The 63,477-nt window shown below is 37.6% G+C and overlaps 1 long non-coding RNA gene and 1 pseudogene across 1 annotated transcript; both read right to left on the bottom strand.

The window, feature by feature from the left end:
* Positions 1 to 2,866: 2,866 nt before the first annotated feature.
* On the bottom strand, positions 2,867 to 44,061 carry LOC144291927 (uncharacterized). Its single transcript, XR_013359472.1, has 2 exons — positions 44,000 to 44,061; positions 2,867 to 3,934 (listed from the first exon to the last, which is right to left on the bottom strand). It is a non-coding gene; the product is annotated as an uncharacterized LOC144291927 (long non-coding RNA).
* Positions 14,890 to 24,354, bottom strand: LOC144291343 (vimentin pseudogene; annotated as a pseudogene).
* Positions 44,062 to 63,477: the final 19,416 nt, after the last annotated feature.

The raw sequence follows: 63,477 nt of genomic DNA, 5'->3' as shown, positions 1-63,477 counted from the left end.
AATCAGAGAAGTCAATCATAAGTGAGAGTATGGAGAAACTAGTAGAACTTCTAACAGAAGTGTAAGAACCAGATTGAGAGACTGAAATTCCTGGAAGTTCCAGATACAAAGGAGTCATGAACCGCCCCCCCCCCCAATGTTCTCTTAAGGTCAAACAAATAGAATTTGTTTTTCAATGATTGGAAATAGAGCAGGGAAATAAAACATTCCTCCACGAGGTGCACAAGATATTTCACAAGTGAAATATAGGAGTGTGCAGAAAGAAGAAGGAAAGGCAAGAAATCTGAAAAAAATCTTTCACGGGACACTAATTCTCACAGAATGCAAAGCAGCATTTCAAAAATGCCATTTGAAATCTGTGGTTGTGATGAAGGAACTGCATTTGTGAAAGATTTTGGGTACATAGAATTAAAATATAGGACAAGAAAAACAAAAAGTATAGGAAAGGAAATGTAATAAACAAAATTCTTAAAGTGGTTGTGAGATAATATAAAAGTAGTATATAATTTGAAGTATATAATACAGTATATAATATATGGCACATTATATGTGACTATATATAATACAGAATATATTATTTGAACTCTAAATAGTATATTATTTGAAGGTAATCTGTTATAAGTTAAAAATATATATTGTGTGCAGCCAGGTTGCTCAGTGGTTTCCTGCTGCCTTTGGCCCAGGCGTGATCCTAGAGACCCAGGATCGAATCCCACATCAGGTTCCCTGCATGGAGACTGCTTCTTCCTCTGCCTCTGTCTCTGCCTCTCTCTTTTTTCAGCTATGATTTGTTCAAATACATATTCTGGACCTCGGTCCCTTTTGGCGCCCTCGGGAACCCCAAACAAATGTATATTTTTCTTCCTTAGGCTGTCACTTATTTCCCTTAATCTATCCTCATGATAGATTTTTTTGTCTTTTGTTTTTGTTTGTCTCTTTTTTCCTCAGCTTCCCTCTTTGTCATCAACTTGTTTTCTATGTCAGTCACTCGTTCTTCCACCTTGTTAACCCTTGTCATTAGGACCTTAATTTGGATTGCATCTGATTTAATTTATTTTTAATTTCTGCCGGATTAGATCTAAATTCTGCAGTCATGAAGTCTCTTGAGTCCTTTATGCTTCTTCTAGAACCACCTGTAGCTTTATAATGGTGCTTCTGAATTGGCATTCTGACATTGAATTGTAATCCAAATTTTGTAACTCTGTGGGAGAGAGGACTGTTTCTGATTCTTTCTTTTGAGGTGAGGTTTTTCTTCTAGTCATTTTGCTCAGTGCAGAGTGGTCAAATACAAGTTGTATTGGGAAAAGGAGAAAAAGAGAGAAGATAAAGAAGAAAAGAAAAACAGAAAAAAGAGAAGAAAAGAAAAAAAAGGATAAAAAGGGGGCAGGAAGCAAACAGAAATCAAAAAACAAAAATCAAGGGGGAGTATCCTCTGATTCTGTATGCTGTAAATCCCTCAACTTCCCCTGGAACTTTCCAGTGCTGCTTGGTCAATAATCTGTTTTTCCCCTGTCTCTCTACCTGGTCTTCTGGGGGAGGGGCTTGCTGTGCTGATTTTCAGGTGTTAGCACTTGGGGGAGCTGCTCAGCCCCCTGCCTCGTACAAGGGCTCAGTGAAAGATGTTTAAGCTGTTTATCTGGTGAGGCCACTGTGAGGCTCAGTGGGGGTTGTTTACCCCATGAGGCCCCAGGAGGAACAGCAGCAGCGGCGGCAGCCAGCTCTGGAGCCCTGGAGTCAGCTCCAGCAGAAACTCCAGAGCTCTCAGTCTCCAGGGTCCTGGAGGCTCTCGGGGCGTGGATGCTGATCTGCCCAGCTTGGCACCACCCGGCGGCAGGAGCATCCTCGCTGTCCTAGGCCCTCCCAGCCTTTGCCTATTCCGAGGGGGGGGGGAGTGCCGGATCCTGCGCCATGTCCTCGGCACCATAGGCTCCCAGGCCTGTGCTGCGGGAATTGCGCTCCTGGCCCGCAGCCCCCTCCGCTGGCAGCCTCTGACCGAGCCCCTCTGAGCTGCTCCCGGGTCCAGCCAGGCACATGCTGCAGCCGTTTAGGGAGCTCAGCCAGGGGTGTGGGTGCTCTCCCGGGGGCTCAGGTGCTCTGTTAGTGTCCTTGAGAGCCTGAGGGTATCCCTGCCCCTCCTGGGATCCTTCTCCAACTCCCTGCGAGCTCCTTTCAGTCCAGGAAGATTGGTGAAGCTCCTGCTCCTCCAGGACGGGGCTTTCCTGGGGCCTTCCGGTCCTGGGGGCACCCATCCCAGCCTTAGTCGGGCTCCTCGTGGGGGCCCTACCCCTTGGACGCCTTTTGTTTCTTTATTTTTTTGTTCCCCCATCTTCCTACCTTTTTTTCAAATAGTAAATTTATTTTTTGTTGGTATTCAATTTGCCAACATACAGAATAACACCCAGTGCTCATCCCATCAAGTGCCCCTTCTTCCTACCTTGATAGAAGCGTGTACTCTTCTCACTGTAGCATTCCAGCTGTTCTCTTTTTAAATCTCAGGCTGAATTCATAGGTTTTCAGGATGATTTGAAGGTTATCTATGTAATTTGGTGGGAACAGGTGACTTGGGGACCCTACTCTTCCGCCATCTTGCCCCACCTAGGCTTCTCAAAATTTAATGTGAATAGGTGTGACCACAGAACTTTTTTTTATTCGTTTATTCATGAGAGACGCAGAGAGAGAGAGGCAGAGACAGAGGCAGAGGGTGAAGTAGGCTCCATGCAGGGAGCACGATGTGGGACTCCATCCCAGGACTGCAGGATCACACCTTGAGCCAAAGGCAGACCCTCACTCACTGAGCCACCCAGGCAACCATGACTGCAAATCTTGAAAATATGCAGATTTCAATCTAGTTAGTCAGAGGTCGGGCTGAAATTCTGCATTTTTAATGAATTCTTGGAGAGTGCTGACAATGTGGGTCTACAGACTATACTTTGAGTAGCAAGTTTATATACACCATTTTTAGTTCATGATGTTTTTAATTAAGTGACATTTACTAATGTTTGTAACAGATAGTAGCTAAGTTCAATCACACAAATAAAAAGCCTCTTTAAACATCTCCCATACCTTAATAACACCCACGTTATATATCTTACCATAAGAATGAGCAAAGAAAGGCAGTCGCGGTAGCCCAGAGGGTTAGACCCGTCTTCCGCCCAGGGTGTGATCCTGGAGATCCGGGATCAAGTCCCATGTCAGTCTCCCTGCATGGAGCCTGCTTTTCCCTCTGCCTGTGTCTCTGCCTCTCTCTCTCTATGTCTGTCATGAATAAATAAATAAAATATTACAAAAAAGAATGAGCAAAGAAATAAATCTGAGCAGTCCTGACCCTTGCTCCAAAAGTACAGAGCATGAATTCTCTTAGATAGGCTAAGGCCTATGTGTCCACATGTGTTAGGTGTCTTTGACCCAACAGCTGTCACTAACTACATCCAATGCTCAGGAAACAGTGGGGTAAATGATCGAATAGTCAACAAGGCTAAAAGTCAAGCGTAGATACAGAAATTGATGTAGAGTGATTTTTGCCACTGGAACTTAAACTGGCTGTGTATTCCTCTCCTCTAATCAGAAGCAGCTTCCCTTCCAGCTGTACCAGATCTTCCGTTTATTCACTTTGTACTTTAGTAGCAAGTGTCCTTAGTGAAAACTTCATTTCCCAGCATATCTTCAGGGATCTCCATTAGACTGTTAACAGATTATCACCATCTGTTGGTGATTATTTCACTATGTAACAGCCTGATCTAAGAGACGTGTCCTCTTTCACCAGCAGAGCGATACCTGGGGACAACTAGGTCAGGCTCAAGAGGAGATGCAAAAATTACAGCTGGGTGTAGATAATCAATATTAAAACAGCCGGCCGGTTTCTACTTCTATTCTACACAATTCTTTTGCAAAATGGAGACGATAGAGTCCTTTTCACATTTCTATTTTCTGGAATCTGAAACAGATTCAAGAACAAAAGAGAACCAATGTCATTATATGTATATGCCCATTTGGGGGCATGTACACTACTGATAACATTTGGAATATGATTGTACATTAAATAAGAAATAATTCGTATGACATCTAAATAACTGCCCAAGAACCATCTGTCTATATTCGCTCATTAAAACTAAGTATGTTGAATTTCCAGTGATAGGTTTGTTGTAGGTATGGAGGCTATTGTAGGCATAAAGAATAAGGTCAAACAAATAGAATTTGTTTTTCAATGATTGGAAATAGAGCAGGGAAATAAAACATTGCTCCATGAGGTACACAAGATATTTCACAAGAGAAATATAGCAGCCTGCAGAAAGAAGAGGGCTAGGCAAGAAATCTGAAAAAAAAATCTTTCAAGGTACACTAATTCTCACAGAATGCAAAGCAGCATTTCAAAAATGCCATTTGAAATCTGTGGTTGTGATGAAGGAACTGCATTTGTGAATGATTTTGGGTACATAGAATTAAAATATAGGACAAGAAAAAAGTATAGGAAAGCAAATGTAATAAACTTATAAAATTCTTACAATGGTTGTGTGATAATATAAAAGTAGTATATAATTTGAAGTATATAATACAGTATATAATATATGGTACATTATATATGACTATATATAATACAGAATATATTATTTGAACTCTAAATAGTATATTATTTGAAGGTAATCTGTTATAAGTTAAAAATATATATTGTGGGCAGCCAAGATGGCTCAGTGGTTTAGCACTGCCTTTGGCCCGGGGCGTGATCCTAGAGACCCAGGATCAAGTCCCACGTCAGGTTCCCTGCATGGAGCCTGCTTCTCCCTCTGCCTGTGTCTTTACCTGTCTCTGTGTATCTCATGAATAAATAAATAAAATTAAAAAAAAATAAAAGTCAACATGACACATAAAACTAAATACAAAAAAAAGTTCCTTGATTCACCTAAATGATTCTAGGAATGGAAGAAAAAGAAAGAAAGAAAGAAAGAAAGAAAGAAAGAAAGAAAGAAAGAAAGAAAGAAAGAAATCACATTAAATATAAATGGGCTAAAAGGTAGAGATTTCTAGGCTTAATAAAAACACAAAACCAAACATGTAATATTTACAAGAAAAATATTTAAATTTAGATTGTGGTAAACAGACTCCTAAAGTAGTCCTATGATTCTTGTCCCCTTGGTCTCACACCCTGTGTGAACTCTTTTCTTTGAATATGTGTGTGATTTGCTTCTAAACCATAGAATACAGCAAAGATAATGGCATAGAAATAGATTTGAAAATTGCTATCAATGAATTTTACCTAATTGATATTCATAGACTATAGATAGGTACTTATTGTAGCATTCCCAAATAAACAAGGAGCATTCACCAAGACAGACCATATTATAGCTTATAAACATGTCTCAGTACATTTCAAAGAATGGAAGAATATGACTTCCACCTACAATGTAATTAATTAGAAACTAAAAACAATAAATTATCTATAAAATCTCCAAATATGTTTAAACAACACATTTCCGAAGAACCCATGCAACAAAGAAATCTTACGAGTAATTAGAACATATTTTGAACTAATGATTGCTAAATGATAATGAAAGCATTTAACAAAATATATGAGATACAGCTAAAGCAATATTTTTTTTTAAATTTTATTTATTTATTTACGATAGTCACAGAGAGAGAGAGAGAGGCAGAGACACAGACAGAGAGAGAAGCAGGCTCCATGCACCGGGAGCCCGACGTGGGATTCGATCCCAGGTCTCCAGGATCACGCCCTGAGCCAAAGGCAGGTGCCAAACTGCTGCGCCACCCAGGGATCCCCTAAAGCAATATTTTTAAAAAGTTGTAATTTCAAATGGTTATGTTGAAAGAATGACAGTGTAAAATAATTGTATGTATTTCTATCTTAAGAAGTAAAAGACAAATAAAACTCTGGCAATTTAAACCCAAAAATAAGTGCAAAAAAGAAAATAACATTGAAGGCAGCTATCAATAAAACAAAAAAAATAGACAGAGAAAATCAATAAATCAAAGTTTGTTCTTTGAAAAATAATGTAACTGTTAAATTTCAAAATAAAAATATTACTAATATCCAGAATAAGTAAGGGATCTTATTAATCATTAAAAAAGGTAAGGGAATATTATGAACAACTTTAGAGTAATGAATTTTGCAACATACCCAAAATGGAAAAATCGTATGAAAGATGCAAATGAACAAAATCAATACGGAAGAAATAGAAAATAGGAAGAGTCTCATATATTGCAAAAAAATATTAAATTTGTTATTTAGGTTTTTCTCCCCCCAAAATTTCAAGTCTAAATGATTTCACTGGTGAATTCAATCAACTGTACGTGAAAGGAACCCTACCAATCTTGAATGTGCTCTTCAAGAAATAGAAGAGAGTATATTTTTCAACTGACTTATACTTAAACCTTAAGATGCCAAATCAGATAAGTATATTACAAATAATAGAAGTACAGGCCAAATCAGATAAATATATTCCAAATAATAGAATTACAGACCAATGTACTTCATGAATACAGATGCAAACATTCTTAGCAAAATATTAGTAAATCAAATTAGTAAATCAAAAATACAATATTTCCAAGTAGGGATTATCCTAGGAATTCAAGATTGGCTTTGAATTTAAATATTAATCATAAAAATAAATATTAATCATTGAATTTCACCACCTTAATAGGATAAAGAAGAACAACCATGTGATCACTTCAATAAGTGACCCTAGATAGGTTCTAGATGCAAAACATGTCCAGAAAAATAAAAGAATGGACAGCCTTTCACAACTTTTTGAGGGTCCCAGTGTGGATCAAAGCAGAAGAATGACTCTCAGTGCCTCAGAATAAAAGTGGCAGAGTAAATGATTCATTGGACCTGAAGAGGTCATGCAGAGAGGAATGAGGAATGATAGTGTAGCAGATCTCCACGGACAAAGACTAAAGATGAATGGATAACCCAAATACTAGAGGATACTGCCAGTACCTTGATGTACTACTGCGAGGCCCAGGAACTCAGCCACAGACCTCATAAAAGTTTTACTTGAACCTCAATTTTATCGAGATTAACATTCACTTCCCTCAGTAAAAAGAAGATTATAATTATAACATTTTTGGTGATAAATTAGTGATAAAAACATAGAAACTAAGTAAGTGAGAAAGGAAGTGATTATTATTACCCTTATCTACAATGGATATAACAACAAGAAATTGAACAAGATAGGAAATGTTAACATAATATTCTGCATTATACAATGGTGAAAATATGTTTTAAATATTTTATTTATTAATTCACAAGAAACACAGATAGAGGCAGAGACAGAGGCAGAGGGAGAAGCAGACTCTATGCAGGGAGCCTGATGTGAGACACGTTTCTGGCACCCTTGGAATCACTCTCTGAGACAAAGGCAGATGCTCAATCACAGATGCCAACCCTGTTTGGCATCCCAAACAGTGAAAATATTTACATAGTCTTAAGAGAGCCACCAAAAATTATAATGTAATTATATTTAAAGTTTGGATAGAGTAGATAGGGGTGTGTGTGTGTGTGTGTGTGTGTGTGTGTGTAGCTGATTGTATCTATCTTTCCACTGTAGGAAGTCAGTAAATGATATTTACTAGAAAATCAAGAATAGCATAAATTCATGTTTTTTTTTCTTTTTTGACAAGCATTGGAAATAGCTTTTTAAAACCATGTACATGTATAACTTTGATAAAATATTGCATTAATATATCAGTATAACATGATGAATTTACACATGAAATAATTTTGAAGGGCAGTATTAGTGACATATAAGAATATATAAATACATATACATACCTCCTTAAATAAAATATCTGAGTAATTTAAAATTTAGCATTAGTAATTAGTAATTAACATTAAAATTTAATTGCAGTAATTGAGGTTTTCTGTGTGCGTGTAAATGTCAGATTTTTAATAATGGACACAAATCACTTTCTTAAGTTAGAGGAAATGCCCAATAAGGTTATTTTTTAAAGAAGAAATAATCAGAATAGAAATGAAGATAAATGGTATTGACAGGATAGAAAACTTTTTCCAGAGTTTACACATTTCTAAATATCCCTTAAGCACACATATACAGGCACACACACATACACACATACACACCACTGTGGTTAAGAATCAATTTCTGTTTTTAGGGGGGAAAAGGTGACCAATGTAATCCTTAGCAGAACCACAGACATGTAGTTCAATGTTAAAAGGGCTGACAGTCTTCAGAGAGAAAGCACAGTGTCCATGTCACTATCAAACCACAAGACCACACAAGAAGACTCATGGAGATGTCCCTTCAGCCTAGTGAAAAAAAAAGTCTGAGAAAGGCAAGGGAACTTGGCATATATGGCACATAGCTTCTGGGAGTTCAGATGCAAGTATGCACAGTCCTACTCATGCCACACGGAGAGCTGTCAATAATCTTAATCAAATTCTCAGCTATCAGAGATTTTTTTGTTCATTCCTGATTTTCTTGAAAACCAAGAGCAAGTGACCCCACAAGCATCCAATAAGCAGGACTCTGATTTAATGTATGAAGGAGAAAAAATTAAAGAGATATTTTCAAGTTGCTAACACACAGTTACCGAGCTTCCTACAATGACAACAAATGTTCATTATTGTAGTTGTTTTTGGTACTATATTTTCTCCCTGCAGGGATTCAAGGTTATAAAACTAAGTATATCTAACAGTAGAAGTCTCTGAGAACGGAATTAAAGGTAGGTGCCATGAAATTTGAGAGGAGGGGGGACAGCAGTTACCCAAAATGGGATTAAAAAAGCCAGAAGACACTAACTGTTGCCAAGAATGGCCTGTGTTTGTGTCAAAAATAAATTGGTTCTTGGGCGTCTGCTTTAAAAATAACTAAGAAAAAAATAAAAAGTAAAAATAAATCTGTGATCAATACTCTTTCTGATACTCTTTTTATTGCTTTCAAATCAAAAAAGCATTGCTCTCTCTGTAACTAAAGTTAAATAAGTTTTTCAGCAGTGTATACTAGAAACAGCCTTTTTTCCCCCCAATTGTTCCCTGCAAGGATTCTGAAGGGAGAGCAAGAAATTGGTTTTTGTCTCATCTTCATGAAACATTTTTATTGAGTAAAATTAACTCAAAAAGATGTCAAGCAGTGACTCTGACTGCAACCCTGAGTTAAATGAACATGTTGTACGCTTGACATCTAACACCAAATTCCACTAGTCCTCACACCATTCTCCATTTAAAAAGACAACATCTGACGGTTTCTTGGAGTGATGGCAAATTCCACTTGGACCCCTGCATGCCCGATGTGCGTAGCTACACACGCTGCTATCCTGCCTGCAATATTTACCACCACAAACTGCTTTTCCCCTTTGGCTGAATTGAGAAGGAGAGCCATCAGAAACACTTTTTCTCATTACTCTTTTATCTGGTCATTCACATATTTTCAGTTTTCCTTCTAACTCTATTTTTACATAACCGCTCTTATTCCAAATCCACAAGTCATCTCTTTTTCCCCTGTTTAAAAAAATATTGAGACCTGGGGATTAATTGTGGCATTCTAAATTTATTTTTATTTTAAAAGCATAGGCAGTGACAAATGGAGGAGTATACTGCTTCATTTTTCTTGATGGGTCAAGCATCGGCAAGAGAACAAATAGATTTTTGAAGTTTTAGTGAATCTACTCCAGATCTATTGAAAGTATTAGACCATGTCTATTTTTAAACATTATTTAGTAGAAATAATCAGTTTTTCATGTTAAACAAGGAGTTGTTCTTTCTCATAGATCTGTGCTTCAGGCTGGAAGGGAAAGTCACGCAGCAGATGGACATTAAAAGTGGAAAGATCAAAGGGCGTCATCACTGGAACTCAAGCTCTAGGAGTGGAGGGCCAGGTGGACACCAGAAGGATAAAGTTAATATGATATTTTTCTGCTACCAGCAGGCAGGAAGACCAGAGAAAACACAGCTTCATGTGCAGAAATCATCTATCAGCTGCTGGTAACTTGCTTGGATTATCCCCAATGGCTTGCCTAAATCCATCTCATATAATATTACCATGCAAATCGATGATAGTCCTTGTAACAAATCGATGTGTTAAACTTGAAAATGAGCTATGAATCACATGTCAAAGGTATTTAGGTAGTACTGCTTAGATAAGTCCCTTACCGGTTGGGTTGCCAAGGACTAATTTTAGCACTATGTAATTGCATGAGTTTCATTTCCAAAATAAAATATTAAATTTGTTATTACTGCAATGATAATAAAAGCATTTAATGAACTCAGTGGTGGACACTTCACATGTATTATGTCACTTCATATTCACAAAAGTCTTACATGGTAGGTAGTGATGCTTTACCCATTTTGAAGATAAGAGAGGAAAAAGACTGAGACGTTAAGTAATTTCTTAAGGTGATATAAGTAGGAAACTGTGATATGGAAACCCAGGTCATGTGACTTGGAAATCCTGAAACCACACTGGAAGGATTTGGATTGGTACTGTCATTCAGTGAGATTTGCATGAGATTTGTCTGACTAATTGGTAGCAAGTCTTGCTTCTTAGTGATTAATAGATATAAATTTCATCAAAGTTAAAAAAAAATTTCATCAAAGTTATATTTTACCCAAGGAAGAGAGTAGATCAAGTCCCAGATTTCTGAATGAACCTTTCTATTTTTTTCTTCACTCTAATATCAATAATATCCTGTTGGATTTAAGTTCTGATCTCCTGCTATCCTGGTATAGAGCCACTAAACCATTTAGAAAAGGTCACCGAGTCTTCTTTGAAGTAGGAGATTTAGCTCCAGGAATCTGCACATGTGTGTTCATGATCCATTACTTATCAGAATGATATAGGCAGACAGACTTTGTGCAAGTAAATTCTGAAATATTAATAATAGGAGTACACTTTAGAATTTTCTAATAATTTCATTCAATTATTTAACCTTCCTCATAGTTATCTGATTGCCTTTTAAATTCAAGTAGAATCCTTTCTGTGCCAAATGGAATTACCAAACAAAAATATTTTCAGAGGAACAGTAATTCACCTATTACATATTATTATTTTGCCTCTCATGTGATGCTTATAAATCTAACATAAAATATGTGCTACATATGCCAAATAAGCAGATACATTTTGAAACTCAGAACTTGTCATGAAAAAGAGGCATGATGTATAAGTTAATGTTTTTCCTGACAACTGGTTAGCCAGGCAAATGGAATCCAGAAATAAATGACTTTTATTTTAGATTTGCATTATTATTCCACCCAACACAGAATCCACAGCAGATGGTAATGTGTTACAGTTTCAACCTATTATTGGTCTTCAAGGGTAGTAAGACTTTATATCTAGAACAGTGGTTCTCAAGCTATTGCATGCATCAGATTGCTGGGTACAACCCCCAGGGTTTCTGATTTAATAAGATTGGGATAGGGTCTGAGACTTCATGGAACTGACAAGTTCCCCAGGGATGCAGTTGCTGCTGGTTCAAGGACCACACCTTGAGAAGCAGTGGTTGTGATTCTTGGGAAAACCCTTTCTGTTATCTAAAGGGGAAATCCCCCGGCCTTGGGTCTTCTCTCTCCTCTGATGATTCCCATTGTGTTCATTTTTTATTTTTGTTTTGTTCCATATGGCACTTTTTTCCTCCTCAAATCTCACTGATGCATCTCTTTTTGTGTTTGGTTTAGGGTCTGGTTTGTCCTTCATTCAGTCCAGTCTCTTGCAACTGCTGATGGCATACCAGTTGGGGAAGGAGGGAAATGCTCACGGTACTCTAATCTCAGAGTAAAATAGCCATGCTCAGACCCTGCCAAATCCAGATTTATTTTATCATATTCACCCCAAAATATTGTGTTTGAAGAATCAAAGGCCTTATTTTATTATTCTAGTCTGTTTGTGCCAGAAGGTTCTCCCTGGAATAAAGTTAGAATGGATTTTCTGTATGGGCAGCTTGTGAGAACTACATATCTGCAGTGGCTCTCTGCTAAATGGGTATGTCCATAAGTTAGAAAAGAGGACAGCTTTTGTCTTCCTAGATCTACTCTTCTAGGACCCTCCAGGGAGAGCCTACTCATAGAGACCCTTTGGTCTTCCTTAGCTGGAGGCCCCTTGTGTTCAATCCCATCAGTTTTTACCAGTTACTGCTTCTTTGCTGACAAAAGGACACACGATCTTTCACCATGCTGCTCTTAATGCAAGCTCTCTGAATACAAGCATGCTGGTCTACTTTCACATTCTCAAAATATCTGCTTTATCAAAGGCCTTATTTTTTTATACTTCCTATTTTATACTTTATTTTTTATAATAAATTTATTTTTATTGGTGTTCAATTTACCAACATACAGAATAACACCCAGTGCTCATCCCGTCAAGTGCCCCCCTCAGTGCCCGTCACCCAGGGATTTTGAGCATGCTGATACCTCTGTCTTGGAACATTCTTGCAAACATTCACCTAGTTAAACTTATATTCTTCTTTTTTAAAAATTTTTTTTCAACTCATGCATTCTCAATGAGGTCCCAGACCTGAAACTTTGATCAGAACCCTTTCCTTTGTTCCTTGTACTCTTCCTTTATCACGCACACTATGATTTTAAATGATAGATTTCAGTGATAATTTTACTCTTGGCTCCTCCCATTCACTTGTGAAGTCTAGGAAGGCAAGACTCCTGTCTATTTTGGCTCATCACCAAACCCCTAGGGCCTAGTGAAATGCTTAGTAAATAATTAACACTCAACAGATACTAATTTGACTGAAGACATTGTTGACGTCATACCAAGATCTCTTAGGATGGGTAGCATGGAAATAGTGATGCATTTTCATATTGTATATTCTCATAAGTTTATGTAATCTCATAAACCATGCCAATACACATACTGGAGAGCGGGGCCAAGTCCACACATTTAGGAAGCTCTTCTCATTCACAAATATGGCAGTTGAGAATGCTCAGAAGAGAGTCTCATGAGGAGAATCAATTATGCTTTTATACCTACCTGCTCCACAGTGTCTCTCTGAGGCCTATATTATTCTCTTAAGATTTAGGTGAATTCCATTTATTCTAGTACTCCTTATTTCTCAATTGAGTTACTGGGTTTGAGCTGTGGATATAAATTTTATTTATATTCCCATTCTTTTCCTTTTTCATTTTATTTATTCCAGAAGGTGTATTTTTAAAATTTTATTTAAATTCAACTAATTAACATATAATGTATTATTGGTTTCAGATGTAGAGATCAGTGATTCATCAGTCTTATATAACACCCAGTTCTCATTACATCACATGCCCTACTTCATGTCCATCACCCAGTTACTGTCCCCCCCCTCCTCTAGGGACCCTCCATTTGTTTCCTATGATTAAGAGTCTTTTATGATTTGTCTCTCTCTCTCTGATTATGTCTTGTTTTATTTTTTCCCATTCTTATATTAGGGTGTTTATCACTAAGGCTTTCTACTTAATTTTTCCCAGTTTTAATGTTCTAAGTTCTACCTTGTTATTTATCTTTCAGCAGTACTTCTGTTGATCATTTACTCTTCTTTTTCTTTGTCTTCTACTTAGTAAGCATGCATCCTTCAACTATCAAGCCTTTCTCAAGAATCTTTTCTTTCCAGGAAGAACACAAAGCAATATTTAAATTCTAGGGACCTATGACAATGTTTCTAAAGTTGGTAAAAATCCAACAATATGCTTAGGTCACAATGCAGAACAAAACCTCTCAGATCAAACAAATATACCAGTGCTTCCAAGTTGCAAGGAGTTATTACTTGATCCTTATGAAAAACTCCCTTTGGGGGCATCTGGGTGGCTCACTCAGTTAAGCGTCTGTCTTCTGATTTCAGCTCAGGTCATAATTTCAGGGTGGTGAGATTGAGTCCCATATTGGGCTCTGCTCAGAGGGGAGTCCTCTTGGAATTCTCTCTTTCCCTCACCCTCTATTCCTCTCCCTGCTCTCTCCCTCTTTCTCTAAAAATAAATAAATAAATCTTTAAAAAATTAAAAAATAATTAAACTTAAAAAATAAACTCCCTCTGGTCTTTTGTAGTCTATCTTTATTAGTTTATATTGGTTAGGATTTGAGGTAAAGAACATTTTAAATGTGTTTTTATTCATCTTACGTAATGATTCTCATGGAAGGTCCCCAAGTAATGGCTTCCCTTTTTAAAATCACCAGAGAGAAAGTATTAAAGGATGGACTGTGCTGGAAAACTTCAGTCTTAGAAATGTCTTTAAAATCATGGAAAATATAGAATTTCTGGAACCCCATACTTAACAATAGTTTTATGCCATTAAGACACGTTTCAAAAAACTTTTTTATAAAATAAATAACCATTGCTGAAAAAAAAATCGTTTCCTTAGCCTTCCTGGGTTACTCAACTATACATAAAAGGCTGCTACTGATGAAATGTTCTACTTTAGTTGAATGCAAGAATGCCTGTGGTTTGATAGTGGCCATGCTTTTTAAAATAACATTCATGAAGACTTCACTAAATACAGTTCTTAACCTCTTCATCTGTATTTTGTCAACTTACAACGTAAAGAAACAAATAATGAAAAATTCTCATTATTAACATTTCATCTACTCTAAAATATATGAGTGTTTAAAAGCTCTGATAAGCATTTCTCAAAACATTCCCAAATTCACTGATCTAATTAGCAATGAAGCTAAACTTAATACTTATATGAACTTTGAGTGGGAATTCCTGATGGAGCATATTGATAACCATAGTATAAAGCTTTTTTTCTTTCCAAATTATATATGCTAAAGAAATTGATTTTTGAAAAAAGAATTTTCTCTTAGCTCCTTTGTGAGTTTGCATTACAATATTACCACTTTTGAAATTAAAAAACTTATACCACTCATTTCTTGAGCTTATTCTTTTTTTGTTTTATTTTGTTTTCCAAAGATTTATTGAAGCAGAAACAAGTGGGTCAGATACTTGTTGGAAAAAAGCAGTTTTAATGGTTTTCAAAAATACTTCTTAAAAAGTATTCTAGCACAAGTTTTCTTTGTAAACTAGATTATGTTGTAAACTTTCTCCTAAATCTTTTAAGAGTGTTGGTTCTTAAGAACTAGAAGTTACTCCTAATTCCAAATCTATCTCGCGCTCCTGAAAAACTGCAGAGAGGCACTTGAAAGCTGTTCCTTTAAGATATGGATTTTTTTTTTTGAAATTCTAGCGGGTAATAATTGCTGCACCGAATCTGTGCAAGCTTCACTCAAGGTCATCATGATGCTGACAAGTTTCGTTGATAACCTGTCCATCCCTAGTCTCAACCTCTTAATCAGAAGCGTTCTCTTTAAGTGAATGTCAACCAGAGGGAGTGAATCCAGGTTGGTTTCCCTCAGGTTCAGGGAAGAAAAGTTTGGAAGAGGCAGAGCAATCCTGCTCTCCTCGCCTTCCAGCAGCTTCCTGTACGTGGCAATCTCAATGTGGAGAGCATCTTAACATTCGGCAGGTCCTGGTACTCCCGAAGGTGAGGAGCCATTTCTTCCTTCATGTTCTGAATCTCATCCTGGAGGCGGCCAATAGTGTCTTGGTGGTTAGCAGCTTCGGCGGCCAAGTTCTCTTCCATTTCACGCATCTGGCGTTCCAGAGACTCATTAGTCCCTTTGAGTGCATCCACTTCGCAGGTGAGGGACTGCACCTGGCTCCGGTACTCAGTTGACTCCTGCTTCGCCTGGTGCAGGGCATCGTTGTTCCGGCTCGCAGGCTCAGAGAGGTCGGCAACCTCGGGCCTGTACCATTCCGCGCCCTCCTGAAGGTTCTTGGCAGCCACGCTGTCATATTGCTGGCGTACATCACGTAGGGCAGCCGTGAGGTCAGGCTTGGAAACATCCATATCGATTTGGACGTGCTGGTCCTGAATCTGGGCCTGCAGCTCCTGGATTTCCTCATCATGTAGTTTCTTCAAAAAGGCAATCTCTTCTTGCAAGGATTCCACTTTCCGCTCAAGGTCAAGACGCGCCAAAGAAGCGTTGGCACCAACCTGTCGGGAAGACTGCAGGGTGCTCTCGGCTTCCTCTCTCTGAAGCATCTCCTCTTGCAACTTCTCCCGGAGCCGCATGATGTCCTCGACCGGGTCGTGGCGCTCCACCTCGACGCAGGCCTTGTCGTTGGTGAGCTGGTCCACCCGCCGGCGCAGCTCCCGCAGCTCCTCCTCGTAGACGTCCCCCAGGCGCGACTTGCCCTGGCCCCGGAGCTGCTCGAGCTCGGCCAGCAGGATCCTGTTCTGCTGCTCCAGGAAGCGCACCTTGTCGATGCAGTTGGCGAAGCAGTCATTCAGCTCCTGCAGCTGCAGCTTCTCGTGGTGCGCGTGGGCTTGAACTCGGTGTTGATGGCGGCGGCCAGCGAGAAGCGCGCCGAGTCCTGCAGCAGACGCACGCCAGGCACACTGCTCCGCAGGCCAGCGCGGAGGAGCGCGTGGCGGACGCGCCGCGGGACGAGGCCTAGAGGCTGCGGCTGGTGCCGGGGCGCGGCGCGCCGCCCAGGCTGTAGGTGCGGGGGGACGCGGCCGCGTAGCTCCGCGCGGAGCTCGGCGGCTCCCGGGCCGGCCGCCGCACATCCTGCGGTAGGAGGACGAGGACACAGACCCGGTGGCCGTGGCTGCGGAGGGCGGCGGTGGGCTGCGTGGCTGCGGCGGCGCGGCCCGGCTCAGGGAGGCCCGGAGAGCGAGGGCGCGGGGGTGCGGGCAGAGCTCTTGAGCTTATTCTTGATGAGCTGGTGTTGGAAGATCATTTGTGGGTCATGGAAATTTGTACCTATAGTTCAGTGCAAGAATTCTCACCTTGATGTGATAGTTCTAATTTCAGAAATATAACTATGGTAAGTTTTAGAAAAAAGTGATACATTTGGACATCAGCAAATATTTGTACAAGTGGCATAGATGTTTCAAAATAGATAAATACATTTCATCGCTCTTTTACTAGACTGAGAGAGATAAACCATCATTCCTTATGATAATCCTGAACAGTTACATGTACAGTGCTTACATGAGATGACTCCAAAAGCAAAATAAATTTCTAAAGTAAGCAGTGTTCTCAGTACTTAAAAACTGGGGAAGGTAGTTAATCATTATATTATAATATTATTTCCCCTTACTAGAGTGGTCAGAAGTCTCGCCTATTCCTTTATCCATACCTTCTAATCTAATTCTATCAACCAGATTCCATAAAGCCTACATAAGCCTGTTTGGAGAAAGAAGCTCCATTTACACTCACACTGAACAATTGGACAAGTATAACATCCCCAAGTGCAATAGCTAGATTTCTTTTTTGAGTAAGAGTGTTTGTACTCGGGTGCCTGAGTGGCTCAGTCACTTAAGCCTCTGTCTTTGGCTCAGATGATCATCCCAGGGTCCTGGGATCAAGTTCTTCATTGGGCTCCCTGCTCCATGGGGAGCCTGCTGTTCTCTCTCCCTCTGCCTGGCATTCCTCCTGCTTGTGTCTCTGTCTCTCTCTTTGTCTCTCAAATAAATAAATAAATAAATAAATAACTTTTAAAAAGAGACAGAGAGTGGTTTGTATTGGGGGTGCCTCGGAGGCTCAGTCAGCTGAGCATCCAACTCTTTTTTTTTTTTTTTTTTTTTTACTGGAGTGCAATTTGCCAACATATAGCATAACACCCAGTGAGCATCTAAGTCTTAATTTCAGCTCAGGTCACGATCTTGGGGTCCTGATATCGAGCCCCAAGTCAAGCTAAGCACTCAATGCCAAACCTGCTTGTCCTTCCTCTCTTCTCCCAAACCCAATCTCGCTCTCATGTGCTCTCTCTAAAACATAAATAAATAAATAAATAAATAAATAAATAAATAAATAAATAAAATCTTTAAAATAGTGGTTTGTATTGTTATTGATGGCCTTCAGTTTGGAAGCACATTTGATTCTGGGACAATCTAAAGATGAGGCAGAAAGAAAGAAGATACTCAATGCTTGATCTATATTAATAATGTGCTCCCATGGGCTTTTGTCTTGGGTGCTATTGGCAAGAAGGCTTTTCCAGAATTCCCCCCCACCCAATCTGAAGTTCCTGTTCTCTATACACTTAGTACTTACAAATGTTCAGTGTATCCCTCTAGGACAGATTGTTCATAAGATGGACTAATCATTTGTGTCTACAGTAGAGTGAGTCCTTCATAATAGAGGTGGCATCTTTTTCAGTTTTATCTCCATCATCTTATTTAGTTCAGAGCTTGCTATTGAATGTGTATCCAGTAAATAATTCTATGAATGAATTAATTACATTATCTAAGCTTGAGGAACTGGAGTGAAGTAGGAAATGATCTATGAAGAGCAATAAAGCGGACCTTTATGTTTTAGTCTAGGAGGCCAAAACTAGGTAGGAAAAGCAGCATGAATTCTGGGACAGAATAAAAAATGTACCTGTAACTAGAGAACTTCTTATGCTATAACTCTCAGGAGCCCCAGAGTAGCAGGTGATGAATGTTTCAGTGGAATGTTTCAGTTAGAATGTTTCCAGTTGCAATGATATTAACCACGTTAACTCTGAAGGTTGACATTAATAATGCAAATTTATCTCACATATCAAGGAGTGAGGAGATAGGGCTATTTTAGTGTATTAAACTTAGCACAGAAATAGTTCACCAAGGGTCATATTTAAGCTCTGACACCTCAGTGTCTTGGTTTTTTACAAGTTTGTTACTTCATGGTGACAAGATGGCTATACCAATGTCAAGCACCTCATCTTCATAGAATAGCTTCCATGGTCAGGAAGAAGTAGTTATCTTCAATATAATATATACTACTTATTTTCCTTTCCCAAAAGATATTTAACAGAATCCCCTTCACAGCTCATTGGCTAGAACAGAGTCACATGAGAATAATGAGGATAATCAAACCAGCCAAGGGCAAAGGGATCTCCAGCCTGGAACTTTGGAGGTGTCCAGTTCCTCTGAAATACTTGACCCCCCCCCCAAATTCATGACCAAAATCTAGGTTCCATAAGGAAGAAAATTGTTTGGAACTTCTGTATATAAGCAACCAACAGTAAATGAGAAATCTCAACATTAAGCTTTTGTCTCACTGAGCCTGATGAAGCATTACATTAATGCTAAACTTCAAAGGTCTCGTAAATTTGTTAAAGTGAGTAGAAAAGTTAATCAGCCATTCATTTGGACTGGATCTCTCTATCAGTTATATTTGGGCCATCACAAAAATGTCCAAAATATTCTTTCTTCTAAGCACACTGTGTTTTATGATCTGGCACCTGACCTATCAGCTAGTGTTCTAATTTCTAAATCCTGAACATGATTACATTTTTGGCTATGATCCACAGAATGTATTTTAAAATCTTGGCACTGGCACTAGCCTCACTTGAGCCAAAATTTCTTTCATGATTCATATTGATGAATCCCAATATAGGAAGTTTAGAGGAATTAAAAATATGTTCTTCCCAAGTAGAGGACAGGCATCATTCCTCCTCTAATCCAGCCTCCCAAGAGAAATAGCAAACTGGTCTTAATATAAAAAGTACATTGTTCATCATCAACATGTCTCCAACTCAAAAAGTGTTTACTGTGAGTGACTCAAGTGGAGTTGACCGTGAGTACCTTCAAAAGATGTTACATAAATTATGTGTAGTTTGGGAATGGAGATGTTACTTGGTAAATTATTTTAATAAACAGCTCATTTAAAGATAATATTTATCTATCATAATCCAGAAAATTCCATTTAATACAAAAAAATATAAGTAAATTAAACACAATTTTAACTGTTTTTTTGTCTGATGTAATAGGTCTTAAGAATTTCAAGTATGTAACTTCCTATAAGAAACTTACTAAAGTTCTCCTAGTTCAGCATCTTATGAAATAGAAATCCTCTAAATAAAATATAGCCTTACATTATCTGTCACATAATACGGGAAAAGGAACCCATATATGAAATGAAAACAATAAATGTAAGACTTACCTATGAATCACTAGAAAAAAATTGGTAAGATCCTCCTTCCCTCTCATTTCCCCTGAGGCACTTGTCCCCCTACCCCCACTGCAGACATATTAGTCAAATATGTACGTGCTTATATTATATCTCTTTTGTGTAGAATATAGGAATCCAGTGTAACTTGCTAGAGCTGCCTCATGATCGGTATGTGCCCTTATTCATATTCATTCCTTCATCTACCAGCCTTGATTTTTCCCCTCCTCTTTCTCCCCCTTTTAACATAATGGTCTTTCAAAGTGGATATTGTTAGCTTGAATCCTGGACCTGCCAATTGCTACCTTTTTGACCTTGGGTTATTTGATTAGCCTTTTCTTGTATTAGTTTCCTTGTCTGAGAATGACAGTAATACTATCTAATTTAGAGTTGTTTTGAAACTTAATATATGGATAGTGGATAACACCAAAAAATGTAGCTTAAAATAGCATCCCTAAAATTCATCAGATGCTTTTTATAGTAAATGGTGAGAAATCTTCTTTGTTGGCCTAATAATTCAATCTTAATACCTATTTAAATAATCTTCTGAGCAAAGGGCACTTCAAACACTAAATTACAGATGCTTTTTCACCCAGTATAAAGGAGCTTGGATTACATGATTCCTGAGGTCTCTTTCAGCTCAGCATTCCAAGGTTTTCCATTACACTAAGCATTTGCTGCATGCTGCAAATAGAACTCCTCTTGGCCAGGTATGATGGAGAATATTAAATATATGGAAGCTACATGGTCCCTGTCTCTATAGAAGTACATATTTGGGCAAACTAATCAAAAGTATAACAGGTCTATTTACTTTCAACTTTTATTTGTGCTGCTTTCTGAAAATCCAATACAATCTTTTTTGACAGATCATGTCACTGCAACATCTGTTAGTTCTGCTAGTTCTCTCTCAGCACTCCTTAACTTTAAAAATTGTCCTCTCATTTTTTTTTCAAATTTTGAAGACTTGTTACTTTTAGCAATTGCTGTAAATTGCAAATATAACCCAGAAAATGTTAAAAGATGATGTCTATTTTTTCCCCTGCTAATCAACCTGCATAGTAAATGCATTGACAAACATGCCATCTGATAAATTCACATCTACTCTCTGGAGTTCAATCTTAGTGTCTGTGGCTTCTGCAAAGAGAAGGAATGTATATTCATCAGTTTATGGTTGAAAATCTCAAAAAAAAAAAAAAAAAAAAAAAAAAGAAAATCTCAGCAAAAGTATATGACTAATGGTTCTTGATGGCAACCATCTCCTGGAATAAGATGATGGATGTGTTAGCCATTTTATAACCCTGACCACCCCAAAAATGAAAACAGTGACCTATGCAGAGAGAATCCCCAGCCATGAGAAACAGAAACAAGAATAGTCAGTGCTACAAAAGGGCTTGTGTTACTCATCTTCACTGTGAACCTACGCAGCTACTCAGATTTCCCATCATGAGTGCTGAGGAACAAAGTAAAGTGATTGTACTAAACTTTCTTTCTCCAAAGTCTCCTACAACCATCTGTAAAATGGTTGTCTTTTACAAATTAGTACTTTGAAAATATCTAGTTTAAAATAGAATGAAATAAAACTCTGTAACACTTCATGCTGAGGTAGATGTGATGCTCTGAGAGTGTGGGGAAAACCATCTGGAGAATCAGGGTCTAGCTCTTCACTCACCACCTGCCTGTACAAATTGTCACAAATGTCTTAAAGACGTGTTTCCTCATCAGGACAATGGATAATTATACAGACCAACAATTCATCTGAGGTCCAAGGACCACTGCCCCCCACCCCCCCACCCCCACCCCCGGGCATCTGAATAGATTTGACAGAGTCTGTGAACTTGGGCAGAAAAATAGTACATTTTTTATTCTCACTCATACCTCACTAAAATTTAACATTTCCTTCAATTATGGTTGTAAGCAACAAATGTATATTAGTAGTAATACTACGTCTCACTTTGTTACCTATAGAAGTTAAGGTTATTTTTACATCATAATATAATGGTTGTAGGAGTTGAGCCATGGGCTTCTTCAGACTGCCAAAGCATTTGGGCATACAAGAAGTAAAGAGTCCCCGCACTAACAAAATTCTAAAAGTCTTTTAATTTCAAAAAGTCAATGACTGTAGTTATAAAAGATTTACTCTAAATTCACTAAGTAGAAATTATATTTGACTAAAAAAGAACTGTACAACCAATAAAACCTATTTCTTAATCTGACCATATAAAATAAAAAGGCAATTGTCTTTCATGACTGAATGACACATCCCTTAAAAACTTTGTCAGTTAGACCGTGCCATATGAATTTTTGAAGGTTTTGTTGAATGTGATTAGGATGATATAATTAAGTTCCTATCTCTTCACTATAATTAGTTTCAAACATTAGCTAATGAATAAATTCAGCCTTTGTCCAGATTTTGTCTTCATTTGAATTTCTTGTTCTAGGCACATAGGGAACAATCCAGAACTTTAGAATGTGATTTAATGGATAAATTACTACAGAATGAATTACCTCATCCTTTTCAAATGATGAAATAGGTAACAGAAAGAATTACCGTCAAAACTAATAGAATATAAAAATCCTGACTTTGGTCCATTTCTATCATCATCACAGCAACTATTAGGTCTGTACTCTTTATATCTCTCTGAAAAACAATAATCTATCTTCACAGCTTCAGGGAATGGAAGAGCACATTCAACAGGTTTTGATGTAAAGGAAAGGGCATGTTTTCTAAGAATGTTTTATTACGATCATGGTTGTCACTGTACATGTGATTAATTGGCTTTTTGTCACCAACAAGCCTTTTAACTCTGAGACAGTGACAAAGATGAATAATGAAAAGACTTCATCGTTCTGTGAAGCTACAACTTCAAAGAATGCAAATCTTATGATGAAAGAAGGAAGTTGGCTGAATTATGGGCAAACTGCAATTTGACCATATTGTTTTTCATAATAACTACTCTTAATGTGTCAGCCATATTTCTTTCCTTGCACCAAAATCATATTTCTTTGAAGTGACAGTAAATTATTTTTTCCTGTCTTTATTCACTTCAGTCAGGTGGTGCTGAATGATTAAAATGAAAACCTACAAGTTTCAACATATACATTTTCTTTTTTTTTAGTACCTTCAGTTATCATTGACATCAATTCATTTTGGTCACAAACATCTTGCTCTTGTCTATTCATTTCTAGCACATTTGGTGTAGTTTATTTTCAGTAAACTGATGTAGCAAACTACTTTCAGATTCAAGTATCTCTTAAAAAGACCAACAGATGCTTTAAAAAAATCACTACACTTGTGAAGATGCATTTGATTAACAGTAAAAGATTCTCGCTATTTAATAAAATATCCCAGGTCATACTCTGTAGGTTTGAAAGAGAGGATTTTACTACGTGATTTCCCCCATGTTAAGAATCCTTTAATATATCTTCAACATTTTTAGTATATATTTTGGATTTGAAGTTTAAGTCTAATTGTATAAAGTTTTTATGTATTTAATATCTTAATATTTGTGTGATTTTTTAATCTCAAAAGCCTAACGTCAAAGAAATAACCAATCAACTCCTAGAGTTAAATAAATGAAAAATAGTTATTTTTTTCTTTTAACTCATTAAACTATCTACAGTAGCTTTCAATGAAAAAAAAAATATCCTAAGAGACTGAGATGTCATTATCCTTGAAATCCAGAAATCCATTAACTCAAGGCTTTTAAAATATTTTCCTATCTCCCCTTTGCAAAGTTTCTCATTTGTTTAATATGGGTAAAAGAGTATCATAAGAGGATGAGTCAGAAGAAGTGCATAGTTTGGAGTGATTAACTCCAACCATTATTTTATTTTTTAAAGAAAGTGGGCATGGGCTATTTTAGTTTATAGGCTGTTGGTCTCCTAAGTTAAAAAAAATAGGTAAAATTATTTTTAAAAATTGGCACAGGGAGCCCGGCAAGATGGCGGAAGAGTAGGGTCCCCAAGTCACCTGTCCCCACCATATTGCCTAAATAACCCTCAAATCATTATGAAAACCTATGAATTCAGCCTGAGATTTAAAGAAAGAACGGCTGGAATGCTACAGTCAGAAGAGTTCACACTTGTATCAAGGTAGGAGGACGGGGAAAAAGAAATAAAGAAACAAAAAGCATCCAAGGGGAAGGGGCCCCGTGAGGAGCCGGGCTAAGGCCAGGGCGAGTGCCCCCAGGACAAGAAAGCCCCAGGAAAGCCCCGCCTGGAGAAGCAGGGGCTTCACCAATCTTCCGGACAGAAAGGCACTCTCAGGGAGTTGGAGCAGGACCCCAGGAGGGGCGGGGATGCCATCAGGCTCCCAGGGGCACTAACAGACACCTGCCCCCCGGTGAGAGCACCCACACCCCGTGGCCGAGCTCCCTAAAGGGCTGCAGCGCCCGACCGCTAGACCCGGGAGCAGCTCCAGCGCCTCCTGCGGCGGCTCTGAGCGGAGGGCGCTGCGCAGCCAGGGGCGCATTTCCAACAGCACAGGCCCCGGGAGCCCAGGGCGCCGGGGACACAGCCCAATATCCGGCTTCCCCCCCGGGACAGGCAGAGGCCAGGAGGACCCAGGACAGCAAGGACACTCCTGCCACCAGGTGGCCCCGAGCTGAGCAGATCAGTGTCCCCGCCCCTGGAGCCTCCAGGCCCCTGTAGACAGAGAGCTCCGGAGTTGCTGCGGGAGCTGACTCCAAGGCTCCAGAGCTGGCCGCCGCCACTGTGGTTGTTACTCCAGGGGCCTCTCCGGGTAAACAACCCCCACTGAGCCTCACAGTGGCCTCACCACATAAAAAGGTTAAACAAATGTCACTGAGCCCTGCACCAGGCCGGGGGCTGAGCAGCTCCCCCAAGCGCTGACACCTGAGAATCAGCACAGCAGGCCCTTCCCCCAGAAGAACAGCTAGACCGAGAGGGGAAAAACAAATTATTGACCAAGCAGCACTGGAAGGTTTCAGGGGAAATCGAGGAATCTACAGTATACAGAATCAGATGATACTCCCCCTTGTTTTTTGTCTTTCGATTTCTGTTTGCTCCCCCCCTTTTTTCTTTTTTTCTCTTCTCTGCTTTATTTTGCTTTTTTTCTCCTTTTTTTCTTTTTCTTTTCTTGTTTCTCTTCTCTATTTTTCTCCTTTTCTCAATTCAACTTGTTTTTGGCCACTCTGCACTGAGAAAAATGATAAGAAGGAAAACCTCACCTCAAAAGAAAGAATCAGAAACAGCCCTCTCTCCCACAGAATTACAAAATTTGGATTACAATTCAATGTCAGAAATCCAATTCAGAAGCACTATTATAAAGTTACTGGTGGCTCTAGAAAAAAGCATAAAAGACTCAAGAGACTTCATGACTGCAGAATTTAGATCTAATCAGGCATAAATTAAAAATCAATTAAATGAGATGCAATCCAAACTAGAGTTCCTAATGACGAGGGTGAACGAGGTAGAAGAAGGAGTGAGTGACAAAGAAGAAAAGGTGATGTCAAAGAGGGAAACTGAGGAAAAAAGAGACAAACAAAAGATCATGAGGATAGATTAAGGGAAATAAGTGACAGCATGAGGAAGAAAAATCTACATGTAATTGGGGTTCCTGAGGGCGCCGAAAAGGCCAGAGGGCCAGAATATGTGCTTGAACAAACCACAGATGCAAACTTTCCTAATCTGAGAAGTAAAACAGGCATTCAGATCCCGGAAATAGAGAGATCCCCTCTAAATATCAATAAAAACCGTTCAACACCTCGACATTTAATAGTTAAGCTTGCAAATTCCAAAGATAGAGAGAAGATCCTTAAACCAGCAAGAGATAAGAAATCTCTAACGTTAATGGAGAGAAATATTAGACTAACAGCAGACCTCTCCACAGAGACATGGCAGGCCAGAAAGGGCTGTCAGGATACATTCAGAGTCCTAAATGAGAATATGCAGCCAAGAATACTTTATCCAGCAAGGCTCTCATTCAGAATAAAAGGAGAGATAAAGATCGTCTAAGACACACAGGACCTGATAGACTATGTGAACACTAAAGCAGCTCTGCAAGAAATTTTAAGGGGGACTCTTAAAATTCCTGTTTAAGAAGTCCAATGTAACAAGCCACAAAAACAGGGACTGAATATGTATCATGATGACACTAAATTCATATCTTTCAATAGTAACTCTGAACATGAATGGTCTTAATTCATCAAAAGGAGCAGGGTTTCAGACTGGATAAAAAAGCAGGACCCATCTATTTGCTGTCTACAAGAGACTCATTTTAGACATAAGGACACCTACAACCTGAAAATAAAAGGTTGGATTACCATTTACCATTCAAATGGCCCTCAAGAGAAGCAGGGGTAGCCATCCTTATATCAGATAAACTAAAGTTTATCCCAAAGACTGTAGTGAGAGATGAAGAGGGACACTATATCATATTAAATGATTTATCCAAGAAGAGGACTTAACAATCATCAATGTATATAACCCGAATGTGGGAGCTGCCAAATATATCAATCAATTAATAACCAAAGATAAGACATACTTAGATAATAATACACTTACACTTGGTGACTTCAATCTAGCGCTTTTTACAATCGATAGGTTTTTTAGCACAACATACCCAGAGAAACAAGATCTTTAAATGATACACTGAACCAGATGGATTTCACAGAAATCTACAGAACTTTACAGCCAAACTCAACTGAATACACATTCTTCTCAAGTACACATGGAACTTTCTCCAGAATAGACCACATACTGGGTCACAAATCAGGTCTTATCAAATACCAAAAGATTGGGATCATCCGCTGCATATTCTCAGATCACAATGCCTTGAAATTAGAACTAAATCACACCAAGAAGTTTGGAAGGACTTCAAACACATGGAAGTTAAGGATCATCTTGCTAAACGATGAAAGGGTGAACCAGGAAATTAAGGAAGAATTAAAAAGATTCATGGAAACTAATGAGAATGAAGATACAACCGTTCAAACTCTTTGGGATACAGCAAAAACAGTCCAGAGGGGGAAATACATCACAATACAAGCATCCATCCAAAAATTGGAAAGAACTCAAATACAAAAGCTAACCTTACACCTAAAGGAGCTAGAGAAAAAACTGAAAAGAGATCCCACACCAGCAGAAGAAGAGAGTTAATAAAGATTTGAGCAGAACTCAATGAAATCAAGACCAGAAGAACTGTGGAACAGATCAACAAAACCAGGAGTTGGTTTTTTGAAAGAATTAAAAAGATAGATAAGCCATTATCCAGCCTTGTTAAAAAGAAGAGAGAGAAGACTCAAATTAAGAAAATCATGAATGAGAAAGGAGAGATCACTACCAACACCAAGGAATTACAAACGATTTTAAAAACATATTATGAACAGCTATACGCCAATAAAGTAGGCAATGTAGAAGAAATGGATGCATTTCTGGAAAGCCACAAACTACCAAAACTGAACAGGAAGAAATACAATACCTGAGCAGGCCAATAACCAGGAAGGAAATTGAAGCAGTCATCAAAAACCTCCCAAGACACACAAGTCCAGGGCCAGATGGCTTCCCAGGGGAATTCTATAAAACGTTTAAAGAAGAAACCATACCTATTCTACTAATGCTGTTTGGAAAGACAGAAAGAGATGGAATACTTCCAAACTCGTTCTATGAGGCCAGCATCACCTTCATTCGAAAACCAGACAAAGACCCCAACAAACAGGGGAATTATAGACCAATATCCCTGATGAACATGGATGCAAAAATTCCCAACAAGATGCTAGCCAATAGGATACAGGAGTACATTAAGAAAATTACTCACCATGACCAAGTAGGGTTTATCCCTGGACACAAGGCTGGTTCAACACTCCTAAAACAATCAATGTGATTCATCGTATCAGCAAGAGAAAAACCAAAACAGTAGGATCCTCTCATTAAATACAGAAAAAGTATTTGACAAAATACAGCATCCATTTCTGATCAAAACTCTTCAGAGTGTAGGGATAGAGGGAACATTCCTCATCATCTAAAAGCCATGTAGGAAAAGCCCACGGCAAATATCACTCTCAATGGGGAAGCACTGGGAGCCTTTCCCCTAAGATCAGGAACAAGACAGGGATGTCCACTCTCACCACTGCTATTCAACATAGTATTGGAAGTCCTAGCCTCAGCAATCAGACAGGAAAAAGACATTAGAGGCATTCAAATTGACAAAGAAGAAGTCAAACTCTCCCTCTTCCCCAAACACATCATACTCTACATAGAAAACCCAAAAGCCTCCACCCCAAGATTGCTAGAACTCATACAGAAATTTCGCAGCATGGCAGGATACAAAATCAATGCCCAGAAATCAATGGCATTTCTATACACTAACAATGAGACTGAAGAAAGAGAAATTAAGGAGTCCATCCCATTTACAATTGCACCCAAAAGCATCAGATACCTAGGAATAAACCTAATCAAAGAGGTAAAGGATCTATACCCTAAAACTATAGAACACTTCTGAAAGAAATTGAGGAAGACACAAAGAGATGGAAAAATATTCCATGCTCATGGATTGGCAGAATTAAGATTGTGAAAATGTCAATGTTACCCAGAGCAATGTACATGTTTAATGCAATCCCTATGAAAATACCATGCACTTTCTTCAGAGAGTTAGAACAAATTATTTTAAGATTTGTGTGGAATCAGAAAAGACCCTGAATAGCCAGGGGAATTTTAAAAAAGAAAACCATATCTGGGGGCATCACAATGCCAGATTTCAGGTTGTACTACAAAGCTGTGGTCATCAAGACAGTGTGGTACTGGCACAAACACAGACACATAGATCAATGGAACAGAATAGAGAACCCAGAAGTGGACCCTGAACTTTATGGTCAACTAATGTTCGATAAAGTAGGAAAGACTATCCACTGGAAGAAAGACAGTCTCTTCAATAAATGGTGCTGGAAAATTGGACATCCACATGCAGAAGAATGAAACTAGACCACTCTCTTTCACCATACACAAAGATAAACTCAAAATGGATGAAAGATCTAAATGTGAGACAAGATTCCATCAGAATCCTAGAGAACACAGGCAACACCCTTTTTGAACTTGGCCACAGTAACTTCTTCTTTTTTTTTTTTTTTGGCCACAGTAACTTTTTGCAAGGTACATCCATGAAGGCAAAGGAAACAGAAACAAAAACGAACTATTGGGACTTCATCAAGATTAGAAGCTTTTGCACAGCAAAGGATACAGTCAACAAAACTAAAAGACAACCTACAGAATGGGAGAAGATATTTGCAAATGACATATCAGATAAAGGGCTAGTTTCCAAGATCTATAAAGAATTTATTAAACTCAACACCAAAGAAACAATCTTATCATGAATTGGGCACAAGACCGGAACAGAAATCTCACAGAGGAAGATGTAGACATGGCCAACACGCACATGAGAAAATCCTCTGCATCACTTGCCTTCAGGGAAATACAAATCCAAACCACCATGAGATACCACCTCACACCAGTGAGAATGGGGAAAATTAACAAGGCAGGAAACCACAAGTGTTGGAGAGGATGCAGAGAAAAGGGAACCCTCTTGCACTGTTGGTGGGAATGTGAACTGGTGCAGCCACTCTGGAAAACTGTGTGGAAGTTCCTCAAAGAGTTAAAAATCGACCTGCCCTATGACCCAGCAATTGCACTGTTGGAGATTTACCCCAAAGATGCAGATGCAATGAAATGCCGGGACACCTGCACCCCCATGTTTCTAGCACCAATGTCCCAATGGCCAAATTGTGGAAGGAGCCTCGGTGTCCATCGAAAGATGAATGGAAAAAGAAGATGTGGTTTATGTATACAATGGAATATTCCTCAGCCATTAGAAACGACAAATACCCACTATTTGCTTCAACGTGGATGGAACTGGAGCGTATTATGCTGAGTGAAATAAGTCAATCGGAAGACAAACATTATATGGTCTCATTCATTTGGGGAATATAAATAATAGTGAAAGGGAATAGAAAGGAAGGGAGAAGAAATGGGTAGGAAATATCAGAAAGCGGGACAGAGCATAAAGACTCCTAACTCTGGGAAATAAACTAGGGGTGGTGGAAGGGGAGGAGGGTGGGGGTTGGGGGTGAATAGGTGATGGGCACTGAGGGGGGCACTTGACGGGATGAGCACTGAGTGTTATTCTGTATTTTGGCAAATTGAACACCAATAACTAAATTTATTTTTAAAATGAAATAAGTAAAGAAAATTCATCTACCAGCTTTACAAATCTTTGTTTTCAAAGATAAAGTTACAGGATGTACCTAAACAGCTCCTAACTGCATTAAAATGAGTATTGTTTACAAGTCATCTGATTTCAAATTCAATCTTCCTCTGAATGTGAAGACAGCATGACATAAAGTGAACAAAGTCTCTGTAAGAATTTCAAATGAATTCATTTACCCTGGGGGTTTAAGTATTGTCATTTTTTATGACTGAGCAGAGCATTTGGTACCTAGGAATGCAAACATGAGGCATTCTCTTAATCTGAGTTAACCTGTTAATCTGAAGATTTTGCATGTGTTTCTGATGTCTTGATGCTTTACAAATCGACAAAAATAAAATTAATACAGTGGCTCTTTCAGAGAAGGATATCCTTCCCCACATACACATGTACTCAATTGTAACCATTTTTAAAAAGAAAACTAGGGATCCCTGGGTGGCGCAGCGGTTTGGCGCCTGCCTTTGGCCCAGGGCGCGATCCTGGAGACCCGGGATCGAATCCCACATCAGGCTCCCGGTGCATGGATCCTGCTTCTCCCTCTGCCTATGTCTCTGCCTCTCTCTCTCTCTGTGACTATCATAAATAAATTAAAAAAAAACTATATTGTATTTCTGTTCTTAAACTTTTGGAGATATAACTAATAAAACAAAATATATCCAGTGTAGAGACTACATTATGTACAACATACACTTATTGAAAAAAACTCAAAGAGTTATATTAATGGTATAAAGATCATAGAATTAGAGACAAAATGGCTTGATTTCCTTCAGCTTCTCTTTATATAACAACTTTTAAGTTTTTACCATCTTAGTTGCTCTTCTATAATGGATCATTGGCCAACGATAGCTCTAAAATAGAGCCAAACAAGATAGACCCATAGAAACCTGACTTTGTAAATTTTTAAAATTTCTTTTAGTAGTCTCTGTACCCAGCTTGGAGCCCAGAGCTGGGCTTGAACTCCCAACCCTGAGATCAAGAATTGAGCTGAGATCAAGAGCCTGAGGCTTAACTGACTCAGCCACCTGGGTACCCCAAGACACATGAGTTTGTATATAAAGGAGATGTAGGTTGTTAAAAATAATGGCAAACTTTACCAGTTTGCTTAATTTCTTAAAAAGCAATAGCATTATTGATCTTCCCCGTCAACCGAAAACATTTTAACTATGAAAATTGACACTATCCAAGATTCAGATAAACAATTCTTCTTAGGGAATGGCAATACTATGTTTTAGATAACGGCTGTAATAAAATTTGGTCAGTCAAAAACGCAGGTTAGTACCCTACTGTGTTAGAGAATTGAGAACAACTACTAAAATAACCTCTAAGGGAAAAAAAAACCTATTATATTTCACCATTGTGAAAAATATTTCTGACAGTGTAATAAGATGTTTATTTTTTAAAGATGTTTAACATAAAAATATTATACTACTAATCGGATGGCTAGTGTATGAGGCTAGCAAGTTTCCCTTCTTTAATGAAGCCATGGTATATATTGAAAGCTTATTGCCTTATAAAAAGAAGCAGAGTATCCATTTATGTTTCATCGACCCTTGACTCTCAGTCCTTCTACTGTCAAACATGTGTCCTCCTGGAACCTGGGTGTCGTTCAGCGGTAGGAAAGCAGTGACGAGCTACTGTATTAGTCACTGAGCCCCTATGGTGTGCCAGGGCTGTTTTTACTAACTGGAGGTTCCATAGCAGATGATCCCTGGCCTCATAGAACTTAAGTTTCCTTTGGAATAAATGCATTTGCTGTAAAGAAAAGCAAAGCAGCATAACACTCAGGCAAATACTCATGCTGGTGTTACAATTTCATACATGGTAGAAAGGAGAACCTCTGATGCCAGATATTTAAGCAATAAGCAGAATGAAGTGAGAAGGTACAGATAACAGGGTGAAGAGTGTTCTTGGATTTCCCCCCAAAAAACAGTAAGTATGAAGCAAGTACTTTATTATGAGGAAGTGCATTAATCAAAAGTCCTGTAACACCTCCTAGAACCCACACAGAGGTCAGCAGGCAGTGGCTAGGCCACAAGAGCAATCTGTACTAATTGTTCTTAGCAATCTGGCTTCTAAATAGGAAAAAAATGAAGCTAGAGAACATATTACACATTGTGAATTCAGCTTCAGGATCATTAGCAGCTATGCAGTTCATATATAATGGGGCTGGGTTATGAGACTATGATAAAAGAAAACACAAGATATTGTGGTTTAATTTATATTTTTGCTCATTATAACTCTGCAGAAGAATTAAACAGGTGAAAGGTTTGCATTACTTGGGGAGAGAGAATAATTTAGATTATTAAAGTATACAGATTAACCTACCTATAAAAAGTGATGATGAGAGATACGAGTAAAAAATAAAGTAGCGAATTTTTCAGATGATTTTTATTTTATAAGTTGATCCTTTGAGAATATTGTTTTCTGATTCCACAATTGGTCATTCCATTTGGTTGAACCTAACATATTACATTCATGTGCAACATTGTCTGATAAGGCAATGGTTCTTCTTTTAGACAATATTTGGAGCCAGATTTTTCTGTGTTGTTCCTATGAGCCTTTATCGCTCTATGTGGTTGGTTGGAAGTAGCACAAATCTAAGGCTTTGTATGAAGTGAGTAGAACGCTGAATCTGTCAGACTATTTAAGGACAGAAAGTAGTGGCGAAGAAGCTCTAGACTAACATCCTTTCTCCACTCTCTTCCTGCATGCCAACCAGCTCTGTGCAACTCAGACTAACATCTTGAACTCATTCATTAACTTCTACTGTATGGTGGTCTATAAGTTAAATCAAGCAGATGTATTTTTTGATAATTAATTTGTAAAGAACTACATATCCTATTCACAAATAATCTAATAATATAGAAAGAAAACTATGATATTTCCAGACAGTAAAGCAAAAACTGACCATTTTTTGAAAATTTTAGCAATTTAAATGTCATAAATATACAAATCCATCAAAGCCAAATCATCTGTCTCAAAGGTAATACATTAAACAATATTAGTATTTAAGCATCCTTCTTTGCACAATCAGAAAAATACACATTGTGGCCCTCCCTTAGGTATTTCTCCTAGCATTGCCACTTTGATATTTAAATATAAAAAGCATTTTTCTCTAAGTTGTTCTTCAGATCTGTCACTTTCTGTATTAGATTTGAAGTTGGTTGATGAAGCACAAGAACGGTGTTCTGACCAACCAATGCAGCAAGCTCCTTCTCCGTGATCAACTTCAATCCACTATCACCCTCTCCAGTCAAATGAGTGTTAGAGTCTAAAAGCAAATGAGTGCAAATTGCTATCAAGCTCTCTCTCCTGAGGGGTCAGGTGGGTGATGGAGTACAGATTGTGGGTCAAGGGCAGAGGACAGGAAGTGAGAGCTCCTAAAATTAGCCTGACTCACAGGAATCTATAGACTCCTGGGGAGAAGGTCAGTCAGTATTCAATATCGACTCACTATATTGGGAGCTTGATTTCATAAGAGAGGCCAGGACAGTAAGAGATACAGGAATACGGTGATTTCCTCCACAGCTCAGGCAACCAGTGGCCTTCCTGATGCTTTGAGGCTAAGCCCGTGTGAGACTTTTCCATCCCATGTGATATTATCGCCAATAAAGAGATATCATCAAATAGACTGAGGCTCAGTGAATAAACACAGAGAAAGCACCACATATCTAAAGGGCTCAAGTAGCCAGAGAGAGAAAAATTAGTTTCATGTTGAATGGAATAAATAAGGGAAGAGACAGTCTACTTAAATTTAACACACACACACACACACACAAGTATTTGAGTACACACATAAAAAAGGTACAATAATACTTTCTAGATGGAAAAACATGATTTCCCAGACAAGTAATCCCGTGGGTGAATTATAGAGAGAATTGCCACTGTGGAGCATCAAATTAATGGTCTAGAGAATCAAGTGCAAGGAATGTATCAAAATACAGACCAAAGATATAAAAAGATTGAAATCATGAGTGAAATCAGAAGCTTAAGAGTCTCATATCCTCGCTTGGTAGATAAATGAATCACTTATAGTTAGGAATAAAGTTTGACCAAATGCTCACAATTGCCCATTACTAAGCCACTGAACTTTGGCTTGACCAAACATTAGCCACGCTTTTCTTTTTCCCCAGACACCTAAACTCTGGCTTTTCCACATGCTTGAGCAAGAACTAAAGCGCTAAGATACACAAACTCTTTTCTGACTTGATTTACTGAGAATCTGCTGAGCAGGGGAACATTATTCCCTGTTAAAGTGCCCAAATTCTGCTGCCTGCTTACACAACACCTTTGGCCTCCTCATCCACAAAGGTATTGCTGGTCTGCTTACTCCTTCCTGTAAAAGAAAGACTTTTCTGCAGAGTCAAAGTTTAACTTCTTCCTTGTCAATTTCGATGCCTTTTATTTCTTGTTGTTGTCTCATTACTGAGGCTAGGACTTCTGATCCTATGTCAAACAACAGTGGGGAGAGTGGACACCCCGTCATGTTCCTGACCTTAGGGAAAAGGCTCTCAGGTTTTCCCCATTGAGAATGATATTATCTAGGGTCTTTCATATACGGGCTTTATGATGTTAAGGCATGTTCCTTCTACCCTACATTCTTGAGGGTTTTTATCAAGAAAGGATGATATATTTTGTCAAATGCTTTTTTTTTCTGCATCTTTTGAGAAGATCATATGATTCTTACTCTTCATTTATTAACGTGGTATATCACATTGCTTGATATTTGAATATTAAAACATGCCTGTATCCCAGGAATGAATCCCATTTAGTCCTGGTGAATAATCCTTTTAATGTATTGTTGGATTCTATTAGGGAGTATTTTGTTGAGAATTTTCATGTCGATGTTCATCAGAGATATTGGTCTATAATTCTCCTTTTTGGTGCAGTCTTTGTTCCTTATAGTCAAGAGTCTCTTATGGTTTGACTCCCTCTTTGTGTTATCTTATTTTATTTTTCCTTCCCTTCCCCTATAGTCATCTGTTTTTTTCTTTTGTTTCTTAAATTCCACATATGAATTAAATCATATGTGAAATTGTGGTACTTATCTTTCTCTGACTGACTTATTTTGCTCGCCATAATAACCTCTAGTTCCATCCATGTCATTACAAATGGCAAGATTTCATTCTTTTTGATTCCATTATAGATAGATTAGATAGATAGGAATCTCACATCTTTTTTATCCATTCATCTGTTGATAGACATCTGAGCTCTCTCCATAGTTTGGTTATTGTGGACATTGCTGCTATAAATATTGGGGTGCATGAACCCCTTCAAATTACTATTTTTGTATCGTTTGGATAAATATCTAATAGTGCAATTGTTGGGTCTCAGGATAGTTTTATTTTTATCTTTTTGAGGAACCTTCATATTGTTTTCCACAGTGGCTGGTATTATTTATTGAAATTTTTGGAAGAATTCCCCAAGGAAGCCATTCAGCCATAGATTCTCATATGTTGGGAGATTTTTTATTACTCATGCAATTTCTTTTCCAGTTATGAGTCTGTTCATATTTTCTATTCCTTCCTGCACCAAAGACCATAAGATACCTAGGAATAAACCTATCCAAACAGGTGTGCTATGAAAACTATAGGGCACTTATGAAAGAAATTTAGAAAGAGATGAAGAAATAGAATAACATTCTGTACTTATGGATTGGAAGAACAAATATTGTTAAAATGTATATCTTACTCAAATCATCTACACATTCAATGTAATCTCCATCAAAATAACGTCAGCATTTTTCACGGAGCTGGAACAAACAATTCTAACATTTGTATGGAAGCAGAAAAGACTCTGAATAGTCAAAGCAATGTTGAAAAAGAAGACCAAATCTGGAGGCATTATAATTCCAGAATTCAAGCTGTATTAAAAAGCTTCAATCATCAAGACAATATGGTACTGGTACAAAAATAGACACATGGATCAATGGAACAGAATAGAGAACCCAGAAATGGACCCTCAATTCTATAGTCACTAATCTTTAACAAAGTGGGAAAGAATATCCAATAGAAAAAAAAAGACAGTCTTTTCAACAAACGGTGTTGGGAAAATTGGGCCGCAACATGCAAAAGAATGAAACTGGAACATTTTCTTACAGCATACATAAAAATAAACTCAAAATGGATGAAAGACCTAAATGTCAGATAGGAAACCATCAGAATCCTAGAGTAGAACACAGGCAGCAGCCTCTGTGACCTGTGCCGAAGCAACTTCTTGCAAGCATGTCTCTAAAGGCAAGGGAAACAAAAGATGGATGGAGAGATGAGGAAATTGGGATTTCATCAAGATAAAAAGCTGCTGCACAGCAAGGGGAACAATCAACAAAATTAAAAGGCATCTTATGGCATGGGAGAAGGTATTTGCAAATGACACATCAGATTAAAGGGCTAGTATCCAAGATCGATAAAGAACTTATCAAACTCAATACCCAAAACACAAAAAATCCAGTTAAGAAATGGGCCAAAGGCATGAACAGCCATTTCTCCACAGAAGACATACAAATGGCCAACAGACACATGAAAAAAATCTCAACATCACTAATCATTAAGGAAATAAAATCAAAACTGCACTGAGATTCCACCTCACACCTGTCAGATGGCTAAAATTAACAACTCAGGATACAATAGATGTTGGCAAGGATTCAGAGAAAGGGGAATCCTTATACACTGTTGGTGGAATGCAACCTCATGCAGCCATTTTGGCAAAGAGTATGGAGGTTCCTCAAAAGGTTAAAGATAGAACTACACTATGACCTAGCAATTGCACTACTAAATATTTACCCAAAGGATACAAAAATAATGTTTCAAAGGGGCACCTGCACTCCTACATTTATAACAGCAGTGTCCACAAGAGCAAACCATGGAAAGAGCCCAGATGTCCATCAACAGAGGAATGGATAAAGAAGAATGGATGAGCCCAGATGTCCATCAACAGATTAATGGATGCATGGAGCCTGCTTCTCCAAGGACTATTTCCTTCTGATATCTCGACAAATTGCAAAATACTTTGTAGAGCATTGGTCTCATATTTAACTATAACTACAATCTATTCCATCCTCTGTAAACACAATCTTTATGTGTATGCATGAATGTGCAGGGGTGTGTATGTGTATTTTTCCCCTATCTTCAGATGGTATTCTCAAATTAGGTTATAAAATCACTTAAGAAATGTGTATTGTGATTAGCTTAGGAATAGTAAGTGCTTATATAAATTATATATTACTAAAATTTTTAGAAATAAAAAAACCTTCTAATGAACTTAATGTTTTAAAAAGACCATTTCTTCAATAAGTGGTACTGGGAAAACTATAGAACTACATGCATAAGAATGAAACTGGATCACTTTTTAACATCATATACAAAAAATGAACTCAAAATGGATTAAAGATATGAAACCATGAAACCTGAAAATCCTCGAAGACAACATTGGTAGTAATTTCTCTGACATTGGCCATAGCAACACTCTATAGATATGTCTTCTAAGACATGGAAAACAGAGGCAAAAATAATCTATTGAGACTACATCAAAATAAAACACTTTTTGCACAGTGAAGGAAACCATCAACAAAAAAGGTGACCTACTGAATAGGAGAAGATAATTGCAAATGACCTATCTAATAGAGGGCTAATATCCAAAATACACAAAGAACTTATGCAACTCAATATCAGAAAAAAAAACAAGCAGTCTGATTTTTAAAAAAATGGGCAAAGGACATGAATAGACATTTTTTCCAAATAAGACATACAGATGGCCCATAAATATACAAGAAATGCTCAACATCACTCATCATCAAGGAAATGCAAATCAAAACCACAATGAGATGTCACCTCATACCTGTCAGTACAGCTAAAATAAGGCAAGAAACAACAAGTGTTAGTGAGGATGTAGACAATAAGAACCCTTGTACACTATTGGCAAGAATGTAAATTGCTAACATCACTGTGGAAACCAGCATGGACATTCCTAAAAAAAATAAAAATAAAAGTACCACATGATCCAATAATTTCACAAAGGTGTTTACCCAAAGTATACAAAACATCAGTTCAGGACCCTGGGTGGCTCAGAGGTTAAGTGTCTGCTTTTAGCCCAGTTCTGTGTCTCTCATGAATAAATAAATAAAATCTTTAATTTTTTTCATTTTTATTTATTTATGATAGTCAGAGACAGAGAGAGAGAGAGAGAGAGAGAGAGAGGCAGAGACACAGGCAGAGGGAGAAGCAGGTTCCATGCACCGGGAGCCTGATGTGGGATTTGATCCCGGGTCTCCAGGATCGTGCCCTGGTCCAAAGGCAGGCGCCAAACAATTGCACTACTGCGCCACCCAGGGATCCATTTTTAAATTTTTTTAAAATTTTTATTTATTTATGATAGTCACAGAGAGAGAGAGAAAGAGAGAGAGAGAGACAGAGACACAGGCAGAGGGAGAAAATAAAATCTTTAAAAAACAAAACAAAACATCAGTTCAAACAGATAGATGCACCCTTATATTTACTGCAGCATTATCTACAAGAGCCAAGATATGTAAGCAACCTATGTTCATCAATAGACAAAAGGATAAGGAAAATGTAATGTATACATTTAATATTTATAAATTATATATAATATAAATATATATTTATAAATTATATGATATATATAATATAAATATCATATAGCCATGGATGATATAAAGGATGTTATACTAAGTGAAATGAGTCAGACTGAGTAAGAAAAATACTACATGATTTCACTTACTTATGGAATCTAAAGAATGAAATAAACAAAAAGTAGAACCAGATCTAAAAATACAGAAAAGCCAATGGTTGTCAGAGGACTGGGAGGTGATGGGCTGGACAAAATGGCTAAAGGAAAATGGGAAGTACAGGCTTCCAGTTATGGAATAAACAAGTCATGGGAATGAGAGATACAACATATGGAATATAGTCGGTAGTAATTTAATAGTGATGTTTGGGACACATGGTAGGTACATTTCTGGGGAACCTAATGTCATGTATAAAGAAGTTGAATCACTATGTTGTACACCTGAAAATAACATAACATTGTAGGTCAACTTAAAAAAATTTAAAAATTTAAAAATTCAATCAGCATTGTATAAATAAACTTTTGTACAAGAAACTAGTTTAATATTTTTTAATAAAAAAACTGGGATGCCTGGGTGGCTCAGCTGCTGATCCCAGGGTCCTGGGATCGAGTCCCATATTGGGCTTCCCATAGGGAGCCTGCTTCTCACTCTGCCTGTGTCTCTGCCTCTCTCTCGCTCTCTCTGTCTCTCATGAATAAATAAAAAACCTTTAAAAATTAATAAAAAAACTGTATCTTCAGAGTTATCAGCATTACATATAATGTAAGCATACATTTATATTCTACTGGAACATATTTGTCTTAAATTGAAATAGGTATATTGATTCAATAAGTTAGCATTACATCTACTAGAGAAATTTAAATTTATGTACTGTTTGCCTCTAATTTTTATGATTCAAACTAATTTTGTAGTTTCATTTTTATATATTTGGGTATGTTAATAAACATGTTCATTTTTGCAACTTAAAAAGCTACATATAAAAAATGATATGGGTATAAAAAGCATAAAATATATATTTATAAATCCTCTTAATCTGCAAAATACTAATGCATGACAGTTCAAAATTATCTACTTCATAGTTTTCTTTTTTTTAATTTTTATTTATTTATGATAGTCACACAAAGAGAGAGAGAAGGAGAGGCAGAGACATAAGTGGAGGGAGAAGCAGGCTCCATGCACCAGGAGCCCGACGTGGGATTCGATCCCGGGTCTCCAGGATCACGCCCTGGGCCAAAGGCAGGCACCAAACCGCTGCGCCACCCAGGGATCCCCTACTTCATAGTTTTCTATATAAAATAAAAATTACTGTAATTTCAAATGATAATATCTATATAAGTGATACTCTAGTAGGAAAAAATAATGATATAAGCAACTTGATATGCAAGGTATGAAAGATATGACTTTGTTAAAAAACATAGTTTTATTCTAAAATAAAATGACTTACTGTTACAAAAATGCATAAGACCAAATGGTATATGAATACAAAAAATTATAAAAGGATCCTTGAAACTATTTTCATAGTCAGGGCTCACTAATATTTGAAAGATTTATTATATAAAAAATTAAAATTATTATCAAATATTATACAGATGTAAAACTAAAATTTTGTTTCTCTTTTAAAATGACAATTTTCTCTTAGATTATTGGTCTTTTCTTAAGCAGAAATTGTGATAACAAGGTTTTCTTTGTCTTCTGGGTAATCTCCTATGGCAAACATTCTGTGTTTTATCAGAATATTTTTCTGTGCTTTTTTTTCTGTGCTTTTTGTTGACTTTATTGTTATATCTTGATTATAAAAGTCACTCAGTTTTCTTACCGTCATATTGAAAACTCACAGCTCAATTATGGATGCTTACAAGAAAGACATTTAGTTCTAAGTAATAAAGAAAGATTGACAAAAAATGTTGCCAAATATATTGGGCAAATGCAATAAAATTAAATGTAGGAGTGATAATATTACTATCAGATTAGGTGAAATCTGTGCAAAAAAGCAGTAAGTAGAATATAGTATCATAAAATAAAGTGATAAGCATAATTTATTAATGGATAGAACATAAATAAATCTATATATTTAAGAAATAGAGTAGCAAGCACATATAGCAAAAACTCCCCAAAATACTAGAAGGAATGATTAAAAACAATTATAATGGAAGTCATCAATATACCTTTCCTTTCTTAAAATGGAACTTGTAAGTTGACATAACAAGTGGTTTTCCAGGTGTATGTGTGCTGTTTTGTTTGGTGCTCTGTACTGAATCGTGTCCTCCCAAAATGCATACGATGAAGTCCTACCCCCTGGCTGGATGGCATTTGGAGATGGGCCTTTGGGGGCAGTTGGTCATGAAGGTGGAGCCTACGTGAGGGGATTGGTGCCTTCATAAGAAGAGGCCCTAGAGAGATCTTTTTCTGATTCCACCATGAGAAAAGAATCCAGAATCCAATCTGCCAGCACCATGATGTAGGACTTCCCCAGCCTCCAGAATTCTTGAAATGTCAACTGTTTAATCCACCTAGTCTATAGTATTTTATTAGAGTAGCCTGAGCTGAATGAGTCATTTTATATCGTTTTGCTGTATGAAAGTTCTCCTCCACTAATATTTTATGTTCAAATTCACTACTAATCAAGGGAATGCAAATGGGATTAATAATGAACTATAACAGCATGCTCACCAGAATGGAAACGTTAAAAAGAATGGTTAATATTGTTGCTGCCAGGGATGAAGACAAAAGGTAACTCACATGTTGTGAGTTACCCTAATCTTAGAAATACCTTAAGATTTTTTTTTTTTGCAAAGCAACCTGCAACATCTATTATCATTTAGCATTTGAACTGCATGCACATGTTGACCCATCACTTGCACTTCTTGGAATCTTTCTTAGAAATAAAAGCACAACAATCAGCTGCAGAATTGGTCGTCATGGAGAAAATAATGGAAACAATAAACAATCATTCTTAAGAGGAAAGCTGATTAAATTGTGGTACATCCAGGTAATGCAGAATTTGATGGTTTCTTTGTTTCTTCCATTAATACTAGTATTTGTTTTTATTTAGCAGTGCTATGTACCAAACCACTCTACTCCTATAGTACAATGGTCAGTAAAGATTTCTGTCATCTAGTGTGTGTGTGTGTGTGTGTGTGTGTGTGTGTGAAAGAGAGAGGGGGAGGGGAGAGAGAGAGAGAGAGAGAGAGAGAATCCAAATAAACATGTAGATTACTACTGCAGTAGATACTGAGAAATGCTGTGAAGGAAAAATAAAAATATGAAGGAAATAGAATATAATACCATGGGTTGGTTCACAGATTAAGTATGATTTGAGTCAGGAAAGAATACACTCGGATGATGTCCAATTCTGAGGAATTGAGGCAGTCCTCCATTTTTCTTCTAGTGATTTGTCTGATCTCTGAATGGATTTCATCTCTTACTCCTAGTTGGCCTCTGACCATTTCAAGTAGTAAAAATAATCCTATGTCCAGTTTTTCATTTACTTTCCAAAGATATTCAGCTACCTACAAGTTTCTTGTAAATAACCCACTATATCAAGAGTGCCTCATTTCTTGAAACAAGAAGCCAGAAAGAAAAATGGTATTTATGACTGTGTACAATTAACCAGGCACTGTGCTGAGTGTTCTAGGAGCTCTCCTTCTATCCACCTCCAAATATGGGAGAGATCACTAGTCTTAAGTTTAAAGGAGAAATTTGAGATCAAGAAATACAAATATTCAAGTCTGAGAATTGGTAGGGTAGGTGTAGACATTAATTTTTAAAGATCGATATGTAAGGGTCTGGAACAAACTTTTACACGACCCCAGATGTGTTTGCTTTATGAATGCAGAGACAAACATACTCTGTTGTTTCTATTAAGTAAGGTTAGTCATTTTACCTATACTCAAGGTATCCAAAAAATTAGCATCTGGTATAAATGTAATCAATGATTCCAAAGACACACCTGAGACACACCTGAGAAACACTCCTACAGGGTAGGGGAATACTATAATCTCTTTCTGAAGTTCATGAGAAGAAACATATATACATCGTCATCACATGTTCAAAGATAATTATTATGTCTATCACGGTAGCTGAATTAGTTTAGTTAAAAAGAACTATTAAATTAGTTAAGAACATATATCAGATTCATAAATACAAAAGGTTGGGATTTTAGAAAATCCCTGGATGAGAAGACAAAAAAAAAGTGAGGTATTTGGAGACCATAGAGAATGGATAACCATGACCATCTATGAGGTGATTTTGTTAGAAAGTGCTATTGAGGGGACCCCTGGGTAGCACAGTGGTTGGGCGTCTGTCTGTGGCTCAGGGCGTGACCCCTGGGGTCCTGGGATCGAGTCCCGCATAGGGCTCCCTGCATGGAGCCTGCTTCTCCCTCTGCCTGTGTCTCTGCCTCTCTCTGTGTGTCTCTCAGGAATAAGTAAATAAAATATAATAAAAAAAGAAAGTGCTATTTGAGGATTGCAAAGTAGAGTGAATGGGTCATGTCACAATAAGCAAAGAAGGGGGCACACTTGGGACTTGGTCAACTAAAAGATGCTGCTTCTAATTATTGCCCCACCACCTCTTCTTATATTTCAGAGCAAATATTCAATCTTTGAAGCCTCCTCAGATTAAGCTCATATTTCAATATCTTTCTTTTACATGTATTGAATGTGTAATAACATTTTTATAAATGAAAAATATAGAATTAAAGTTCATACAATTTTCATAACAAGTGATTTACTTCAATCACCATTTCCTACTTCTAAGGAATTAGAAAACACTGAGGAAATTATACAGATGATAAAAGATTCATATAATCTTCATATAGCTTATTTTCTTCTTTTAAAAATGAATTTGATTTGCACTCTGTTGTTGAAAGAACTCTTGTCTACTGGCTTTTTGGGTCAAAGTAGAAATGCCTGCAGAGTCATCACATAAAGGGTGGCCTGTGTGTGTGGAGGGGGGACTAATTGTGTCTGTAAAAATCTCAAGCACTCGAACAATCTTACCTTTATCTCTAGTGTTGTTTTATTCTTTACCACTGCTATCAAAACTGAAAAATATTCCTATTCTTTCACTTCAACTGGAAGTTAATGTCGTCTCTGAGGGGATATGTCTTTTTTTTTAACCAATCAGAGTTGTCACAAATGTTTTATTTCCTTGCAAAATACTATGAGTGTGCTTGGAAGTAATAGCAATGTTCTGATTTTTGTTCAGCACCTAGCAAAGAAAAAATTTTGAAATATGTGTTTTGATCTAAGTGATTCATTGGAAATGAAGTTCCATGTCAAAGACAATGGCACATGTCATATTTACAAATCTTACTGCTTCTCTCAGGCCTCAGTAATGCTTTTGTCATCTTGTTTTGGCTTCCATTTTCATGAAGGGCCTTGAACCAGTCCCGCAATCTGTTTGCCAATTCCCTGAACTCCAGGTCACTGCATGCTGAAAACAAAGCAAAACAACACAAATCTTGAATGATAATTTAGCATAATGCCAATGCTAGTTCTCAAATTATTTCAATAATGAAAAGCAACAGTAATAAAAGAAAGAAATGTAGTACAATTGTGTTTAAGCTTTTTAAAAATGAAAATTAAATATATGTTTCAAATATAATGAGATGTAATATAATGATGACATTTTGTCCAATAAAGGGAGATTATTAGTGGAGGTCTACTTCTACTCCTCAGTGGGGTATGGCACTTGATGGAACGTTCTTATTGATAATATCACATAAATTCAGTCTTAATATTTGTACACTGAACAATTTTGTTATGGTAAGAAGGTAGATGATCTGGGGAAATAATGGGCTGAAAATCCAAAATGAATATTTACACATTTATTATAGGCCATAGCTATTATATGCTATGATTTTATAAATCTGCATTAGTATATTAAATCCAGGTTATATATAACCCTATATATTTTTGAGCATAGAAAAGCAAAAGCTATTTTATTTAACATCAGAAATGATTGTAAAATATTTAAGAAAACAATATAAATTTCTGTTTTAAGAATAAGGTGTTAGTGAACTTTGACATTTGGAACTTGAATTAATTCTTTTAAAAATATTGTTACCTACCAATAATTATATTTCTAGAATAGTCTCTGCAATAGAGTAGTAGAATATTATAGATATGTATCTGTATGTATGTGTGTGAGAGATGAATGATAAAATATGGTGTGTCAAATTTAGTCATTTGTTGCCAAAATATTTTGAAAATATAAAAATATATTTATATTGTTTAGAGGACATCATTACTGTGGGTGTAACTCTTCTGCAAGTAGCATATATGTGATTTCCTGAACTGACTGCAAACACTCTTTAATAGTACTCTTGTTCATTTTGAAAAAAAAAATAATAACTTACATGCTGATTTATAAATGTCACATCACATTTAGTATAAACTACATACATCATCACTGTATGTATTATACACAATAAACATGTATAACATAATTTAACAAATGGAATATTATATGATGCAATATAATTTAAGAGCATTTACTAGTATTAAAGAGAATCGAATTCCAAATTAACAGGACCTTCCAAGTACCCAGTAGGATGGGTGAGCCAGACCAGTAATGCATTCTGATATTTTAGGACAGTAGAGGCAAAAAAAAGAAGATCCCAGAAGTTGCCATGGGGGGGGAGAGTGACAAAAATTTCATAAACAAAGAATGAAGAATCAGAATGTCTGAATTTTTCATTAGCAACATTGGCAATCAGAAAGCTGAAAAACTGCTTTGGAAGTCTATATCCAGAAAAACCAGCTGAGAGAATTAGCTAAAGAGATGTGCTAACGTACAAGACTTAGAAAAATAGCCACCCCCTTAACGTTTCTTTAGGAAGCTACTAGGAGATGTAACACACTAGACACAGAACTAAGAAAGAGGATGGCCAAGACACATGAAATAAAAGATTTAGAGGAGTAGTGAAAGCAATGTCTCTAATTATGATGAAGAGGAATCCCAGAATGCACGTTGCATGCCAAGCGTAGAGGCGGATGGCAGGAGGTTTGAAAATCCTTGGTGAGGAGGTACAGAATTCATCACTATCCCTTCTTCATTCAGGGAAAATGGTGCCCTATAGTGAGATTCCCAGGAAGCATCACTTTTCCTGATAAGGACTACGATGGCTGAGACTGAATGGTAAGGCCACATGATGTGCAATCCTGGGTGAACGGTTACCCTCGAGCCCAGTATCTCTGTTTAAACAAACATCTAGGCAAGAGTCTTCTGATGTCATAAGCTGTTATGCTACAGAAAACAACACTTGCCTGAAAAAGAGGGATTCTTCTCCGTACACATGTACACATTACCTGTCTCTGGAAGGATATTTAGACATAAAGCGGGTAAGCCTGATTATCTCTAGTCCAACAAACTGGATGAATATAGGAAAATGGTATGAGAGAGTCTTATTTTTACCATTCATTTTTTTCCTTTTGAGTTATGTGCTAAATGCCTGTATTAATATTCAAAAATAAATGTAAAATTTCTTTTAAAAATTAATTACCATGCATTATCCTTGACCTACCAATTCCTTTCCTTGGAATTATCATCCAGTATACTACATACATACTAACTGATTTAAATTGGACAATACTATTTATTCAGTACGTTTATAACAAGAAGTTACAGCTGTTAACGAAACTGTCCATGAGCTGTGGTCTGTCTGATGACATTGGTTAGATATATCCATCCAGGAAAGCTGTATAAGTCATAGAGTTTACAAGCTTACTAAGTGCTGATATAGACATCAACACACTATACAGCTTTTGGTGAAAAAAAAAATGAGAAGGTAAGAGTGTTTTGTATGCTTGCATTTGTATGAAAAGGAAGGAAAATGCATTTGTTTATATATGCCTAAAATATGTCTGGAAATACACATAAGAGATCAGAACATTGTCACCTGTGTAATGAGAATGCAGGAGGTATAAATTGCCCAGAGACATAAATGAGTACATTTATACTTTTAAGAGTTAAAGCATGTATTTTTAATCTAAGACTTAAAGCATATTAGTGCAGTAATTACTTTAAGCAAATGAGCATTTAAAAATGAATTTTAGTTCTTTATTTCCTTTACCCATCTTATGATTTGCCCCAAACCACACTCAACAAAAACCCAAAATTTATACAATAAAATATCTGTTGAAGAATGATGAAGTCTGTTGAACAGATTGGCATCTATTTTCTTGTCTTGCGGTTGTAAATACAGCATTCATTAGAGCATTAGAATGTTAGTACAGATGTTTTAAAAATTTGCCCAAAAGTGAAACATTATATATATCTATTGTGTGTCATACACACCTCAGTTTAAGTTTCAATATAAGGTCATGAATTTATTGTAATTAAATGTTTTAGGAATTAAGAATCCTTCAGTAATAATTATAATAATAATAATGGTAATAACAGCTAGCACTGCATACTTACTGTTAAATTATGTACATTACCATGCTTAATCATAGAAACTTTATGAGGATTGAGGAGGGGCAAGATGGCAGAAGAGTAGGGTCCCCACGTCACCTGTCCCCACCAAATTACCTAGATAAGCTTCAAATCATCCTGATAATCTACGAATGCGGCCTGAGCTTTAAAGAGAGAACAGCTGGAATGCTACAGTGAGAAGAGTTCGCGCTTCTATCAAGGTAGGAAGACGGGAAAAAAGAAATAAAGAAACAAAGGCCTCCAGGGGGGCGGGGCCCCACGAGGAGCCGGGCTGAGGCCCGGGCGAGTGTCCCCAGGACAGGAGAGCCCCGTCCCGGAGAAGCAGGAGCTGCACCGACCTTCCCGGGTGGAAATGGCTCACAGGGAGGTGGAGCAGGACCCCAGGAGGGCGGAGGTGCCCTCAGGCTCCCTGGGACACTAACAGACACCTGCGCCCCGGGAAAGTCCGCCGAGCTCCCTAAAGGGCTGCTGCACGCGCACGGCTGGACCCGGGAGCAGCGCGGAGGTGGCTCAGGCGGCTCTGCGGACAGGGGGCTGCGGGGCCAGGATCGCAATTCCAACAGCGCAGGCCCAGGAACACAGGGCGCCGGGGACACAGCCCAGGATCCGGCCTCCCCCCAGGACAGGCAGAGGCCAGGAGAGCCCAGGACAGCAAGGACGCTCCTGCCCCGAGATAAGCAGATCAGCAGCCCCGCCCGGAGCATCCAGGCCCTGCAGACGCAGAGCTCCCTAGTTACTGCGGGAGCTGACTCCAGGGCTCCAGAGCTGGCCTCTGCCACTGCACTTGTCCCTCCTGGGGCCTCACGGGGTAAACATCCCCACTGAGCCCTGCACCAGGCAGGTGACACAGCAGCTCCCCCAAGTGCTAATACCTGAAAATCAGCACAACAGGCCGCTCCCCCAGAAGACCAGCTAGATGGCCACGTTCCAGGGGAAGTCAAGGGACTTAAAGAATACAGAATCAGAAGATACTCCACCGTGTTTTTTTTTTTTCTTTTTGATTTGTTTGCTGCCCCCCACCCCTTTTTTCCCTTTATTTCTTTTTCTTTCTCTTTTTCTTCTCTTTTCTTTTCTTTTTTTTCCTTTTTTCTTTTTCTCTTTTCTTTCTTCTTTCTCTCCTCTCTTTTTCTCCTTTTCCCAATACAACTTGTTTTTGGCCACTCTGCACTCAGAAAAATGACTAGAAGGAAAACCTCACCTCAAAAGAAAGAATCAGAAACAGTCTCTCTCCCACAGAGTTACATGATTTGGATTACAATTCAATGTCAGAAAGCCAATTCAGAAGCACTATTATAAAGATACTGGTGGTTCTAGAAAAAAAGCATAAAGTACTCAAGAGACTTCAAGACTGCAGACTTTAGATCTAATCAGGCAGAAATTAAAAATCAATTGAATGAGATGCAATCCAAACTAGAAGTCCTAACGACGAGGGTGAATGAGGGGGAAGAACGAGTGAGTGACAGAAGACAAGTGGATGGCAAAGAGGGAAACTGAGGAAAAAAGAGAAATAAAAGACCATGAGGATAGATTAAGGGAAATAAATGACAGCCTGAGGAAGAAAAACCTACGTTTAATTGGGGTTCCCGAGGGTGCCGAAAGGGACTATGTCCAGAATATGTATTTGAACAAATCATAGCTGAAAACTTTCCTAATCTGGGAAGGGAAACAGGAATTCAGATCAAAGAGATAGATAGATTCCCCCCCCTCAAATCAATAAAAACCATTCAAAACCTTGACATTTAATAGTTAAGCTTGCAAATTCCAAAGATAAAGAGAAGATCCTTAAAACAGCAAGAGACAAGAAATCTCTGACTTTTATACATTATATAACTGACATACTAATTTTAGTAGCCATCCCTTTGGTATTTAATTTTTAATTTTCATATTTATTTTTTAATATTTTAGTTATTTATTCATAAGAGACACAGAGAGAAAGGCAGAGACACAGGCAGAGGGAGAAGCAGGCTCCATGCAGGGAGCCCGATGTGGGACTCGATCCCAGGATCCCAGGGTCACACTTTGAGCCAAAGGTAGACGCCCAACTGCTGAACCACCTAGGTGTCCCTAATTTTTTCTTAAAGATTTTATTTATTTATCCATCATGGACAGAGAGAGAGAGAGAGAGGCAGAGACACAGGCAGAGGGAGAAGCAGGCTCCATGCAGGGAGCCTGATGTGGGACTCGATCCTGGGACTCCAGGATCAGGCCCTGGGCTAAGGCAGGTGCTAAACCGCTGAGCCACCCAGGGATCCCCTAATTTTTAATTTTTATATTTTATTTTACTGAAGTATAGTTGACACATTAATTTTAGGTGTACAACACAGTGATTGGAAACCACTTTCAAACATTTTTCTTATTTATTTATGATAGTCACACAGAGAGAGAGAGAGGCAGAGACACAGGCAGAGGGAGAAGCAGGCTCCATGCACCGGGAGCCCGATGTGGGATTCGATCCTGGGTCTTCAGGATCACGCCCCGGGCCAAAGGCAGGCGCCAAACCGCTGCGCCACCCAGGGATCCCGGAAACCACTTTCTAAGGACTTACTTTAGATATAGGAATATTATTATTATTATTATTATTATTATTATTATTATTATTATTGGAACATTAAAAATTATCTATTCACTTGATTTTTTAAAATGGTGGTAAAAAATGCATGAGATAAAGTTAACCATCTCAACTCTTTGAAGTGTATGGGTAAGTGGTTTTAAGTACCTTGACATCGTGACACAGAACTTCAAAATTTTTCATCTTGTGAAGCTAAAACTCTGTACCCATCAAACAACTCCCCATCCCCACCTTCCCTCAGCTCCTGGAACCACTATGCTATTTTCTGCCTCTATGAATTTGACTATGCTAGGTGTCTCCTGGGAGGGGAGTGATGCAGTGCTTGTGTTTTTGTGATAACATAATATCTTCAAGGTTCATCCATTATAGAGGATGTCATCATCCCCCTTTTAAAGGATTAGTAACATTTGATTATTTGTAAAAACCATGTTTTGTTTATTCATTCACCTGTAAATAGATGGGAGTTGCTTCCACCTTTTGGCTGTTGTAAATAAAGATGCTATGAACACAGGCATACAAATGTCTCTTTGAGACTCTGCTTTCAATTCTTTTGGATATATATCATCCAGAAGTGAAACTGCTGGCTCATACAGTAATTCCACTTTTAATTTTTTGAAGAACTGCCATACTGTTTTCTACAGCAGCTGCGCCACTTCACATGCTCACTATTTCCAATTTTCTCACTTCCTCATCAACACTTGTTACTTTCTGTTTTACCAACAGTAGTCACACTAATGCGTGTGAAGTGGTACCTCATTGTGGTTATTTGCTGATTTAATATCAAAAAACAAATTTGAATGAAATGAAAGTTCTATATAGCAATGTTGCAAGATAGATGGGGTCTGGATGTTGAAGGATCTTGAATATGAAGCTAAATAATTTGGAATTTATTTTAGAGAAATGGAAGTTAGCAGAGATTGTAAAGAAAAGAGGTTTTCAATGCAGAGAAGCATTATATGAAATTGAATAAACTAAATAAAGCATTGAAAATGTAGTTAAAATGGTCATTAAACTTTATGCTGGATTTTAAAATGTTATTCTGTATGTTGGCAAATTGAACACCAATAAAAAATAAATTTATTATTAAAAAAACTAAAAAAATAAAATGTAACTATAAAGAAATTTATTATCTTTTTCTAAAATCTGAATTAATGGAACTTTCTTTGGAGTAGATGTGGGGAGGTTTGTGTTGTAATCTCAATCTCTGCACTATTCACTTTTATTTTTTTTCTTTTACAAAATAAAGAATCTAAATGATCATTTAGATTCTCAAAAGCAAAAGTCTCAAATCTCATCTTCCACTGATGATGTCATCAAGTTGAATGTTAAAATAAGTTGCTAATATTTCTAAAAACTCAATTGCATATTTTAATTTATTCAATTCACAAAACAGTGATTAAAGAGGTACTAAAATAAAATGGCAATATGTGAAATTCAAAGTCAAATTTAACATAATTGAATAATTACTTTACTGTAAAAATGAGTATAAGACCATTTCTTAAATTGTTCACATCAATTTAATAACATATAGGTAAAATTTGAATGTTAAGCAATATGAAATGTCTCCTCTGTGCTGGGCTCCTCTTATTTGATAAACTACTCTCTTACTGGACTATATATATATATTTTTAATATCTATTTATTTATCAAGAGAGACACAGAGAGAGGCAGAGACACAGGCAGAGTGAGAAGCAAGCTCCCTGTGGGGAGCCCAATGTGGGACTCGACCCTGGGACCCCGGGATCACTCCCTGAGCTGAAGGCAGATGCTCAACTGCTGAGCCACCCAGACGTCCCAGGACTATATATTTTTGAAGCTTAAATAACCCTTCAAAGCCACTCAATAGTATTAATTTGTGATACAACAAGACACTAAAAATCTTCCTCAAATGTTCACTCATATGTTTTCAAAGTACATTATAGGATGAGGAATGCAAGTAAACAGAAATTATGCAGACTTCTGAAAGTCATCCACAGAGAGAATTCATGGCAACATTAGTCAAACATAAAGCACATAAAGCATATATTTCAAAAAATGTAAAGCCATCTTTTAAAACAATGTTATATTGAGCCATATGAAATTGCTAATATTCTATGATTTTGACCTACCAAAAGACAATTTCATATAGCTCAATTTAATATATTGTATTTACTGGCATGGCAACTGTTATGGACATATTGAACTTATACATAAATAAACCTTCCTTCCTGAAAGAAAAATATAATTGCCTTGGGGCACCTGACTGGCTCAGGCCATGGAGCCTGTGACTCTCGATCTTGGGGTCATGAGTTCAACCCATACATGTTGAGTGTTAAATAACTAAATTGAATTGCCTATATAGACTTAAAAATTAGAAATGTCCTATATTAGCAATGCATAGGATGTTAGAACTCTCAGTGTATTTGAGTCTATGTTTTGTGCCAATTCTTCGGGTCAGAAAAAGTTTCTGATACTCATTATATTTCCCACCAGCACATTAACATGGTAATCTGTACATCACATGCTCTGAATAAATACATGATCTGATTTGGAATACAAACATAATCTATTTTCAAGTGTCTAAATCCTGACTTAGCTAACAGATTATGTTTGGTATATTTTGCTCAGCTCTGTTCACTGAGCTGAATAATTAAGGAATACCTAATAGTTTCAACAAATCAGATTCTTGACTCTATTAGGAAAAGTTACAGGAGATGTATGGTTTTGCCATCAGCTATGATTTATTTCAAGATTTCTGTCACTGATATTTGTAGACTGTACATCCTATTTAGAATATTACATGCTACTTTGTTCTTATAACTTAAGAATTTAGCTCCTAAAAAATTATACTATCCAATTATGTTGTTGAATCCATTATTTAAATGGGAAGGGGAGAAGTGATGGTAGAGGTCTAGAGTGTCAAATATGGCAAACTCATTTTCTAATTGCAATTACAGTGATAAGAAAGATACTTATCTTTCTGAGTTAGTTGATAGTTTCCTTGCAGACTGACAAAAATACACAGTTGATTACCGAGCAGCATCTAAAGAATGAACAAGTTTGCTAGTGATCACCAAGAGGTGGGACAGTCTGTTCTTCTATCACCAGCTGGACCCATCAGTCACACAAATGTTCATGAACTTTGCCTTTGCTTAAGAATTGCAAACTATTTTTTGAAGTTAATATACCCACATGCGAAATCAGAATAAATTATAGCTGGCAACAACCACTAATATATGAAAGGATAAAACAAAAGCTCAATGGCCAGGTATAAAGCAACTACATCCTTGCCCTGAGAAACAGATCTTCACTGATAACACAGGGTTAGAGGTAACTCCTGATTGCTGTGAAATTTATACCAGCATTTCTGCATGTAGTGCAAACTGTGTTTCTTAATAAACCAGTCCAGTTATTCTTTATTTACATTATAAAAATTCATGCTGTAAGAGAAACACCTTTCATCAGTGCTTTGCATATGTTTTTACAAAACAGAAACGTTTACTCTCTTATGTTATTACTGCTTCATCCTTTAGCACATCTTGATATATGTCTACTATGTGCCAGGAATATCTTGCATCAGAATCCCCTGGCAGGCTTATTATAACACAAATTGTTGTATCCCCACTTCCAGAGTTTGTGATATGATAGATAAGGAGAAGGGCATGAAAATTTGTACTTCGGATCCTAACAAGTTTCTAACAATTTCCCAGGTGATACTGATCCTGCTGGTCTAGAAAACCACTCTCCTGTGGGTAGGAGTTACAGGGCAAGGAGGACATAGCTTCATTCCTCATCAAATCTACATTCTAATAGAAAAGACTTGAACATATTAGTAGAAATAGGAACCTCCCCATTATTATCTTAAGGAAAATTACCTGAATTGCATTCACATACATACTATAACACCATTTCCCCTGGGCAGCTTGATTTTCCAATTCTCCATGTTTTCATGGCTAGATTCCTATGCCTGCTGTACTAACCAAACACAAGGCACTAAATCACCTGGATGCCACATCTGGGCAGGTTTCAAGGGTAAGATAAATCAATCAGATGCACCGATTTCTTGTTCGGACCCTAAAATGGCTAAATTATATTACACAGAAGCCTGTCTTTTAAAGTTTTAAGACTTTAATTTCTCTCCTCTGGTTTCTCAGCTTACTCATGCTGGTGGCAGGTCCTCCACTCAGGGGTCAGCAGGAACTGCATTGAATTCCCTGGGAAACATGCCTCTGTATCGCTGTCTTCAGGCTCAGGCTCCACCTCTGCACTGAGTTCACACAGGTGGGGACAGAAGTCTATACCAAATAGGTGGTGCAGCTGGGGAGAAGAGGGATGCCTTCAGCTACAGATGGTCAGAGCATCTATAGGAGCCATCTAGAAATTCCTGTTGCTCCAGCTTCAATATTTCATGTGTCTGGGGTGAAACTAGGCCTTCCGTTCACTCATTACTGAGGTCCAGAATGTCTCAGACCCAAACTTGTCCAAGAAATAACCATAGACAGGAATCTCAGAGTCATCTTTTCTGCAGCTGAGATGAAACTTGGGAGAAAACTGAAAAGTTGAATTTGAATATCCTATCATAGGTCGTTTGATAGACTAAGAAAAAATTAATTTTCTGGAGAAATGTCACGGCTAAAATTACATTCTTTCCTTTTATGGTTAGTAGCTCCACACATAAAATCTTTTGAGTGATGTACTCACAGGCAGAGGAGGAAGCATATTGTGGGAGCCATCCGCCAGGTGTCTCAACCGCAGTCCCCTGGGGATCTGTAGTCAGTGGCTAGGCTTTGGCCCATTTTACCAGGTAGAGCGATGTGTATCATCCCATTCTGTTACAACTACATTCTCCTTTTCTATGTACGTTGGAAATGACATCACAGTATATCTCCTCAACCCACAGTCCATAAATAGAACTAACCCAGGAGTAAAAATACTGTTAGCCAGCAGATTTGGATCCTGGCCTTAGCAATGCTGATTTCATAACATAATTATGGAGCATATAGAAAATAAATATTTATGGATATTCCTGTAGCACCTAGCAGAGGCCTGTGTGTGCAAAACAAGCAGACAGGTACCTTTTCATTGAATGTGACTTCTTTCATTATACCTACCAGCCACTGTGGATCCAATTTAATGCCAAATACAAGGTAGTTAACATCTGGAAGGCTAAGTCTGAAAGGGTTAAGTGTCAACATTCCACTCAGAGCTTGGGAGGCTCTCTATTTCACCAAACTCTTTGTGAAATCTTATTGCTATGAATTTGGTCAGGTTCCTTTCTCTGTCTATGCTCTTCATGCTTCTAGGTCAATACATTAACTTTGGTCTATGTCAGATGCCAACTCCTCTATTTAGCCCACTCTAATTTCTTCAGAACTGCTGCAGAACTTTATCTGCATATTTTTATGATTTTTATTAGTCTTTACTTCTTATACTACTTATGTACTGATTGCATAGCCTGTGGATTCTTGGAGAAGAAAAAGATCTACATCTTTCTCAATCAAAACTATATCTGGCAACACAACCTAACATTCAAAGAAAGATTTTTCTGCTGATTATAAAATAAAGGCAGACTTAAACTGTTTGAGAATATTAATTTGAGTATAATTTATGTGAAATAAATGGCCAGCTACTTACATGGAAAATAGAATAATTTAGAGATTTCATAAGAAGACAAAGGACTACCAAGAGATGTACTGCACAAGCAAAAAATTAATAATTTATTTAAAATAAATATGAAATATATAAGTCCATTATCTCCTCTCTGCTCTCTGGTGCCCTTTTTAGAATTATGGACATTAATAAATACATATATATATTTATACATGTATATGTATATTTATATACGTATATATGTATACTCACTATATGTGATAACATTATACATATTCATATACATATAGAGGGCCTGGGTTGGTATTCAGATATGAAGAATAACGACCAATATTGTCTCTAACAACGATTTATATCTTAACCACATCTACTCTGTGGGAGCCATTAGTTTCCATTACATCCACTTGAGTTTAAAATTGCACAAATGTATTTACCTTTCTTTAGTCAATAATTGCAAAGAAAACAGACTGGTCGGGGAAAGGCCATGTGGTATCTGACAAACAATAAAACAACATAGGATAACCAATGACTACTTCTAGTCCTGTGACATCTTAATATCTTTAACCACCACACACATATGCTAGTCATAGGAGCTATTTTGTCGCAATTCATACCTCTTAGAACCAACTAGAATATCATTGTTGCTATGAGTTGGACAAGTTAACCATTGTGCCATGGTAATACAACAAAACTATTATTTTTCTTCCCGAAGAAAGATCAGAAGGGGAATGTTTTAAGTGTAATTAGTCCTCCGGAGTTTCCTGGTACTAACTAGGATACACCTTCAGAAACGGCACCAAATTTGAAAAAGTCACTCTCCAAAGACACTTGGTCCAGTAGAAACCTACACAGCCGACAATAGCAGAAGTGCCTATTTTTTAGAGTACTTAGCAAGAAAGAGCATTATATGTGCATCAGTGTCCAGAACAAAGTCCCCATTCCTATCAAGAAGAGCAGGTGTGATCTATGTAGACTAAATACGGTGGCTAGGATTCACCTTATAAAAAATACCAATGGAACGTAAGAGATTCTAATAAAACTGCAGTCTATTCAGGTAGGTATCACTGTGTGGCAGAAATTTGTGTCCTCATAAATCAGGTATATTACCTTAAGAAGTGGAAAGGCAAATTAAGCCTCCTGTTGGCAGTGACCCCAATCTCCAGTGCCCTCCAGGGAAGGTTATGCCTTGAATACCATACACAGGGCTAGGGTGGTGTTGTTCACATTAGGAGATTTTCTCTGTTCACTGTCCTAATGCCAATCACTTCTTCCCTATGGTGGAGATATTTCAAGCAGCATCCACCAGGCAACATTTCTATGGCTGGAAAAGTTCGACAGGAAACTTCAAACTACCACTAGAGAAAAACACGGACCAAGCTGACAGCATGAAAACAGAAAGGAGAGAAAGAGAAGGAGGGAGAGAGGGAGAAAGGGAGGGAGGGACAGAGAGAGGCTACTTGGGGGGGGGCTGCTATTTGGGGAGCAACTATAGAAATGATTCCTGGCAGTGAGAAGAGCAGACCTCACAGAGTCAACAAGATTACTATTGAAGTCCAAGTGCTGCAAACAGAAAAACTGCTGCCTCCCAAACTGTGTAAAGTTTGTCAAAGAAGAGCGCAAGCCATCTGTGAAGGACCTGGTACATGTTTAAGAAGCTCACTCAATAATACAGAATCAGGAAGATGGGATAAGGGGCAGCTCAGAGACGCTCCTCTCCACATCGGACAAGAGGTTCCAGAAGTAGCGTTGGGGAGCAGCTGAGGCTTCCAAAGACCTCTCCCATCCCTCATCCTCACACGCATATGGTCCACATAAATCTGGAAGATACAGATCCATGTTAACTTAACTGCATTCCCAGTGTGTGACTTCTGGTAGACTGTGAGTTTGGTGATTCTCTGTCATTTCTAGGGATATAAGTCTGGAATAAAATGATGATTTTGGATATAATTACAGATACACATTTTAATGGTAAGGGTCTCCAATGGCACCTATGGTTTTCAGCTCCCTGGGGAAGGAGCTGGAGCACTCAGATCTCCTCACCCTGGGAATGAAATGACCATGAAGATCATCCCAGGGTCATGGCTGATTCAAAATACACTAGGAAACGGCCTACACAGAGCTCTCTTGAGGAATGCATTAGGCAAGGAATTGGGTTGCTTTGAATTAGTCCCACAGAAAGAATTACTGAGACTTGGATAATAAAACTAAATGCGGGGACAAGACCCAGTCCTGAGGGTCATTCCATCAAGGAGGAAAGGAACAGTCTTTCTGACGCTGGATCCTATGGCAGCTACAGCCAGTCTCGCCCTCTCTCAACTCTGCTCCCCACACCCTTCTCCGCGTCCTCTACTAATAACACGAAACACATTTTTCTCCTGGATCCACTTCAGGAAAAGCCAATCCTACTCTATAGAAAGCCCCTTTAAAAGGCGAAGTCACCACTTTTAAAATAGCAAAATCCTCCTTCAGTAGAGGTCTAAAAATCAGGCCAAAATCGCCACAAGCAGTTAAGTTTGCTTAAGATTAAATAGGGTTGAATAAACGATCTCTGCAGAGTGGGGTCCCCATTGTCTTTTCTCTGCGAGTCCTGTGGCTTCTAACACTTGGTACCTTCCAGTAGCACTGACCTTGAACCACACTTTTCATCTGCACTGGGGTTTCCCAGAGGCTGTTGTAAATATCCTTCCATGGGATAGAAATCCACTCTCCTTGTGCAGACTTTCCTGATTGAACATTTTCCTTGCTGTATGCATTAGGAAAAACATTTTGTGCATGCACGCACAAAGGTGGGGGTTTGGGCGGTGGCTACCCACCTCTGTGACACTTATTGGTGTGGGATCTTCCTTGGCATCCTCCCTTTAGCTTCTACAGAGTATAAGGAGTTGCTTTTACATCTGTGGATTCACTACCTCCATGTCACTAATCCCCAGATGATGTTGCATCCCCGTTTACCCCCCTAGGTAGACACTTCAGTTGCATGCCCTAGCTAGCCTGAGTGATGGCATTTGTCCCCCACACTGGGCTTAATCAAAGTAGGTTTTCTCTTTCCTTCTGTGAAGTCAGCAGTGTTGTTCTAGCACAGCGACTTAAACTGCATGCGTGTATACCTTCAGGAGTTCAGGCGGCAAGTGGGTTGGAATTGGATCGCGCTCCCTCAAAAGCCAGAAATAGAAGCTTAGAGAATGAGCACAATGATTAAATTAAGAACATGCAAGTAGGACCAAGGTAGATTTCCTACTCCGTGCACGCAGCACGTCTTTTGTGGTGTGCATTTGAAGGTAAGAAAGGTAAGACTCAGAAAGGCAAAAAAAGGGATCCCTGGGTGGCACAGTGGTTTGGCGCCTGCTTTTGGCCCAGGGTGTGATCCTGGACACCCGGGATCGAATCCCATGTTGGGCTCCCGGTGAATGGAGCCTACTTCTCCCTCTGCCTGTGTCTCTGCCTCTCTCTCTCTCTCTCTCTCTCTCTATCATAAATAAATTTAAAAAAAGAAAGGCAAAAAAATAAAAAAGGCAGGAATACTATGAAAAATACCTGAATGTAGACAATTAAATGGAAAATAAGGTGAAGAGGATACACTTGTTAAATACATGGACAAACAGTATATCTGGAGAGTTAAGAGAAATAAGAATTAAGAGAAAATGGCCAATTTGGTTATAAATCAGTTGAGTCATTATCTCTACATCTTATACAACAATATACTAAACAGTGACTTGAAACCTTAAAAACTGAGCCACCCACTTACAAGAATACTCCATTTTAAGTCTGTAAAATGCTAATATTAACAGTACGTAGGGGTGCCTGGGTGGCTCAGTTGGTTGAGCATCTGACTTAATTTCGGCTCCGGTTGTGATCCCAGGGTCCTGGGCCTGAGGCCCCCCCCAAGGGGCTCCCACTGGGTGTGGAGCCTGCTGAAGATTCTCTCTCCCTCTGCCCCTCCTCCCCGCCCAGGTGTGCTCGCTTGCTCTATTTAGAAAACAAGTAGTACCTAAATAACTTTCCTTCCTGACTGTAGGTGATGCTGCTTTCGCTGTATCTTGCAGGAAAAACAAGTGAAAGTGAGTGTGGACCCAGAGCTCTACATCATTTCTTTGCTTTTCCTTTAAAAGCTTTCAGTGGCCATCCCGTATCTACAACAGGACTCATGTTTACCCAGTGATTTCGTTCATATTATCGTTTGCAGTTGGTGACCACCAATAGTAAAATTTTGCAGAATTAGTACTGTTCCAATTTCACACATATTTCTGTGGCCAGGAAAAGGACACGCAACTTAAACTTATTTTACAACTATTTAGTCAGGTAGCATTAGCCAATTTATATACATGGACTTTTGTTCATTTAATAAAAAAATTTTGGATGTAATATTTTATTTCCTATCTCATAAGATTCCAAAATATCAAATTATAAAATGTAATAAGCCCTTATATCTAGATAACTGTAAAATACCTTCAATTATTAAAATCTTTGTTCTAATGTTTCTTTATTAACTAATCAGGTGAATAACTGTAGCTGTTAGGTAAATGTAGACTATTTATAAGACAAATTCCTAGGAGAATTGATGTATTAAGAAAAAAATTTCAAAAATTATAGCTGTGTATACAGTATTGATTAAGAAGTGTGTGGAACAATTTAATGACATATATCAGTTATACAGAATTATATGATTTATAGTGAAGTACACTCATTTCTTCTTTTACTTAAAAAATCAAGAGCAATTATAATAAATTACACTTCATTTGATCAGAAAATGTGTCTACACTGAAAGCACACACTATTATCAGTCTACTGTTGACTATGAAATTATCCAAAATAATTTAACACATTAAATTTTATCCCTTTGTTCCAAATAAAAATATACAGTAATTCAGAAAATTGCCTTAAAGAAGAAGATGTATTGACTAATATGTATAACATTCTAGGGAATTTGTCTTTTTTGGAAAGATAAACATTGATACGAATGCAGTAACATAATTGGAGTTTAATATTCCTAAAACTTAACTTAATGTCCTTATTAAAAACTAGATGTGCTTTATTTATCCATCCCCATGTTATTGGACACTTAGATTTTCTCCAATTTCCTATGTTACAGTCTTTGTCATCAATGAACACTTGTGTTCTATAATAAATTTGTGATCTTACCACCACTTGAAATCTATGCTCACAACTGGTAATACTAAGTCAAAAATTAAGAGTTTTTTAAATCCTCTAATGTGACTTGGTTTTCAGAAGTTTTATACTTTGTAATACCCTCTCTATCGGTTCTCATTCACCACACCTTTCCAGCCTGGTACTATTATTTTATAATTACGGTTTTATTAAATGGAGAATCCAAAAACCATATCATGTTCTTACTTGATTTGTTGGATTATTGATGAAGTTGGACAGACTTCTGGATGAAATTTCTGTATAAATTCTTTTGCTTATTTTTTCTAACAGAATTTGATAGTTTTCTATTATGGTGTGATCCCCAATATACTGAAAATATTAAATCTTAGTCTACAATATTTGTTGTTGATATTCCTTACAGTCTACCTAATCGACTTGGAAATTGTTTAGGTTATTTGATCCAGTAAAATTATCTTGTAAATGTAAACAATGTCTTCATTTCTTTAATTGTTCTTATATGTTTAAAAATATCTATAAGCTATCAGCTTGAAATTTACCTGTATTTTCTTCTTATTTAAAATGTTTGTTTATATGTGTATTTCATCCACCATTAATTTTGTTTAATAGTAGGAGGTAAGAATTACTTTTTTTCCCCAAAAATATAATCCATGATCCAGATATTGTCTGGTCTGGTGAGCTTTCTTTTTCCAATTAGTTGTGCTGCTGCCTCATGTATCAGAAACTAAATCCCAAAGCAAAAGTTCTTTTACTTATGAAAGTTTAGTTTCCAAAAGATGCTTCTAGGTTCATTTGTTAGAATTACATGATTGAACAAATGTAGGTTGGCAGAGATAGTGTATCTTTATTCTATATGTAGTTCTGATTTTAGTTACAAAAATCTAGATGGAAGACTTTTTTTAAAGATGTATTCATTCATTCATTCATTCATTCATTCATTCATGAGAGACACAGAGACAGGCAGAGACACAGACAGAGGGAGAAGCAGGCTCCACGCAGGGAGCCTGATGTGGGATTTGATCCCAGGACCCCGGCGTCACGCCCTAGGCCCCCCAGGGGCCCCAGAGAAGGAAGCAGTTCTTAATGAAGGGAGAGTCTACAAAGAGCAACATTATCTGTGCTTCTTAAATGCACATCTACAGAGATTTATTTCCATCTATCAAGACCTATAAGAATGCCGTGCAGTGTTAGCTATATAAACCCCTTTCTAAAGGTAGGAATTGCAGGATATATAAAACTTGGAGCTCTTCTTAACCATATTTTTGTCAGGTAGAGAAAAATGACTAAATTAAATGTATCTTGAATTCCTGGGATAAATTCAAAATACACTTGCTGCACCATATATGTTATTACCTAAAACGACTTGCTAATCTTTTGACATTGACATTTACAACTGATTTTTTAAAAATTTACATTATGCCTAGTTTTGAAATTCTTTCATCACAAAGAATTGAGAAGTGAGTCCTCTTTTAAGGGGTATATCTCTGGACTATTGTGGGTGAGACTGGAATTACACATTTCTTGCATTTTCAGTGTTTGGCAAATCAGTTTGTGAATGGTATTTTATTGTGAGTTGTTTTATTGTGGATTCAGTTTATTTAATATTATGTATTTATCCCATTTTTGTTAATCCCTTTGGTGGCAGTATTATTTCCTTATGAATTTATCCACTGAAGGTGCATTTTCAAATGTAATGTGATAAAGATAATAATACTTTATGTAATTAGTCTAAAAACTAACCTTTTGTTTTTCAAACTTATTTTATCTTTTTTTCTAATTCATTAATTTTTGCTCTTGTTTCCCTTCCCTTCATATTCATTTTTTCCCATTATTTGAAAAATAATTAAAATTCTAGGGGATCCCTGGGTGGCGCAGTGGTTTGGTGCCTGCCTTTGGCCCAGGGCGCGATCCCAGAGGCCCAGGATCTCTTCCTCTCTCTCTCTCTCTCTCTCTGTGACTATCATAAATAAATTTAAAAAATTAAAAAAAATAAAATTCTATCTTTAATCCCTTCACTTTTAGCCTTTTTTCTTTCCCAAAATAAGTACTTAAATTTATGTGTCCCTCTGAGTCCTGCTATAAAGTCATCCTGCAAGGTAAATGATACATAATTATTATTTTTCTTTTTTTTAGTTTTAAGGATGTTCTAATATTCATTATTTCTTGAAGCCATGATTTATCTATATTTTTATTTATGGTTTGATTAAGTCCATTATGTTCAGACCACATATCTAAATTATAGCAATAATCTTTATTAGCAGATTCTGTGTTTGCATATTTGTTTACTTGCCAAATCAATACTCATGGTTCTTTCACAGTCGCTCATGGATGTGTGCAGAGTGGGAAAAATTTGAGTCTACAAATGTGCACATTCCTAATTGAGACTGACCAGGGATACGCGCTGGTTTTCTGTTTCAGGTCTTATACTGTTAATACATGTCTTTCTTGTGATTTACTTAGGGGCACATGTTTTGCATTTCTGTGCTTTTTGTTGGTGATTTCACTTAAAATGGCCCCCAAATATACTGCTGAAGTGTCTAGTGGTCCTGAGCACAAGACTGTGACATGCCTTATGGATGAAATATGTGCTACATAAGCTCCATTCATGCACAGGTTATGCAGCATTTGGATGTGAGTTCAATATCAATAAATCAATAACATATATTAAACAAGTTTTTCTTTCTAAAGAAACACACATAAAACAAGGTTGTGTCTTGCTCAGTTGACAAAAATTTGTAACCGGAGGTTGACATGAACCCACCTCTGTTTCCTGTAGGAGCAACTGTTTAGTATTCACTAATTCAGTATCTGCAAACGTTTATAGAACATGAGCACGATAAATAATGAGAATAGACTGTACTTTGAGACTTGAAATTTATTTTGTGTATATACACGGAGTTACTTTTAATAAATATTCTATGAATGCTGGTATAGTACATATCTGATTGATTTTGATTTGTGGATGTGTTTTCTATACATGCCATTGATATTGAATCTGCTAAGTGATATGCAAGTAGTCTATATTCCAATTTTTTTCTCTGATTATCAAGTGTAAAAATCAGTATGTAATCAT

This window comes from Canis aureus, chromosome 20, assembly GCF_053574225.1.
Source record: "Canis aureus isolate CA01 chromosome 20, VMU_Caureus_v.1.0, whole genome shotgun sequence".
Lineage (NCBI taxonomy): Eukaryota > Metazoa > Chordata > Mammalia > Carnivora > Canidae > Canis > Canis aureus.
The sequence above is the reverse complement of the archived record's forward strand: the minus strand, read 5'-3'. Positions and strand labels throughout refer to the sequence as shown.